The sequence below is a fragment of the Aplidium turbinatum genome, chromosome 8 (genome assembly GCF_918807975.1).
Source record: "Aplidium turbinatum chromosome 8, kaAplTurb1.1, whole genome shotgun sequence".
In the NCBI taxonomy this organism is placed as follows: Eukaryota; Metazoa; Chordata; class Ascidiacea; order Aplousobranchia; family Polyclinidae; genus Aplidium; species Aplidium turbinatum.
The window spans coordinates 13,273,047-13,341,735 of NC_137479.1; the positions used below are offsets into that span (position 1 = coordinate 13,273,047).

At 37.9% G+C, this 68,689-nt stretch overlaps 2 protein-coding genes across 3 annotated transcripts; both read right to left on the bottom strand.

The window, feature by feature from the left end:
* Nucleotides 1-4,954: 4,954 nt before the first annotated feature.
* LOC145775261 (nonsense-mediated mRNA decay factor SMG5-like) lies at nucleotides 4,955-27,537 on the bottom strand. The gene is made up of 30 exons (XM_082586517.1): nucleotides 27,432-27,537; nucleotides 26,510-26,549; nucleotides 26,277-26,427; nucleotides 25,938-26,030; nucleotides 25,378-25,507; nucleotides 24,966-25,193; nucleotides 24,052-24,127; nucleotides 23,710-23,875; nucleotides 23,112-23,240; nucleotides 22,237-22,328; nucleotides 21,727-21,813; nucleotides 21,290-21,350; nucleotides 20,956-21,097; nucleotides 20,095-20,200; nucleotides 19,917-19,964; nucleotides 19,664-19,810; nucleotides 18,591-18,850; nucleotides 18,284-18,428; nucleotides 18,061-18,165; nucleotides 17,638-17,835; nucleotides 16,805-16,918; nucleotides 16,437-16,496; nucleotides 16,089-16,243; nucleotides 15,359-15,514; nucleotides 9,600-9,822; nucleotides 9,413-9,503; nucleotides 7,980-8,066; nucleotides 7,673-7,758; nucleotides 6,942-7,030; nucleotides 4,955-6,502 (listed from the first exon to the last, which is right to left on the bottom strand). The coding sequence occupies exons 3-30, from the start codon at nucleotides 26,357-26,359 to the stop codon at nucleotides 6,452-6,454; spliced, it is 3,408 nt and encodes a 1,135-aa protein (XP_082442643.1). The 5' UTR covers nucleotides 26,360-26,427; nucleotides 26,510-26,549; nucleotides 27,432-27,537; the 3' UTR covers nucleotides 4,955-6,451.
* Nucleotides 27,538-37,004, bottom strand: LOC145775262 (carbohydrate sulfotransferase 14-like). 2 transcript variants are annotated; one of them, XM_082586519.1, is made up of 5 exons: nucleotides 36,778-37,004; nucleotides 32,504-32,665; nucleotides 31,226-31,507; nucleotides 30,414-30,593; nucleotides 27,538-29,967 (listed from the first exon to the last, which is right to left on the bottom strand). In XM_082586519.1, the coding sequence occupies exons 1-5, from the start codon at nucleotides 36,997-36,999 to the stop codon at nucleotides 29,734-29,736; spliced, it is 1,080 nt and encodes a 359-aa protein (XP_082442645.1). In that variant the 5' UTR covers nucleotides 37,000-37,004; the 3' UTR covers nucleotides 27,538-29,733. The 2 variants fall into 2 exon arrangements, with proteins under 2 accessions (XP_082442645.1, XP_082442644.1); XM_082586518.1 differs by having other exon boundaries at nucleotides 36,769-37,004.
* Nucleotides 37,005-68,689: the final 31,685 nt, after the last annotated feature.

The window sequence follows — 68,689 nt, forward strand, 5'->3', positions numbered from 1 at the left end:
TGGCTCGTCATAAGGGACTGCGGGACTGCAGCCCCCCCCCCAACATTTTTGTGCATATGTGAATTGTATTACATATAGATAGTTTTGCCATGTTTTTTTAATTTATTTCGCCTGAAGAATTAAAAAAACTCTTAATATTAATTTTTTTTTGTAATAAAAAAAAAAATTGTGTTACAAAAATTAATTGGCAACTCTGGGTCTGCAAATTCTGCAGGTCCGGTGTTGTTTGTTCTTTTTTTTATGACGTAGGTTTTTCAGAAAAAAGTTTTCTAGCGTCACTGAACAAGCGCTGTAGGGACTGCAAATAGAACAGACCCTGGTCAGGGATTCCAACTTTGGTTCTCGTAAATCTTTAGGGTAAGCGTGTGAAAGCTATCGGTGATTAGGTGAAGGGATCGTAGGTTACTTTACTTGATCTGTGTTTTGAGAAGTCACTGAGACAAACTAGTTTTGATGTGAAGTAAAGCCAATTACTGTAAGTATTGGTGCTCTTTTACAATTCGTCCTTTTGGGATGATGACGTCATGGAACGTCACACAGGTTGGAATGGACTATTATAAAGGAGGAAGTACGGGGTGGAAATGCACTGAAAAACACCTAAAGGAAATTGTCTCCCATTTATTCATTTGTTGTTCAATTTCAACAAATTTGCTATCGTTGGAAAGCACAAGCATAGATCTAACCAACTAAGTTAATACCAAGTCCCAAAATAGTACTAGCGCTATCCGGTGACCACCTAAACTTGACCAAATTCAAGCCATTATCAAAAGTTTACTTTAAATGATAAAAGCATTAAACAACAGCCAATTAAAAGAACATGTTACTGTGTTACTAACCCTAACTCAGTGCATTTATAACTCAGTCCGGTACAGGTTTAAAATTATTTATATTAGGTTAGCCTACTGGTTGATGCAGCCCCCCCATGTTTTGAGACTACGAGCCGCCACTGATCTTGAGGGTGCAAACAAAAATTTCCCAAATTTTGTCTTTGTAAATATGCATTTAAAAACAAAACAATTTACCAAATAACTGGACATTTTTTCCCAAATTCGGTACCTTTTTTAGCCGGGATATGACATCCCTCCTACATCTCCAAATCCTACGGCAATGCTAGAAGGCCTTCCAGATTGCCGCAGCCCGCAGTGATTATTGTGGGCCTTCCAAAAAACAGACACTTTGACATAATAATAGGCTACATCAAACTATGAAATCTTTTTCTGACTATTTAATAGATGTCACTCTATTTATCCAAAGGAAATAGGAGAAACCGAGGAAGTAGACCTTGTCGTTTAGCCTACTGTAATCCCAATAAGCCAAAAAATGCTTGACCAGCTCTTACACTACACTGGAAGTTATGATTGCGAGTCACAAACAATGACAAAGCAATTTAGTCTGAAGCTAATTTCATTCACAAATAGCCTACCTAAAAAACCTAGTTGGTTTTTAGACCAATGCAACGTATTTTATACATGGAAATTCAGTAGCGTAGCCAGGAATTTTAAAAGGGGGGGGGGGGTTATGACAACCCAGCAGCGGGGGGTCTGGGGGGCTCCCCCAGAAAATTTTGAAAAATTACTTTGAATTTGGTGCATTCTGAGAGCATTTTCAACAAAAATGTGGGTATAAATATTTCTGTAAAATGGTGCTGTCCGGTGGCATACCAAAAGGATAAGATCATGTTTTCTTCGGCATTTTTCGGAAATAAAGCTAAGTCTCTATGTTTTCTTGTTGCTAATTCCTCGCTGAGATGTTTGAATGTTTGGTATTGGCAAAACTCGCTCTTTTAATGCAGGTTTGTAGCCTATAAAGTTAGGCAATTTTTTTTAGACTGAAAGCATTATTCTCAATATCGTGACGTCACACGCGTGCCAAAGGGGGGGTTGTAACCCCCACCCCCCCCCCTCCCTTGGCTACGCCACTGCATGGAATACTGTGTCAAATTTCTTTTTTTTATTAATTTAAAAACAAACCCACACGTTGCATGCCGATAGGCTACAACGTGAAGTTCTTGACTTGCAAGATAATTCCTAATCAAAAATTCTTACGGAGCATCACATTTTATAAAAAGTTGAAGCAACATCGAATGTAGGCTACTAGGCATGCCATAATAGCCTACACGTTGTATTTTTTCAAATCTTATCCTGTAGGCCTATAGAGTTGGCATGGGCTCCGTTAGAGGGGACCGCGGGGGTGATTAGCCCCCCACCAATTGGAGTGGGGGGTAACTAATGCAAAATTACCCCCCCAACCAGGCCCGGATTTAGGGGGGGGCAGAGGGGGCAGGTGCCCCGGGCCCCCCGACTTTTGAAGGGCCCCCTACGTGGAAAAAATGTGATTTTGTGTTATTTTTTCTTCCTTTCAGCCTTAGAAGTTTCTTTAAAATGGTGTGCAGTGCTGGATTGATGCTACTGTAGACGCAGAGGTGGTTTTTCGCGCCGTAGGCTTGAAAAAATTTTTTGCAGGGGGCCCCCCGATCTAAAAGTGCCCCGGGCCCCCCATCAGCTAAATCCGGCCCTGCCCCCAACTAATGTAGAGATAAAAATTTAATTTTTATATTTTTTCTACTTTTATGTTTTATTTTCATTTTTTTATTTTGTTTTACAACTTTTTAGTTGTTTGCTTGGATACTCCGACTCGCAAGACAACGCAAATATGCAATAGAGACCTGCATAATGCCATGCGAATTGTTCAGGAGCTGAGTAGTTTACAAAATCAGTCTGGCAAGTTCAAAATCGCCCTGCAGGCGGAATCCCACCATGGCTTGCACACTTTGTGCCAAACAAGATGGCTGACACGTGTACCAGCCATTTCTTCAGTGTTGTCAAACTACGAAGCCTTGCTAAACACACTTCAAAATTTCAACAATGCGAAATCATTAGGCCTTTATTCCCAATTATTGCAAGGCAACACATACTTTGCATTGCAGTTTTGCCAAGTTTTATTCAAACCACTTGAAAAGATAACTGGCCAGTTGCAGATCAAGTCTTATAGGCTACCATCAGCGACATGATGGAGTTGGTTGAAAACTCAAAAGTTAATTACCAGAGTCTTAGAAATGAAGAACAATTTATGCAGTTATACAAGGAATTTCAGCAGCAAGTAGATAGCTTAGGCATAGCTAAAGTCCAAATTTCAAGAAAGCGCTGTGAGCAAAGTGCTTCCCATGATCTCGCTTCTCATTACAGAAGGCAGTTCTATGCACCTATTGACAGCATAGTGCAAGGCCTCACCCACCGCTTCAATGGACAAGAAATTAAAACTCACTAAATGCTTGAAGTTTTAGTATGTGACACAGTCAACGACAGTGCTGTTACAGCGTTGGAACTATATGGCTTCAACGTGAAAATTTTGAGCCAAGATTTAAGACACTTCCATCAGAAATTTGGGCCGATCAAGTATGTGTGCGATGTTCGAAACAAGTTAATAGGACTAAGGCCTATTATTGTCAAAGAGTTTTATGCCAGTGTGGAAAACTTGTAAAATTGCTATTGGTCAATGGCCCTTCTTCTGCAGAAGCTGAAAGGTCGTTTAGCTCGCTACGCCTAAAAAAAAATGGCTCCGAAGCACAAAGATTTAAAGTCTTTGGCGACTTCTGACTGTTCTGCTTAGAATAAAAGCAGAGTGCACACAGTGTTTTGTTTGAGTTGAGGTGTTCGTTTATAATGTTATTTCTTTGTAGTTTTTGGCACAAGGTATTACCTGGGTGTTATGGCATTTTTTGTTTAGTGTTATTTCTTATACGCGCAGATGGTAGGCCTTCCTGTAGTAGCCTATCGATCAAGATGTCTCCTTATTTTCAGTTCGTGTAAAAGTTCATGCATTTTAGCTTCTTTTTTTTTTCTGAGGTGAATGTAGGCCTAACCCTAGATGCTGAAACGTTTCATTTCACTGTGGATGTTATGGCACAGGTGGTCGTGCTGTAACATCTTTGACCTTTACGCTTTTTAAATCTAACCTTTTAGCGTCTGAAGTGCAAAATTTGGAGGACTTGAGCCAAGGAAGAATACAGAGAGGGATTTTGCGTACGCCCCTCTTCCAGTCAAAATTATGTCAAAACCTCAAAAAAATGTGGCAAATGTTAAAAAGCTTTTGCTCGTGCTGAAAGGCAAAAATGTTGCGCCTTCAGCGCGAAACATGCAGCCTAAAGACGCTGTATAAGAAACTAAAGCTTTCAGTAATGCGAACGGGGTCTGGGAAGTGACCTTCCAGTATATGTAATGCGATAATCCAATAAGCCCCTGTCGATGTCAAAACATCGTTCCCGCCCCTGCTTAAATTTACCCCCCACTCTCAGGAAGTGTCCGGAGCCCCTGGAGTTGAGGTTGAAACACTTGGTAGCATCCTTACAGACTATGCACTATGTTCCAAAGGAGTCTTCTACAAGTCAGCAGTTGTGAACTGAGCTAGCAACATGTGGCTGAAGTTGGTAAACGATAAAACTGAACAAGCCGAAACTTGGAATGTTACAAGTCAGCAAAATGAGTTTGGCAAGCGACGACCAAAAGCAAGTCCGACGTAAATCTCATTTGCTGACCTGGCAGTAGCTGAAATGAACTTGCTGAGTTGTCTCATGCTCAGTCCGATGACCGTTCCAAAGTAATTTTACGCATCTTTTAAGTTTAAGTTGAACTTAAATTCAGCTTAACTATCGTTTATTATTCTATGTTGGTACAACCCATACACCAGACCACTTGAGAAAAAGGCCAATGTTCCCAATCGTAAGGCTGTGTTCTCAAATAGACGTCGAACGCAGATGCTTTAATCTGTGTGAAAAGTTATTTGTGTTGCATTTGAATGAAGCAATCCAGAGATCACCTTTCTGACTTGGCTCGAAGTAACAAAATGAACATAATTAAAGTAACTTGCGTTCCTCTGGTGACTATTTACTAGGTTACCTCCTGATGTTACCTCCATAATGAACATAAACTGTTCTTCAAAGCACTCGCTATTATGTTGAAAGGATTTGCTTATACAGTAATAGATGATACTTCATCGTCAAAATAACAGTATGAAAAGCCGAGACATCACGGTTCACTGCGCGATTTAAAAATTAACTAACAAAAAAACCGTTGAGTGGAAATGACCATGGAAAAGGAGGAATGTCGTAAATGTTCAATTGACTCCAATACGAGACCGCTAAATGCTGTGAAGAATTATACACGCCAATCCACAACAAAGCAAGGCTTGTAAATTCTCTCATTTGATGAAAGTGTCCGAAGGCCACCCGTCAGCTCGTGACCCTGTGGGAATAGCTTTTGGTCATTTATTCTTTCCGCTAAATGGATTCTGAAATTGTTCCATTAAATGCGCAAGCGAGGAAATCACGGAATGCCAAATCGTGAATCTGCGTCTTTTGCTTCTTCAGTGATTTATCTCACGAAAGGAGAAGCAATCTAAAGCATCTGGTTCCCAGACAACACAACCGCCATTTTTACATAGATTCAACGTTTGCAGACGTTATTTCAATGACATCAGGGATTTTGCTGTCTGGGTTTGGCTTTATTTAATCGCTGAACATAATAGGATTTAAATTCGCAAAGTAAGCTTACAACCTTCTTGCCTATTCTATTTAGTCTACATTTGCACAAAGACAAAATAGCTACACATGCGAATGGAAATAAACTGCCATGACTGAGTCATTACAAAATGTTCCTTGAAAAAGTCGAATTTGAATTAAAACAAGTTGCTGGATATGATTAACAAATATTGGGTGTAATCACACAGCGCCATTCCTCCAACAAGTTGTACGGTACAATGACTTGATCAGAACGTAAATGGCAGTTACAAATGACTGACGAGATCAAAATTTAACATACAGTACAGCTGGGGTCAATTGACTCCACGAATCTTTTCGTCGCATCCAAAATAGCTTGCCTTCATCTATCGTCGCCACACGTTAAAGCGAAGTTAAAAAATCAACTTTTGCTGCCGTTTAGTACAATTGTATTTAAAGCATTATTTACCGTTTGTTTATTTGTCATTTTCGACACGTGAGGTCAATCAAGACAAATCATCGTTGGTGGTTGACGTTCGCTGTGTACAAATTCAATAGGCATCGCCAGGAAGCAAATGACTAACGAAAAATAAAAATTGTCAATAAAAAAAGACATATCCCCAAAGTTGGTGGATAAAGAAAGGCTTAAAATCGTGAGGGACGTGATGGTTCCCAGACAGAAAATCAGTCATGTTTTACATTGATTCAACGCCTGCAGACGTTGAATCAATGTAAAAAACGACTGATTAGCTGTCTGGGTTGTTGAGTTTAAAATTATTTACAATTGTCCACGATCGATTTAAAATAGGGGATATGGTGCTAATCAACATAATTCAGTTGGTCATAAAACGCAACAAAATAGCGTCCGTTCAGGCAGAAGATACGCCTATCCTTTTATGATTGCGCCTCCTATTCTTTGTTTATTCCGAGTGTAATCATCGAGAAGATCCGCGGCTTTTAAGAGTTGCTTTGTGACCACGATTTGTTGAAGGAAACGACGCTTTGAGTCTGGAAATAAAAAATTCGTTTGATGCGAAACGCTGTTTCTGAATATCTACACATAGTATACAAGTTACTATCCAGCAACGTTAAAACGATTCAAAAATGACCTCTTTTTGCCGTCTGAGTATTTTCATCAACGAGTCAGCCCGCACACAGCCAATGCTTGTCCGAGAGGTCACTGTGTGACCATCATGTAATCTTTCTATTAAATTACCAACTCGCCCAACCGTGAACCAAAAGTTTATTGTCAGAGTTCGAAGAATATCACTCGATTTGTCTGCGTAGTAAACAGTCGGATAGGGCAGAGCAAACAACCGTGTACACAAAATATACGCTATCGAATCTAGCGACTTCTCTGCTGCTGTGCATATTGTGAACCGTAAGTAGGCTATAAACCGATGGAGCTGATCAAGTGAAAATTAATTAGCTAAGTTAATTGATCTACCTGAATTCCATACGACTTGGCAGTTGCTATAGCAATGGTGAGATGTTGGCTGGGTGTCATATTCTCATGTGTCAATATTGTGACCAACCCTGGATGTCCAAAGGTGAAAAGTTAGATGCAATCTAACAACCAAAACCAGTTCTTTTTACATTGATTCAACGTCAGCTGACGTTGAGTCAACGCAAAAAGAATAAATTTTGCAAGCTGGGATGGCACAGAGTGAAGTATGCAGAGAATGTTGGCGAACATCATTACAATGGAGGTTGTATGAAATTATTTGAAATTAAAACTGTCATTTCTGCACAAAACGGAATGAGCGAAGATTTATACGTTGTTAGTTCGTTGCTTTATATTAGAAGTCTCTAATTTGACATCAATTGCAATTTCGCAACATGGTAACTCAATAAGATTGCTTACGATCCCTCATGCAACAATGCATAGAAACATCATGGAATTAACAGGCTTCGCTGCTTCAATTAAATGTATTTGATCGGAAAAACTTCTAAAGCGGAAATTTGTGGAAACCATAAAAGCAGAACAATGAAAATTGACGCACAATTTTTAAACACTCAAAATAAAGAAGAAACATAAAATCGTAAGCACCGCCACTGTTGAACGCAAGAAACCATCTAATCTGAAAAATATGGTGTCATACGAAGTGCTATGGTGGAGCGAAGTAGTTGTCAGTGAATAAAACAATCCATCCTAGCTGCAAAGAAGTGGTCACCTACCGCTGTGATCTTTCACTCCGGTATTAGTTTTGTCAGCTTCTTGCTGCATTAGAAAACGACAGCATTCGATGTTGCGATAAAAGCGCCTGAAAGTTATATAGAAAGCAATTAAAAAGTCTCTTTTTCAATTCGTCAAATTTTGCAAAAAACAACAGATTGGTTTGACAAAGTTGAAAAGATCCTTATTCCAGTCAGTAAATTAGTCCTGTTTTTACACTGATTTGCATCTACAGACATTGAGTCAATGGTAAAGAGGACTAATTTGAAAGGACTGGTTTGTTTAATGGATAGTAGATATTCCACTCACCAGGCGTCCAAATCATGACGACGCAGCTTGGGCTTTTCCCCTTGCACACCTCGCACCAACTCCTCGTTCGATTGGGCGCGGATGAATCTGGAATGCATTTAAAAATTGCTCGAAGACATTTTTATTGCACAAAGTTACATTTCGCTGACGCTTTTATAATCTTATTGTTGCTGGATAAGCGATTAAGCGCATATCGACGTAAATGGGACTCGGTCACAAAATCATGTCAACTTCTTTAAAAATGGACGCTGATATTTTCTGGCACAAGTTTGAATAGATGTGAATATTAACTGTTCGGCTTGTACAACAATGTCAGAGTCCAAAACAAAGTTAATATTGCTCATAATGTTTCATGATCTGACTCAACAAGAAAGCTGATGCAAGGGTTGTTGCAGTTTGTCATGACAACCCGGCCAAGTTCCAAATTGATACATTCGTCTTAAGACAAGACCTGACTGGATTGTGATTAAAATCCTCAGACATCAGTACGAAAAGCTTGCTTTGGAACGCGACAAAAAGTGACATTACACCCCGAGAGAGAAAACGAATCATCTTGCACAGTTGCCAGCCAGCAATCAACAAGCTGCCATTCAGAACACGAACTGTCGAGCGTAGAGTGGACTGAGCGTTGTTCGTTCAATCTTGCCGAGTCATTTGAAATCACTTTGCTGACAAAGCTGCTGCTGCTGCATTCGTGCGCAGGAAGTTTGAGACACGCGGAAACTTACAAAATTCTAGACAATGGATGCATGCGAGGTGTCAATGCAAGATATTCTAGTATGCTGGCATCAAATCACTCATTTTTGTAATGATTAAACGTCTATACACGTATGTAAATGTAAGAGTCGACTAGTTTGCTGGCTGGATAGTGGAAGAAAGATGCACGGTCGCAATGTGAGCGAAAAAACTTCGAAGAATTTAACTCTGAAGATTAGGAGTGAATAGCTGTAGCCCGCCACGGTTGCAGTCAATGAAAAGAAAATGAACAGCATCCCAATCACAGTCGCGACGATCTCTACATTTCAGTAAAACAGTGACGCACTTAAACTTGAAATCGAAAACAGGTTTCATCATCATCAGAACGCATTGAATACAAAGTACCCGAACGTCACATTGCGCTGACACAGCTCGCGGAGATTAATTTTTCTCGGATAAGTCATGAGTGACTTTTGACAACGCAAAGCCGCCGCTGTGAAGGAGTTCTCATCGCGTTTAGACAGTGTATGACGTGGTAATTCTGTTTGCTTGACAGTGCGTGTTATGCAATTATCTGGCAAGCCATAAATCACATCTGAAAGGCAGTTACGGTGCAAGTAATAAACGAGCAATGGCGCGGTCTCACAACTGCCAGCGAACAGCGCAGATGATCAGATTATAGTCATTTGTACGTACACGCTAATTTCCATCGCCACATATGTCATTGACGTGCTGACCTGTTTGACTTTTTGAATTCGTTCTCCAAGTATCTAATGGCGTCTCGAGCTCCTTGCAAATCTTTCTTCAAGCTGTCGAGCCCGTCTATGACTGCAGAAAATAACAAGTTAGAGCAGCACGGATTTGAAAGGTCGCTTAATATAGCATGCTAACCGCACTTTATTGAACCGATGATTATGTAATTACCCGTTTTCGTGATGACCACAAAAAAGCGCTCACTGGCCACAAGGCGACGCACATGCGGCAGTTCATAGCAAAGAGCGTACGTGTCGGGCACTAGGTAAAGGCAGAGAGCACTATCACGTGACTTCGGAGTGCCCAATGACGACTCGAGCGCTTGCACCTCGTTTCTGAGGCGAGAGGCGGCCATGTCCTTCATCAACCGAGTCTTCCTCATCGCTTCGACGGCCTGCAGAGGAGGAAGTACCAGATAATTAGGAGATTTCAAGAGCGTTGTATTTTTGATCTTGGCTAACAAAAGCTGCTTTTTTCGTCCTTGTGTCAAAGTTGCGTAGCCATAATGGTACAAAACCTTGTAAACGTTGCAAAAACGAAAACCATCACTTTTATTCGATTCTTTTCAAATAAGACAAATCCAAAGCAATAAGCTTGACGCCAGATCAGGTGATGGTTTTACCACGCTGTGTTTTATTATTATCAACAAGTGCTGCTATATTTATCAACAACGAATCCAAACAAGTCGTTGTGATGAACATTTATTTATTTAAAATAAGTGAATTTCCTAGGTATTGATTGTTGACTTAAGCATATGATAACATCAACGTGAAAACAGCATTAAAAGACAGGCAAGGAAACGCTCTGAAAGCCATTTGATCCATAGATCGAATTGCAAACACTTGAACGAATTCGACTGCAGGGTCGAAGCAAAATTGGCAAGCAAAGTCCACTGATGTTGCCGTGAAGAGTAGAACAAAATCTACTCAAATGCTGAGCGGCTTTTCAAATCTGCGATGCTTTTGTTTTTCTAACAAGTAGTTCATTTGTTGTTCGATCATCTTCGTGTTTGTGAATACTTAGAATAAAGGTATTACACATGCCACTGAAATGCTTTCTCGCTCCCACAAGCTTCAATAAGCCCACAAAGCGAAGATGGCAAGGCTGTGGAAACCACCAGTATTGCCACCATGGTCGCGTGAAATTTTGAGGCAAATTAACCATACACGTTTATAATGTAAGCAATAACGGTCGAGTAATAGCTTAAATTTCAAGAATTAGTTTTAAGTGTAACTACAACGAGGGTTGAACCAATTGCATACTATCAGATTCAATTACATTACAACTATACCATCAAAATGTTCAATTACATTGTTTCGAAATATTCAAATTATAATTGTAATTACAATAACATTTTCAAATGCAATTAATAGCACACTACAATTTCAAAAATTAAATGTTTCAATACTTATGATCAAATTATTGTTTATCGATGATTTTTATACTTTGATTGTGTTAAGGAGACTGGAATTGGATTTGATAAAATTTCGATTGTGAAAATTGTCTGTTCCCAGTAAGTACCTTTTTGCAATATAAAACTTTTCACCTATTGAAAAAAAGATTTTCTGCTGGAGCTGATGTTGCAGTTATTCCAAAATGTAATTGTAACGCGGACCAAACTTTTTAAAACTACAATTAAAAATAAACAACAACAAAGTCTTAATTACAATTGTAATTGATCCAACACTGTCTACAACAAGTAACTACAAAAGTAAACTGAATTATATCCATGTAGCGATTTAATGAAGGGAACTTAATAAAAATGCAGAGTGAAAGAACATTGAGACACGTTCTTGGAAAGTTACATGGTTGGCATATCTGATCTATGCATTACGGTTAACATCACACAAGTCACTGTGTTTGTTGAAATAAACAAAGTGATAAATTAGCCAAATAATAAACGCAAACGTGTAAAGAAGCTGATTGGAAAACTACAATGATAAAGATCAAGCGCATCTTGGAAGACGTTTCCGAACTTGATGAGGAGAAAAGATGTAAGCGTTCCCAGTTAGTAAATCAGTCCTTTCTGTACATTGACTGATTTGCTGACAACAGGGTAAAACCAACAAAGATTAAACTGTTAAATTAACGTATAAGAACATAAAGTTAACAAAAAAAAAATCGCAAAAACTATTCCATTGTGAGCCAATAAACGGAAAATGACAGCACTGTGGAGCAGGTCCACGCTGATCACAATCTCTCTATTTACAGTGTGACAAAGTCTGACTGGAATGAAGCGGGTTATGTCATCAGACCATTGTTTGAATAAACAAAAACGAGGAATTTACTTCATTTGACGATACAGACTCGAATAAGCGTGACAGACTGAATAAATCATTTCACCTCCTTGCTATTCATACAGATTAAAAACACACGCACAAAGCTAAGTAGCAAGCTAACAGAACTTGGCACTTTGACGTCATTTTGATGAATGGTAACAAAAAAATAAAACTTTTGCTCAATGACCGAGCAGCTTCGGAAACCTGTGAAGGGACAACTAGAAATATAGTTTCCATTAAGATTTCAAGTTGCCACCACAAGTCGCTCATGAATAAACAGAGCACGTGATAAACGGATTAAAACATAATGGAAGGGCCAAGCTTGAAAACACCAAGTCCAACTTACGTAGAAAACTAACTGAGAACTGTCAACAATAATCGACCCCTCAACACATTGGTAAGAAAAAGCGTGTCTATGTCACCAAGCTATCTTTTTCGCTGCCGATATTTGTCATTGTGTTTACTAGTAACTTCATTTACCTCTGACATCACTGCCATATTCAAATTTATTACTTTTGTAAAAAAAATCTGTAACCTATCAAACAATACGTTTTTGCATGACGTTTTGGTAGAAACACACGGGAGCACCTAGCTGTTGTCAGGTTTAGAGATGTGGGTCATTTTTTTTCACCAACAACCTCTGTCTAAAATTTAAATGTTGGAACAAAATTTGTACTTTTGTGAGACATTTGTTTTGAAGTAATCAAGACATCGATAAGTTACCAAAATAAAACCTCGTCGCTAAAATCTTCTTTTAACTTCACCAATGATACAAAAGGATGCGTCGCGTAGTGTGATAAAATAATCAAAAAAGTATTAACTACCAAATTAAATTGGCAAATTCAATTTACTGTCAACGTTTTTTATCGATAAGTTAACCTAAACAAAATTACAATTGTAACTTACAATTAAACCTTGTAATTACAATTAAAGCAAAAAAAGATGTTGACTGTTATCATGGTCACCACCGGGACCGAACAGTCCTCATCAGTGGTAGCACTCGAAGTTGTGTGGTTCATTGGTACCTTTTGTTGAGCATGCGCCTTCTGACTTCCAGAACTTAGTCAAAACTGCAGCAAACTAATTAATAATAAATTATTCAGCAGCTTTGTTATGATTAATGAGAACAGTTGTTACTTGAAAAAATGTATAAAACGACTGAAAATAGCACAAAAAAAAAACGAATAAAAAAAACAATAAAAACGTAAAGAAACAACAATCTAAACAAAAACGTTTTTAACCATCCCTCGTCAGGTTTGTGGTTTTTAATAATTCATTCATTGCAGATATAGATAGACAGGATAACAAGCATATGCGTCTGCTCGCCATGCAGTCGTGTTGTATGTTTTAACCTTGTCAGGCGGTGCAAGTATCTTTTTTAAGTCTATTGATTGATATTATTATACATTTGCTCCCGATGCGGTTACGTGGACAAATAGAAGTGTTAAAGTGGCCTCTAAATGCAAATCTGATTACCAAACCTATAATTTCATGCAACGACAATGTTGAATAATGTCGATATTTGGTCTGTAAATCAAGTCAGAAGCAGCAATTCAAAAACGGACCAAAACCGCCCACGTCAGAGTAAAAATTTAACGTTTTCTTTTTCTGAGCAAGGAGTAAATATCAAGTGGCTAAAAACAGCAGCCAAATTCTCTTGTAAACACATTCTAATAGGAAGGCGACATATGAACGCGACGAAAAGTAAATATTTAGGGAACAATATCGAACACAATATAGACAGTCGTCCAGTGTTTGGCAACTCTTGTGGCTCCTTTGGACAACATCAACTTTTCACGATGTTTGCGTTGAAATGACGTCATTTTTTGAAGTTGATGCAATGTTTTTAAACGTTAAGAGTCGTCGATGTTTCAAGTAGGCACCAGTTAGTCCATTTCGCAGAGAGTGGACTTCTTATTAAATCAATTCTAAAAGCGAAATCCGGTTCCAGTGTGCGCTTTAATACGGCAGGTGGATTTATTCCTCATATTTACATTTCAACTTCAAACGGCTCAATCAGAAAGCCGATTCGGAAACGAGAAAGCAACAAAGAATGAAAACAAAGAGGATCTAACTAAAAGGCAATTTCTCATGCTTTGAGAAAGAGCTGATAAAAATCGGATGTCATTAATTCGTGGTTTCCTCTCTGAAAAAAGCTCTGTTTGTCTCTGAAAAAGCTGGGTACCGTCCATGCTGGAGGTTGGAATTCTTTTTTGGACTCTTGTTGTGACAGGATTAGTTTCGAAACTGATCCACACAACGAAACTAACTAAGATTAATTTTTAGTATCTACCTACTTCACTAACGCTTTACAATAAAACAAATGCTGAAGACAACAGTACAAGAATAATAGGCACACATGGAAAACGATCTTGCAGGCTGGTATGTGACAAATATTTAATGTTAAAAATACGCTAATGGAAAGGTTCTCAATCTTAAATATTTCAAAAAAATATATATCGATGATATACTTTCAATAAAATGCGTATCTTAGCATTCCACTATCACTGCATTTCAAAAGTGAACTGAAGCAAAAGCAGGTCCGGTGTGTACTTTACAGTGAGGACAAACAGAAAAAAAAATTACGTTCTTGTACACCTCAACAGTCAACACGGCAGTGGGACCATACAGTACAGCATTTAGGTACGCCTGGTGACGTGACAGATATCAGGTTGATGAGGAATAATCTCAGCTTTGCGGCGACTTGAGCTCAACGGTTTAGTATAAAAGTTATCCACCGGGGTTGAGAGTGAATGAAATTCCTGATTCACGCCAGGAAAGATGAAGCAATCGCGTGAATACAAAATCACCGGATTCCGTTTTTCCGTGCAAACAGCTTAGTCGTCGTTATATTTCGAAACAATCATTCCACCATGTGTCACGTTTTAATATTAATGCGCACTCAGCAATGCGCGGCGAGGTGTTTATCCTTCAATACTGGTTACACGGCCATTCCTTGCCACCGAGTTACAACATAGCTAATCAAATGAGAAAGAGAAGTCCTCTGTATATCAGCCTATGCTAAGTCAATATCCAGTAACAAAATACAAGTCAATATTGGAAGAGCGGACGGGTTGTGGCATTGCTAACAGGCTGTGTTTGCCACGGGTGGTACCCGTTTTCAATGGGTCAATATTTGCTGAACGAGAACCAGAAGAATGTCTAAAATTAGCAGAAATAATTAGATGTCAGAACAAATAGGTCTATGAGGTATATGGGGGTGGGTCTCAAAGCCTTGCACAACACACCAGGTGAAGCTGATCCACAAGCGTTTAGGTGAACTTAACTAAAAACGCACGAATTTGACGTTAATCATTAATTGGCGAGATTCAGACCAAAACAAACGTAACTCGGTCAAGAACATTAGCAACTCTGTTTGTCCAAGCTATATCCACACAATGAAAATGTTGCTTCTCGTAAACTCCCTGATCGAATGAATTAACCTTGGCTGGAACACAAGAGAAAGGGGTCTTACTTGCCCACTCAAACAAAGGTACAAGACAAAAATAGTACAAACTTTTTTTTTCTTCTTTTTTTTACTAACTGCTGAAAAACGCTTATTTCTTCACTTTCTTAAACATATTATCAAATTAATCAAACGACATTGAATGTTTTCAGGCTCGATAATAATCAAAGCTGTACAACACCAACCTCTAGCTCCATCTGGGGGTCAACAACTTCTTCTTCGGGCCCAGTGAACCGTTCGTTTCCGATCACGCCATCGCAAGGTATGACGTCAATTTCCACTCCTTCAATAGCGGATAAGGAACGACACAGATGACGGAGACGACAGATGCGGATCACGCACTGCGAGAAGGCAATACACGCATCAGTAAACCAACACAATGTATATGCCAATAATACTTCAAAGACTTGTTTGCATTTAACAAATAATTCATCAGTTGATAATGGCTGGAAAGAACAGCAGCGGAAGGCAGTTGTTGCGTCAGTGTGGCACCAGAATGTGACCACATGGGATGGACCTGTCCCACAGGTAGCGTAGAAATTGGGCCGGTCCGGTTGGCGAAACGCATTGGCTCGCTGTGCCAGTACGACCACAATCTTGCGTTGACAGGAAGATAGAATACTTCCTCGTGGCCAAGTTGGTTTCGCCTCGAGTTTTGTTGAGCAAATGGAAGCATCGTTATGAACTCTAGATGGCGAAGAACATCATGTTGTCAGTATGGCGCTAAAGAGTTCAGAGGTCAAAGCAAATCGCCAACACCAAACACAATAAACTTCCGATATAATATTGTACGTTTGGAAGTCTAAACACGCAAATACTTATTGCAGTAATGGTCAGTGTTGTGCTGTTAGCGAGGTGCAACGCTGTCTTTCTACCACCGATGAGTTTGTATCAGAATATCAGTTCCTTTCCCACCTGATGTAAGTCGCTCAGTTCCACATAGGGTTGTGACAAGTCCAGGCTAGTTTTAACAGCGCTGTCTTTGACGGCTTTCATCAAGTGCACGGTGTGGTCTTCGGGAAGGGCAGTCGTTGCATGCCACTGCGGGGGCTTCTTGGCTTCGCTCTCCTCTGAAACAGAAACCGCTGATGAAAACTAACTACTGCAATTGCATGTGATGTCACTGATACGTCATGTTGAAAAGTCACGATTCCCTAGGCTGAAGTGGCCAAGTACTGTTAGAAAGTAGAATACGTTGATCACTGAATTGAAGACCAGAAAGGTCGAGAACAACAACGGCATGCAATGCTGCACAACACACACCTGTGGTTTTCCTTTTTTCAATTTTTATCTTTTTCTCTTTTGACGCGGCTTCCTTTCCAGCTATAAAACAAACGAATGGTAAAAGATACAAAATTGAACATTAGTCTTTGGATAAAGAAAGCCTCTCCTGAAGCTTTTTCTTTACTAGTAAGAAGCAGTTTTGTGTAGCTGCACGATTGAAAGGTCTCAGGCATAAACGAAGCAGGCCAGGATAATAAGATTGACAGCATGAATTTCTCACCTGTAGGTGAAGTGTTGTCACTTGTAAATAATTTATTTTGAAAAGCTTCACCAAAAATATCGCGAGGAAGCGGCAATTGACATTAAACAAAAGATTTCAATTAAAAGGTACAAAAAAAATCAACTACCTTCTTCTTTCGTTCTCTCCTCTGCTTTCGTCTTTCTTTCGGATTCACTCTTCTCAAGAGCCCTGATCACTCTATTGACTTGATCAGAGCAGGCGCGGTCGTTTCTTATTTCATCTGTGATCAAAACATTAAGTCAATAAATTGATACAGTGTTTCAATCGTTTAATCTCAGCTTGGAAAAGTTAGCGTTTTTACATCGTTCCAACGTCAAACGACATGAAACGATTTAGAAATGTTAGATGATTCAACAAAAACTGAGTCTAGCCACCAATCTCTCCGACTAACGACACCGATCCAATGCTTGCGCAAGCAGAATGTTGTTGATGATGACATCGCGATTTTCTCAGAAATCAAGATTCTTTCCAGAAAAAACACGAAGGTGAACATTGCTGAACAAGTACTCGATAAATACGTTCTATTGCATTAACAAAACGTAGCACAAAAAGCAGCTTTACACCGTGTGTGCAGTGAAGAGCAGAAAGTATTTTGCTCAGAATCATGCTCAAAAAATTTAAACAGTCGGGTGTTTGGTCCAACCTTATAGCCTTGTGCGGGACTGTGGAGGGAAGAATTTTTTGCGGTCTGAAGTTTTTTTTAATAGCTAAATTGTAATTATTGGGTGTCGGGTGGACTCCACAGTCATACTTCAAAACAATGCAACAATTGAAACTTCAGTTGAAGTGATTTGCGTGTAGTAAGTTTAAAAAAATGAAAATCTGGCAAAGTTAGAATCATGTAAAAAGAGAAGTCGGAGTGAGAACGAAAATCACTCGTTTTTTGCACTACAAGACTTTTTAGACCGGAGATGATCTGCTATTGAGATCTATTCTAACCTCGCTTTAGCATCCCTCTTTCAGTGGGAAGGAGGTTAAGAAGGCAAACCAATCTGCTCCACAACGCGCGGGAGTTCTTTGCACAGGCTGCCGCCACGCGCTCGTTTGTAGCCAGCCAATCAGAAAGCAGTTTCACTGCAGCCATCACGTGATGATGACGAGTCAGAGAGAGTACATTGTTGTAAACCTCGTTTTCTTCTGAAAATAATAAAACAAATGACAACAGTTTTACTGTTTTGTTGTTACGTATTAACGTACTTTTCACATAAACACAAAGTTTCAAATCCTTAGCACAAGTTGCTGTAAACATCCCAGACTGGTATTTTGAATACGAAAACATAACGGATAAAGAATTTCAATGAACAATGCAAGGTTCTCGTCATTGAAACAAAGTGGAAAACGAAACAAAATCGAATTCATTACTTTTCAGTATCTCAGTTTCAGTTAGCTCTTTGCCAGCAGTGACACCATTTTCCACCGCATCGTCGCATTTTACAACTTCAGGTTCATCTTTGCTGTCAGATAAATCTAAAAATTTGAAAATGGTGTGCATTACTTGTCTTATGGTATACAAAAATAATAATAACGTTTTGTGTATAAAAACAACTGCTCCAAGCCACGCAGACCGAGTCACTGCTAGTCGCACCTGAGCCTTGCTTTGTCGATTCGAGATCTGTCTTCACGGAGACAGAACCTTCATCCTTTGGAGCAACTTTCTCCATCTTAGTGCCTTGCTTCGGTGAGAGGTTTTGAAGAAACGAAGGTGCGAGGGTGATCTTGCGACGAGTCGGCTGGAGACGGAGAAAATTGTAAAACAAAAACTTCACAAAAATGAACGGTCACGACTGAAACAAGTTTTCACATGATAGCCTGTCGGAAGATGTCGCTGAACAATTGAAGTAGGGCTTCGACACGTTGTTACAAACGATAATATTATATCAATGAAAATGGACCTGAAACATTTTATTGGACAGATCTTGGAGGCTGGCAACTGCGAGGCTGGAGGATGAGGGTTCAATCACAGGGGAGTTGTGGCCATCTTTCTGCTGAAAGGAGGACTTTTTGGAGGGAAAGAAATCGTTTTCATTGGTCTCTGCTTCATTTTCCTGAGAGGATATTTCCTCTTGACTCAATCGAGTCTCAGATCCGCTGGAATCACTCAACGTTCCGGACTCGTCTTCAGAGTCACTCTCAGACAAGTCCGAATCTGATGCTGAGGAAATGAAAAAGATCAAATTAAGAAGATGGGAAGACACTACACTTTGTGTAAAAAGCAACACCAACCATTCAAGTAGTTTCATTTTCAAGCCGCTTCCATACCACTTTCTTAGAAGTGTAATGTTAAAGAGGTAATAACGGTGAAAGTGAGATTCTCCAGTTGAGACACCGAGTGATGATAACGTCTCACAGTTAAAGCTTTCACCTTACAGAGCTGCTTGAAGACCTTGATTAGTTACTTTGCAGCCCCCTTGCTGAGAAGGTGTTATTAGTGCGTCTCAATTTATACTAAGTTAATCATTATTAATTGCAGATATATTTTATTTCCGTTTAATAGAATGTGCTTACTTGTGGCAAAGAAATTAAATTTACTATCACTAATAGATGCTGGAAGAGTTCCGTCTGGGACCAATAGAGATCACGCAGCTGTGTATTGACAAGATACTTAATGAAATCTTTGGCAAACTGGCTTCCCTACTTTCTTGACTACTTAATTTAAATCTATAACACCAAGCAAAAGTTCACACACAACAATAACCAGCAGTGTGCCTTCATGTTAGCTTCAAAAAACTGGTGGTACAAATTACATCAAATATAGTTGCTATTCACTAAAAACCTCTACAGCCTGTTTCACCCTAAAACGGAAATCATCAGAAGGTCCTCAAGACTCCTCCACAAATTATATGATTTCCACACGCTTTAAAAAAAATGTTAAGTTAGCAGCAAAAATAAATTTCAGCACAATCTCTACCTTTAAGCTGATATTTAAAAAACGCATGAGATTTTTCGAACCGAGAACATCTCTAACCTGCATCGCCGCCTCCCATAAAATCTTCCTCTCCCTCACTGAGATCACTTTCATTAGGTCCTCCTCTGCGACGTCTCCTCAAGTGAGGTCGACCTTTTTTGGACTTGGAGGAAGATTTCTTCTCATTGAAGTCATTTGCGTTGTCACCTAATAAGAAATAAAACATTTAGTGAAAATAAATCTTTTGATACGAAGGTAAATTGATCCATAAATGCTCATCCAACACAAACTTTTCCTGCTCTTGGCCACATACCATCCGCTTTGGAAGACTCTTCCTCAATTGCATCCGCTTTTTCATCATCTAAATATATTGTTTTTGTATTAATTTTCTGCTCTTAAATTTATGAATTCACCACCACTGCTGTAGCAAAAAACAAATGTTTTACACTGCACGACTACAATAGATAAATCACCATAGACAAGTTTGTTACCTTTTGATGGCTGCTCAGACAGCTTATCTATCAAATAACCGAGAAGATGAGAGAAAAATGCGAGAGTGAAAGCTATGGCGGCTGAAGAACGATTGGAACGGCAGCTCTGCAGATTCAATCAATTTCACTGGTGAGATTAAGAGTTGAAATACAAGTAGATGGCAACGAGTAGGCTGAGTTCCAAGAGAAACAGAGGTAGCTAAAAGTCTGTCCCTTAGTTATAAGAAACGTGGTAAAAATTTTAACTTTGCACTACCTTTTACTAACACTTGACAGTTAAAGATACAACAACCAATTGCGCCATAGTGTGTTATTTTAGGTATCACGACAATTCAAAGCAGACAATTCAAAGCCGACAATTCAAAGACGATGCTTCAACGACGAAATTTTAAGGCAGGGATCTCTGAAGAAAAAAATCTCTGTTCTTCAGAGATCCCTGGGTTAAGGTTAGGGTAAGTGTTAGGTTTATTGTCTTTATCGTAAATAAATTTTCGGCTTTGAATTGACCGCTTGGAATTGACCGCTTTGAATTATCGGCTTTGAATTGACACATAACCGTTATTTTAATATTTTTATTCATAACACCACAGACGGCTCAACTAGTACCTAAAGTTTAGTCGACAAATCTTACTAAAACATCCCAGACTATTGGTTGCAGTTACTAAGCCAAACTGCACTCAATCTGAAAGCGAGATAAAAATTTCCATTTCTAAATCAAACATTTTGCTGAATCACAATAACAGCAAGGGATCATCACACGCATGCAACGCTACTGCATGTTGCTATAACGTATGCAGAAACAAAACAACTGCATTACCAGGGAAGCACTGAGAAGAGATGGACGGTGTCCGTCCTACCTACTTGAAGATCATGAACGTTGACAAGGCACATGACGCATATTTTAAAGACGACATCGCCGTTCAGCTTGTGCTGGTTGTGATGGCGAGGGAGCCTCGAAGATGGGCTCTTGTCTTGAGACCCAGAGCTGGAGCGTGGACCTGATCTGTAACCGACGTTAAATTGCAGTACTTTCGTGAAAAACATTCGAAACTTAATTACGAAAGTCGATGGAATATGTTTGTTCACGCAAGGCGGTGAACTGGACTCAACAATCAATATTACAACGACGTTAAATATGTTTATATTGTTTAAACTATTGGAACTATTTTCCCAGTTTACAGCAATTTGAACCTACCTTTTCGAATCCGCTTTGTGCTTACTGGTCACAAAATTTTCAGATTTTACAGATGACATATCTGAAACAGTAAACACAATCGTGTTTTTTTAACAGTTCCCACGTACAATCAAACTTTCGGATCCGGTTTGCAATCATCCAGCATTCAACGTCTTTAGATGTCCAAACGATGAAAAATGACATTTGCTGCTTGGATATGTCGCTAGCAATTTATTGGAAAGTGGAATGTTGGTGTAAAACAAACAAACAACAAAAATGAAATAATTTGACAGTATCACACAAATTACAGGACTGAAAAGCATGCCGGAATTATTAGTAAAACCGAAACACGGAACAAAATGGAAGGAGTTCATAAGGAAGGTCACGGATTATCAACCAAAATCGATCTGTTGAAGAAGAATTTTGCGAGCAACAAAACTGAAAAAATCAAGAGTTACCTTCCATGGCGAGTAGGTCACCAACATACTCAGTGTTCATATGGTTAAGGCACACGTGGAGGGCGTCGATCAGTCTTTTGCATAGACCTGAATGGAACGAAAGTTTGGGATTGCTCAATAAACCTTTCTCAGACAACGAAAGTGGCCACTTTTACATGTTTCCCATGCCATCAGACGTTGGAAAGAGTAAAAAGGGCAACGTTTGGTGGATGGATGAGCAGTTCCTGCGGTTTACAAAATCTCACACAGAGGATCTATTCATTAGAAGGGTTGTGTGGCACAGGCAGCGATAACACATGTGTGAGTGAAACTAACATTAAGTAAAGCAAAGAACTTTTAAAGTTATCTGTGATACCGAAACTAGTGTTAAATTATTTTATTGGATGATGAATACCATCAGAAACCGTCGAAAACCATTCGTAACATATGTACTGTAATTACACGAAAAAACAAATTGTAGTCAGCAAACATTTACAAGAAATCATTATACTAGTCAGTAGTCATACGCACCTGTAGTTTCCACATCTGTGGCGTAAGTTTTTGGACGCAAGAGATCGCACAAATAAAGAAATGACACAATGAAAATGCGAGTATGCTCTTTTCTGCAATGCAAATATCGAAGACAGTAAGTTTTATCTCATAGAAGCAGATCCTAATTACGCAGTTGGTGAAGTTGTTTTTATTGCGTTGCGGCAACAGGTAATCCAAGCTGCGACATACACCTATCAAGTTAAAACAAAACGCAAATCAAAAGTAACAAAAGAACGTTAAGGCAATCTGAACGTTTGCTTTCTCTTCAACGAGTGAGAACCGCCCAGTGCAAATTAAACCTGCGAAATGCTATTTGTATTGCGAATATTGTAAACCGTGGTTAGCCATGGGTTAGCAAACCATCAATATTGTAAACCAAGGGTAAACAAATGAGGACGCGGCAAGACAAATACCAAAGCCGCATTGTGTTCGACTTCGATGAAACGTTGCTGCTGCCATACGTTTGCTGAACATCGACGGACAAGTTCGCATGCTTGAGTTTGGTACTAACATTGTTAAGGATGGACAACAGCGAGAGAAACAAACACATGATACCAGTGAGCACACAAACGCTGTCACTGATTCGACCTGACAAACCGAAAGTTGAAGCTCATTGCATCGCTTTATAACCGTGATAAACCAGCAAACCAAAGTTCTCGTTTTACAAGGGGTCTGGAGACATTGAAACGATGCAAAAAAAAGAAAGTTTCGCGAGCACAGTGACGCATGTGGAACAATGCTGGAAAGTGTTTTTACATTTGTTCAACATGCAACGTTAAACGTTGTTTCGATGTTCTAATCTTGCAATGAAACGTAAGAGTTGTAAATGATGGATTTGCTGTTTGTATACATACTTGTACACATCGGCGGTGATAACTCCATCCAGAGCTTCGGTAGGAAGCTGGTAGAATAACTTTTTGTTCCGGTCGAAAAGATTTTGAAGATTTCCTTCCGCCCCTTCGTAGCTCAGCTCAGCGTGCAAACTGTAGTGGAGATAATTTCGGTCAAAGCAATTTTTTTCAAAATCTTTGCACTACTAAAGGGTTTGTTTCTCTTTTGCAGAGTGGATTAGAGTTTGTGATGCGCGCTTCAGTTTCAACACTATGCAGGGATATATTTGGGTTGCATATGAAATTCAAACAGCACCTAGGCGAGCGCTTGCAACAGTAGCAATCGCTCACCACACCAGAGATTATTTCCAAATGCACATCACCCTGCGTTGTCGATAGAACAATAGCAGTAAGAAGCTGTTTCTGTAACCTGGACCGCACCAAAGCCGTGGTTGCTTTTTATGAAACCACGGGATTAAAGTAAGCGTTATATTAGCAATCCAGCATACCAACAAGGTTCAAATGACTGCAAGTAAACAAGTAATTTCCTGCGGCAAAAAGCCAAACCACAGCCAGAGTGAATGTACAGACTAGTATAAAAAGAAAAGATAAAGATACCCACCATCGGCAGTAGTGGTAGGCAGCAGTGAGCCCCCACCAGTAATGATGACCAGCTATGGTTGCGAGTTGGTTGTGTGGCATACCAGCACCTGGTCTGGCCAGCAGCGCCAACTGGTAATAGCGACTCGGCCTTGAACGGGATGCTCCGAATTCGATCTGGTACCGACCTATAGGAGAGAAATTAAAATCGTGTTTTGAAGGAACTTGTTATAAAATTTAAACGTCTTATAGCCAGTGTTGTTTCATTATCTCTATATGAATTGCCAATGAATCACAACTAAGCTTTTGTGATTACTTTTGAAAATTATCATAAATTCAAAGTTTTATTCCCACAAAAGCTTACTCAAATCTCCAAGACAAACGAGTATCTTGTAGCTTCTGTTCCTAACCCACTCCTCTAGCTCTTTTTCTTCATTCTCCTGCGGGGTGAAAATCACGTGCGTAAACAAAGTATGCGAGAAATTTTACGCAGAAGTAAAGTTGTCATTGCGTTTATGTACAATCACAAAAAAGCTTGTTTTCGATTGGTAAAGAAATACAATAATAGATCATTCAAAGGTGAAATGTCACAGAATAAGGCCCAGCGCAGATAAATAAAAGTTAATCGCTTTAAGCCTTTAAGCTGCAACACTTTAGCTTTCCTTGTTGACCACCAGGTCAGAAGCGCCATTACAATTCGTCAAAGAATTCGACTAAAATCCAGCTAGCAAAGTGGTCCTTTTTAGATTAATTCAACATCTAAGGACGTTGTGGAAAGTCTAATTGATGATTTGCTGGCCCAGAGCCATCCAACAACTCTTGTAATTTAAATTGAAAAAAAGGCAATAAGGTCTGCGAGATGACAACGAATAGCCCTTATCAGCAAAATCAGGGTGAAATTGATATGAAAAAATAAAAATCCCTGAAGTTGACACTGAACAAAATTGAACGAGATTCACACCATGGACATTGGACAGCTTTCTGACAGCCCAAAATCCTTCAAGCAGTATTTCAAGAAACTTTGTCCACAACCAACCAGCCAGCAAAAGTTGTTGATTTTTTACATAGTTTCAATATGTTTTTACACAGCGATAGGGAGCAAGTAATCCATCTAGAGTTAGCAGATGAGCAGTAAATTCACACGGTGTGTTGTGAATAAAAATTAGCGATGAAGAGCAAGTAAAGAGAAAGGCAAAGCAAGCAGCTGAGTCATTTCAACTCAACCATTCACAACAACAGCTACGTATGTGTAAGGTCAAAACAGGGCGATCAAGTTACCTGCATGCTTTCTGTTAAAAGAAAGCTCTGACGATCACTCAGAAGTCTTGAACTGCGACCCAATGGACGAGAAGCAAGAGGAAAGTCGATTTCGATCAAACCATTCTTCGCTTTGGATTGCACCCGCAAGAGAAGATAATGATAGAAGCCGATTGCGGAGTAAAGAAACTGCTTGTAATGTGGCTCGAGATGGCGTTGTTGCAAAGCACCAGGGGCATTCGACTGAAACTGCGATCAAAAGCATCGAAAATTGTACAACAAAGCACGTCATATGTATGACGTATGTACCATAAAAGAAAAAAACAAACCGAAAATCGAAAAAAGACTTTCTCTAAATCATTAAAATGACGTTATCCCAAGTTCATTGAGTTGAATCATAAATGTGTTTCGTGGACAGAATTTCGTTTCTTACCTTTCTACCCGACTTCACGGCTTGTACAACATCGTAATAAACTTTCTTCCATAAAAGCTCTTCAGCTTTTCGGCAGTACTCGCTGGGATGGGCGAACATAAGCTTTTCGCAAGCTTCCCGGAGTTTATGCCTAAAACGAAAAATCGAGGGAAATCTTGAAGTTGGTCAAATTTTAAGTCAACCGAATGTTGCTTGGTGAACCAATCGGATACACGACTTTATGCCGCAGTCCGAATGACGCGATCCCTGGCCATTTCCGCTTAATTTCAGTACAAAATAACCGGATCTCGCGTCATTTGGGCCTTGCGTCCTAGGGATCGCGTCATTAAATCGTGTACCGGAACCAATCTTCTCTTATCCTAGATTGAGCCCAATAGAAACGAGTAGTTGCCCAGCCAGCAAAATCTGTCTGATTAGCATTGATTTAACGTCTGCAAAAATGTTAGATATTACTAGCTGGGTACGCTAAGGATATTGGCCACAAAAATGAAACGTCAACGATGTTACATAATAATGTAAACCACAAGTAAAAATGATACTAATATAGCCTATCACTTTACCTCAGCTTAACTTGTTCAGCTTGAAATAGACTGATCAAATTCCTTCGGTGTTGTCGACCCATGTCAAGCTTATGGACACAATCTCCAACCCCCCTAAAAATGCATCAGGGCAGTAGTAGCCTACTATGTTTAACATGTAGAGTACACCAGTCACCAGGTATAACTTTGCTTGAGTTGTGATGGGTCTACTAATCTACTTGTAGCAACACAGCTCCAGCTTCGCAAAGCATTAAACCATAGTGATTTCATTTTCATGCAAGACTTCATATTTCGATTTTAGAGAAACAGTTGAAAAGTTTATACAAAAAAGATGAAAAGTTTATACAAAAAAATAATTACCGGAAAAGGCGTTTGGCAGAAATACTCTTGACTTCAGGCGAAACAGTTTGTTTTGCCGAGTAATCGTTGCTTGGTCTCGGCATGGTTGTGTTGATGGGTACCGATCAATTTGTATCTAACGCTTCATCGTAAAGATCAATTCGTTTATCAGCTGCAAAGAAAACAATGTCAATTCAACGTAAAAGTCTCGTGTTAAATTGAAATCAATTGCAGAATGGCCACAGAAACCTTACCTAAATATCTCCTTGTCTATCACAGAAATATGTTCAATACCTAAAACATAAGAAATTAATGGTATTATGTTTGTTGCAGTAACATGAACTACACCACTGATTCCCAACCTTAGGAAAAGTTTACTGTAATTACATTTCAGGCGCGAGGGCTACCGAAATTCATGCAGCATTCATGAGTAACTAAGCAAAAATGATATTCAGTAGAGCTCTAAAAAGTTGAAGGGAGCACAGCCTTGAAAATGCTTTGTAAATTGGTCCGTAACTGCAAAAAGTTGGAAACCACTGTCTTACACGGAGATGACTGCCATTTTGTTTTATCCATCAGTGCTTCTTGACCTACTGATGAAGTGAGACACCAAATAAATGAGTAAAATAGCCGTAGATGTTGCTGACAAGCACATCCCTGTCATCCCGTATTCATCTAGCAAGCCGTAGGGTATTCTTGAAAGATATGATTGAGACGTGGTGAGATGGATCAGGCTCCTATCCCAGATAGCAAAATTAGCCATTCCTTACATTTATTCAACGTGCATGTAAAAAGAACGGATTTTGCAAGCTCGGTTGCTAGCTGCATGCCAAACGTGCAAGAATTGCAATTGAGTAGTTGAGGTCAAGCATGGGGTCTCAGTGACTCACGAAAATAAACTAATGGTCATTACGCTGCCAAAGCAACCGGCACATGGCAGCATTTGTTCGTTTGCCTACTCAACCAATTAACTGAAAAGCACTGACCAATATAAACGTGTTACTGTTAAATCCAATAGTTTTAAGTATTGGAATGAATTTAGCAAACAATACACAAAGCTCAGTGTTTTGGTATCTTGACAAAAGTAGAGATCACATTTCCTGGTTGTATTTGAGCATCCAATATTGCAACACTGCTTAGTGGTATAAAAACCTTAGAATTATGTAAATAGCTCACCTCCAAATCCAAGTTGAAGAAAACAGTTCATCACATTATTTTTTTACAATCTTATTGGAATGATTAAAAGTAACACCAACACACTTATTCACTAAGTATTTCCAACCTTAGACAAGAAAACAAATATGCAAATGAGGCAAAATTGTAAAATACTGCACGTCCATCAAAGGTTGCACATTGCAAGAAACAACTGAAGATGCAATACAAATATGGCATAAATCTGCTTCCTTAAAGACACATATGATAACAAATTGTTCTCGTAAAGTGTAAGGTGCCCAGCACCGTAACGCACATGGCTTGTCATCGACTCTGAAAAAATTGGATACGTAAACGAACACAATTGGTTGTTTGTTTAAAGGTTGGGAACAAAAAACGAAATTTTGATCTACCGAAAGCAGGTTATGCAGGGCCGTAAAATGAGAGAGATTTTGGCGTGTAAGAAGTCGGATATGTTTGGTTGGTATCTCTAGGATTAGATACTACAACGCGCATAACACTCATAGTATTACATGACACTGATAATATTATTAAGATAATATTAAAGATTTATTTGAGCGACCTGTTAGAAAACTAGACACCGGCACTAAACTGGCAACGTAGGTTAAACTGGCAAAATATACAAAATGTTGATGGAAAGGGATGCTTCTAAAGTGTAAAAGGTAAAACATGTCGTGCGTATCAAAAAACGACAATAAGAGAATACAGAGTAGCCTACTTGAATTTGCAGCCAAATCAAGAGTTCTAGCAAGGCACACTATATCAAAACGAAGTTATTACAGTAGTACACTTGGAAAGGATCATGCCCAATTAGATGAACAATTGATGTAAAGCGAAACGAACGCTAACAGCAAAAGTTGCTCTGTATCGCAAAACAAGATCATTAAGAAAAATAAAGCAATGCGAAAAGATTCACAGAATCTACAAATAAAGAAATAGTTAACAAAAATTAAAACAAGTATATATGTCATTTATTATGATTTCACGTCAGAAGTCGCAAGCGTCCAATTCAGACGTAGACATTTTAAAACACTTGTACGACTGAGACATAATTTTACAGTAAAAAAAAGTTGAAATTGCTAAAATTTGATACGATTATTGATTTTAAATTAAATTTCAATGAACCCATTGCGACCGTCGAAACACGTGAACAATCTTTAATATGCAGGTTTATGCATTGAAGACCCAACAGAAGTACAGCTTTCAATCATTCCTGATTAAAGCAGAAAGGTTAAGAATTTTCTTCCATTGCTGATTTGACAAGCAGCAGCTCATATTGAGAAACATGTTTTCTCAACAAGACTATGTAGAAAAGACTAATTTTGCTGGAATGAAAAAGACATTAGGCCTAATCAAAACAGTGTTTTACTTTTTCTATAAAAATCTGTTTAAGTTTCAAGGTAACTTAGTTTGCAAAAAATACTACGTCTGCGGTACAGCTTGTCGTAAAAATAAACGAAATAAACTTTCCACGTTACATTTGTTGTTCTTATTTTATATTAGGAAAATTTGCGTTGGCGAAAAGTATTTGAAAAGGTCTCAACTCGTGATTGACTAACATTCTAGATCATGATTGTTTTAGACAAAAAGTCTTCGGAACACAAAAATCCAGCAAGCCAAAGCTGCATTCATTTTTAAAGCATTTCAAGGTCGCCATACGTAGGCAACTTCAACTGGATGGTGATACAACGCCATAAGTTTGTTTTTGGACAGACTTTGCAATTTAGAAATACAAGTTTGTGTTTAAAAATCCATTGAAGTGGGTAAGTATGACCACTGCCATAGCCAAATAAGTATAATGTGGTGTGAGTGCTTGTCTGCAGAGAAAATGTTTTTTTGTATGTGACCGACGACCGTGGTTGCATGGGGCAATAAAAAAAGTATATCAAGATTTCTCACATCTCGTTTGTGCAAATGTAGTGTTCACTATGAGTGAAAGTTTTGATGCATGCATGTCATGGGATATATGTATTGTTGAGGTATAGTTCGAAAAACTTCTTCAAAAACTAACCACAAAAAACGAAAAACGGCGTGGTATCGTAAAATCAATGTATAAAATTTTGATACAACACTCCGACACATTTTGATAACGGGGAAACAGCACATTTGAAACGATGTGATACACATCAGACGCTTTCAATAATGTAAAAATTATTATTAAAATTAAGAAACCTAAAGAAATTGCATATGTACTGTATAGGTAATTAGGTATCGTATATTTCATTTGTTGATTAACAAATCTCGAACAGGCAAACAAAAATTTCGCAATGCATCCTTGCAATTAAACAATGTGAACCGTAACAAGTTACAAAAAGTGGAAGCTTTGATTCTGAAACTTTGAGTTCATTTCAGCAAAAAAAGGTTTGGGAAATGAAAACAACTGATAGTCTAATGAATACTTGTTCACAAAATCGTCCAGCAAGCCAGGGGGAACAAGAGAATAATAATAATTTAAGAATATATTGGAAGTTGGTTTGTACCACGCCTGACGCACTGGAAAATGAACATCTTCTGGAGCTTTTATAGTGCGAAGAACAACCTAAACAAATAAATATAATACAAAATTGCAACAAAACAAGCAATTCAATAACATGATACGCTTTTCTGTTCTAAAATAAGCTTAATCAACCATGGCTTAATTATGGCAAAATAATTCAGTTGATGATCTGCATTTATTCCGAGGTTTTGTCAATCAGACACTACTGACTTATTCAGGGGGCTAGGTCAGGTAATGACTAACTGTCTAGCATAAAAAAAAACTAAGAACCACGTCGCTATAAAACAACTATATAAACATATTTTATGCAACATGAAATTCAATTTGGAAACAAAATTATCGCGTAAAGAAATCGCAAATGAAATCACAAACACAAACTTAGCGTGTTGTTTCCCATCAGGTAAATCGATTCTTTTTCTACATTGAATGAGCATGAGTGATCGTAAAAAAGCATTGATTTGCAGGCCGGGTTACAAAAAGCACGATACCTCTGAATCTTCAGCGATGTTGTCATAGATCCCGATGAAGTCATATTGAATTGCGCATGGTTGACACAAAGTAGTTAACGGCATGTAGTGCTCATTCATGTCCTCAGACTTGACACCGGTGGCAATGTAGCGCAGAAAATCAACAAATGCCACATCATCGCCAGGAACCTTTCCTTCATACTGCCAAAAAAGAAACAACATGAATTAAAAGCGTCCCAACTAATTTGGACGTGTTGCAGATTTCAACATTCAACAACAAAATACAACAAATTTAACAACAAAATACAACAAATTTAACAACAAAATCAAAGGTTTGCTAATATGTGATAATAAGACAATTATTTATTTTGTTTCATCCATCGCTGATCACATTTGGCCTGTTAGTGATCTTTGATCATTGAATAAGTCCACACCGCCGACGTACACAAGGAGTAATTCGAAAAATACAAGTTGCAGCTAGATCTGGTCTTTAAAACACAAAATGAAACTGCAGGCGGATACCAGGCTCCAAACATTATCACTCTGCAGTCAATTTTATAGGAAGTTATAAAATTTTGATTACTTGGGATTAATTTCTGATACTCCAGAGTAGACCTCCACTGAACTGAGTCTACTAAACCTATGTCACAGCATTTGGCGGCTATAATACTTGAACCTTCATGCACATATACAGTAGAAAAAAGAATGAAGCATAAATATACTACAAAATAATAAAAAATATTTTTCTCTTATGAATGATGTAAGTTGTCAATCTTCACACATCGAGATCATGCTAGTGACAAACAAATTCAAGGAAATAATGGGGAAATTACTTTGGGTGCATCTTTGTGATACATGGACATGATTTTGTTGCCGTATATGCGATAAAATGACTCGATTTCGTTGAATTTATTTCTGTAAACTGAAAGTGCTCGTTCGGCTGGATTACGAACGAACATAAATTTGTAATATGTTTTTAGTTTCATGGCAATTTCTTTATCACTGTAATCTGACAAATACGTGAAGCCATGCTGATGATCAAAGTCAATCATGTCCTTGTCATGAAGATTTCCATATAACTTTTTAACCACCTTTTTCCAGTTGGAGCAGGCAACCTGAGAAAAAAGAAGCCAATTCAGGATTGATTCAAAATTTTCAAATATTAATCAGTACCATCTGAGTGTAACTACCTCTGTTATGACCGGAATGGCCCGATTCGGTGAGTCCGATTCGGTGAGTTCCCTATTCGGTGAGAGCCCTATTTGGTAATTTTTTTTTAATTATTGGGTACCGTAGCCTAATTATCATTGCCGTTATAGGGATAGGGTTTGGGGGTTAAGGGTTTGGGGGTAAGGGTTTGGGGGTTAAGGGTTTGGGGTTAAGGGGTTAAGGGTTGGGGGTTAAGGGTTTGGGGGTTAAGGGTTTGGGGGTTAAGGGGTTAAGGGTTTGGGGGTTAAGGGTTTGGGGGTTAAGGGTTTGGGGGTTAAGGGTTTGGGGTAAGGGTTTGGGGGTTAAGGGTTGGGGGTTAAGGGTTTGGGGGTTAAGGGTTTGGGAGTTAAGGGTTTGGGGGTTAAGGGGTAAGGGTTTGGGGGTTAAGGGTTTGGGGTTAAGGGTTGGGGGTTAAGGGTTACGGGTTAGGATCTTATTTCAACGTTTAGCGACGTTAAAACGATGTAAAAGCGGCAATGATAATTAGGCTACGGTACCCAATAATTTTCAAAAAAAAATTCAAAAAAATCACCGAATAGGGCTCTCACCGAATCAGACTCACCGAATAGTAGCAGACCCGTTATGACAACAGCGGCTGCATACACAATTACACATTCAAAGCTAAGATGAAACTGTTTGTGGCAAACTTTGATGTTTCCTCTAACAGTGACTTCTGACTTGCATGACTCCAGTCATGTCCATATCTCCAATATTTCAGTCATGCATGATATATTACATAAATATTAAGTCTTCTATGATAGACACTAGTAAGCATATGTCCATAATTATTACAAAGAATTTTTTTTGAAGTTGTAAAGGTACAGAAAGAATGAAAATATTGTGAATTCTACACTTGCAGAAGATTGAAAACATGAAAAATGCAAATGCACTAAGCTTCTTACCTTAGGCGTATAACAGTATATAAATTTATACTGGTCATTTACGATTAAATGACTCAACAAAATACGCTTTAACTTTTTGGTGAGATGCAGCAATGAAGATGGCAAGTTGGGGTTTGCTTTGCATGTCTGCTTCACACTGTGCTTTGCTTCTTGATGTGTCAACTGCATAAATGTACACGTTTATTTCAACTAAATCTCTGGATTGAGATTACACATTTGGCAAAGGCTATAGTTACTACACATGGTAACCAAAGCCTCTTAGGTTATAGTTCCCTCACATCTCGAGCATGACGACCATGCGTTCACGCATATATTCTTGTCCATGCACTATGAACACACAAGCTTGGCACAAAAAAAAAAAAAAAAGTAAGCCGAAAGCCAGTGACAAACAGCTACTGCCACAGCGAACTGCAGTATTACTTAGGCTAAAACGTTTGTTCGTATCTACACTTGTGAAATAAAAGTGATGTGATCGTGCTGTTAACAGCGAAACTCAATCTATTAAATAACATGCTGTATTGTGGTGAAATTGTATATAATATACATCTTCATCACAATTTTTCATACCATACCATAACAAAACTAGCATAAAATAAATTCAAATTACAGTTAAGCTACAATGCGACGTGTTGGTGCAATAGGATACTGTGCACTGGAAATCAGGGTTGTAGTGGCCTGGGTAGTCATTAGGGTACCCGAATGAGTTAGGTTTTTTATAAAAAATCCTAGTTTTATTTACAGAATGTAACCAGATTTACAAAATTAGTGTTACCAAATGAGGAATCGTGCTCCAATTTGAGAAAACTTAAAAGTTGTTCAAAGACCTTTTTCTCAAAAGTTTTATTTTTAACAACTACTCAAATAAATGCCGTAGGCTACTGCAAAGTTTCGGAATGGCCCGTTTCGGTGAGTCCAATTCGGTGAGTCCGATCTCTTAACGGGAGATTTTTTCAATTTTTTTTTAAAATTATCGGGTATCGTAGCCTAATTATCATTGCCGTTTTAGGGTTAGGGGTTTGGGGTTAGAGGTTAGGAACTCACCGAATTGGACTCACCGAATAGTAGCAGACCCGCAAAGTTTGAGTGTTCACCGGGATTGTTGTCTTTTCTAGCATTTGTTTTGCTGCAACTATTGCTAGAAAAGAAAAAAGCATCGAATTCTTGTTACATTTAGCAGGCTTAACAACCAGCAACTCACTGCTTAGGAGCATGATTTTTCACATGAAGGCATTTTGCCAATATAGTAGTCAACTTATTCTTAAAACAATATAATTCCTCAAACTTTTTTGCTCGGATATTTTTACGTAATAAAACCTATTTTTGTCTATAAAATCATGTTTTTTTTTACTAAAAAACCCATTTTTGCCCATAAAATATATAGATAAATTAAAAAATATTAAAAAATTTTGGAATCAATCTTTGATATTCATGAAGCTCTTAACAGATTAAGTAGCCTGCCCTAGTGCCTCACACACTTTGAACTGGGTGATATTTAGGGGTGTTCAATTTCGATTTTCAATTCGATTCGATTTCGATTAAGGTGATATTCGAAATTCGTTTTTCGTATCGGACATATTCGAAATTATAGCCGCCCTTTCGGCTGAACGCGGTTGAAAGTAACGCGAGTGGCGCGAAATCTGTCTTGTCGCATTTTGCAAGCGAAAAAAGACTTCAACGATTGCGCATCGTCGATCACGTGACTATCACACGCTCTCGCTGGTCCAACGGCCAGTCCTGCACCAGGGATGCCAGGTTGGCATTTTTCATGCCAAATTTCACAAATTTCTCTCAAGAATGAAGATAGCTAGGTTGTGCAATAGCAGAAAGTGTAGGCTGAGCTTTGTCGCAGTTTTATCCATTTTTTACCGAATCCATAGGCGCCTAAGTCGTGGGTCAGGGTCGTAGCCAGACCGCAGAGCAAGGGGGGGCAACTTTTTTTAGAGGGGGCAGAAAAAATTTAAATGGGCAAAATCATTATAATTGTAGCTGTTGCCCGAGAATGTTGAGATTTTGCCAAGGGGGGGGAGGCGAATTTTTTTTCAGGGGGGGCAGAAAAAATTTAAATGGGCAAAATCATTATAATTGTAGCTGTTGCCCGAGAATGTTGAGATTTTGCCAAGGGGGGGAGGCGAATTTTTTTTAGGGGGGCGAGGCCCCCCTGTCCCCCGGTTGGCTACGAGCCTGCGCATATTTCTGTGTGGGCGCAACTTTTTATGCTGCATTGATACATAAAACAATAGATGAACTAGCAATCGGCAGCAGGAAAACACTTTTTGAATGCAAACCGCAACAGCTTCGCAATAAATAATCACTAGAACGAGTTGCGATGCTACAATCCCACACCAGACAACAAAATCTGTCATTTTTACATTAATTTAATGTCTGCAGACGTTGAATCAATGTAAAAATGACTGATTTTGCTTCCTGGGACATAGCAAAAATTTACCATTTTGTGTCGATTTAATGTCATCAGATGTTGAATGCACCCGAAAACAACATAATTTGCTACGTAGACGGAGCGTGCGTTTAGCTTTATGCGCTTGCAAACATACTCGATGTCGCTTTCGAGTCGAAACCTCTGCAGTGAAATGTCGCGGCAGTGAATCGCTCGCTGTGAAAATGAACTTGAAGTGTTTGGGATCCCAGCGACCTCGGCTCCAGCGGAGCGATCGTTTTCAAAAGCTGGCCTGACCGTCACGAAGCTGAGATCCCGGCTGACGGGTGACCATGTCGATCAGCTTGATCAGCAGAGTCATGTCGATAACACCAACATGGGCCTGGTGGAGCTGTAAACGTTATTTTGTGTTATTTTTTCGCAAATTTTTATGGCCTTTTTTCGCGTTTTCTATCGAATTTTCATGTCGTTTCTTTCAATAAAATGACATTTTGCAGTTTGGTGAATAGTTGTGATATTCGAAATCGAAATTCGGAAATCGAAAATAAATTGAATTTCGAATATTCAAATAATTGAAATTGAACACCCCTAGTGATATTAGAAGTTTGACATCAAAGAAAAGTTTGCTTGCATGATCTCCGGCCAAAAAAAGCAATTCAAATGTTTAATAAAAGTGTGGTTGTGATTAACCTTCAGCCCAAACCTTGGATAGCCATTTTGATTGGGTCTGCTACTATTCGGTGAGTCCGATTCGGTTAGTTGCAAACCTCTAACCCTAACCCCAAACCCCTAACCCTACAACGGCAATGATAATTAGGCTACGGTACCCGATAATTAAAAAAAAAAATTAAAAAAATCCCCCGTTAAGGGATCGGGCTCACCGAATCGGACTCACCGAAACGGGCCATTCCGATTTTGATTAGCATAGTTGCATTTTCATAGAAGATAATCTAGCTGCTTAAATAAGGCAATTAAAGCCTACAAAATAAATAAAAACACTACGGCGACTCCACTTGCATATTGCAAATCCTGTATTTAAATAAAGGAATTCTTTGAAAATATGATAAAAAATAAAAAAAAACTTTCCTAAGTTTCATTTTGTTAGAACATCTAAATGATTTTTTTAGGAGATGACTACATCTACAGCCGCTCTATGCTCTGTTTTTAATCTTTACGCACTTTTACTGCACGTGCTCACCTTACTGTGCTTGCCTGAAACCATAGTTAAACTGTCATGTCACACACGCAGCAGTGAAGATTGGTGCAGCAGTTTGATTGATAGTCTAGTCAAAGGCTCAAAACAGGAGCACTAGGTTAATAGTTTCTTTATAGGCTAGTGAAGTTAGAGTTTTTTGATTGGTTGTGTGATCTTCATTATTCATCCTAAAGAAAGATTTCTGAGGTAGTTTGACAATTTAGTGGAGGCAGATGTTATTTTTGTTTGATTGCATAATTTTGCTCAGCAAAATGTGTTATTTATCAAAAAAAGAATGTGATAACATAAAGAACAATTGAAGATGTGAGCTGAACTGTGTCAAACAGCAGCAAAATAAAACTTCACATATATGCAGACTCTAATAACTAACCAAGCAAACAAAAAAAATGAATAATTCTAAGACTATCAAACTCTCTGGTAGACATAGCCTCAGAGACTGTGTCTACCATAAATGGTGACTTTACTTATTGAATAAACATTTGCACTTAAAAAACTTCATTAATGCAACATCCCATCAACTATTTTTCTAAAAATATTCATTACACATTCAATTCAAAAAGAATAAACTGAGTAGTGAGTAGTCTACTGGTTATTGGTTACTTTTATTTTCAGGGTAAGCAAAGCCAGCATAATTCAATAAAATACTCCATTTACATATCTCACATGCTCTTGGACAGGTTTCTTGTCATGTCTATCTTGTTGTATATTGTTCAATGCAAACAAGTTCAAATCTATTTCTTCAGTGAAAGCTGGGATAGATTTTTCTTTATTAACTTGAGAATTCCTCTCAAGTTTGCAACACCAAAAATTGATTCGAGTAAAAAGGAAAATTATTGGCATAAAAAAGAACAAAAATACTGCAATTACTTTTTGGTTTCGTCGCATCACTTATATACAAGTCTAAGCCTGGTATAACACAGATAAAATATTGGAGATTAAAATTTAAGATAATTTCATGCAATGTTAAATGTGTTGAGTGTAAAGTTTTATTAGCCTGTCTTGGCCTAGTTAAAGTTTATTAAACATTTTAGTTATGCTCAGGATGGGCTGATTGGGTATATCTCTGCTTCTTGATCAAGGATGCAACCTATTTCGTCCCCTGAACAATTCATACCCTGATTTCGTCCCTGAAATCGGGGTACAAAGTGTTCTGGGGACGAAATAGGTTGAATCCTTGGCTTAAACATTTCTAACCCTGACGTCATTGCATAGCATGAATGATTGTTGCGAGAATATTATTTCCAGCGCATTCTAACACGCATCTAGAAAATATTAATACTGTGTCCCTTAGCTTCCATTTAAGCAGAAAAGCTTTGGATTGTTATGTTTCATATTTTAAGTTTTTATGTATTTCAACGATTGATGACATTGAATTAGCGTAACAAAGGTGAATTCTTCGATAAGAATGGATGGGAGTACCTACTTCTACACCAATCAGCGCAATTCAGTTCAAGTCTTACATCACAACGACTGGCTTTGATATCCGAGTAATATTGATAGTTAAAGGCAAGGTTGGTTACAAAATTAGATTAGGAGTACCAGTAGGCTAAGTTTTGGTATTGCAGTAAAAGGCCTAGGGAACCTGAACTTGCAGCAATTGATTCGGGTAGATGCAGTATCGTGCTTTAAAACGATAGTAAAATTGTGAAAATCCGATCAGAAATGAGAAAACTGCAGCACATTTGGTGGAGGCACTATGGAAGTTTTAAAAATCTATATACATTCCGCTTCATCACTTATTCTGCAGTTTTTCACCCATTTCCTTCTTCCCAAAAGTACTTGCTCCTTTTTGTGTGACGTCACATCGTCTGATGACGTCAATGACCAAGGCGCCGATTCAGTACTAGTAGGAGAACTGAAAATTCTATGAGTGAGATTGAGGACAATGAACCTACTTGCTCTTCAAAAAATCCTACTGCAATATTTGACTCTTCAAGCGCAGGTCGTTGATTTGATGAAAGCCTTCAAGAGTGACTTGCAATAAAATTTTGAAAAGTCTTCTAAACCGCAGATATATATAGTTCAAGCTGAAGTAATTAAGCATGACGATTGATGTTAAAACTGATGTGTCCGCCATGAGACTTAATTTGTCCGCCGAGATAGCTGCTAAGACCGAACAGTTGAACACGTTTGTCCGCTGTGGATGCAACCTAATTCGTACCCTCATTTTGTATCATGAAAAAAATTAAAAAAAGCCAAAATAGCACACGGATCGGAGTTTCCGCTTAACCATAACATTAAAAATTTTGCGGAAACTCTGATTAGCGACTTCGGCTTTGTTGCGATCAGCAACTTTGTGCTATTTTTCTCTCAATCTTTTCAGGGTACAAATTAGGTTGCACTCGTCCGCTGTCAACATCAAATTTTGACCTATTTCGTCCCCTGAAAAGATCGAGAGAAATTTTGAAATGTTTGCAGCAACTCCGATTAGCGACTTCAGGCCTTAAAACTCGTGTTTTTTTCCGGCAGCCATCGTGGCCTACCGAGAGCTCCTTCTCGGCGGCCATATCTGCGTGCTTGGAGGCCAAAATACAAAATAACGATAACACTAGTAAATAGAATTAAACTTGCAACAATGCTAAAATGATCACTTAGCGTTGTTGAAGTCTGGGCGACGTCCTGCAATAGAATCGTTGTACCACGCAATAACTGCTTTGTCGGGATTGTAATCCAGTATTGCGGGACCATTTAACGACACTAAATTGTTTCAACAGTTCGCTGCTCAGTAAATTGTTTCTCAACTCTGAAGACACGTGTTTTTCCCTAGGATCGGATGTCAACTAACCTACCCAGACAACAAAATCCGTCATTTTTACATTGATTCTACGTTTGCAGTTGTTTAATCAGGGTAAAAATGACGAATTTTGTTGTCTGGGTAGTTCTCCTTTTTAACAACTAAATAGCCAATGTCCAACAACATTGAATCGACATAAAAACGACAATATTGCCACCAATGTAAATTAGCACAGTTTCGGATTAACAATTTGTTAAAATAAACGTCGGGAATTACAAACAAGACTTATAGCTGGTGATGGAAGCTGGATATTTTCCATACAATAGCAAATGTGTCCACACAATACAACAGTGGTGATTATCGCTGACCTAATTCTGCGTGGGTGCAAGCTATGGCTAATTCGTACCATGAACAATTTGTACCGTCAGTTCGTACCTTGAAAAGATCGAGAGAAAAAATTAAAAAAAGCCGAAGTCGCTGATTGCAGTTTCGGCAAACATTTTAAAAAGGTTAGGGTATCGGAGTATCGGTATCCGTAAACAAACAAACTGAAAAGATTGAGAGAAAAAAATAGAACATCGCTGATCGCAGTTTTCGTTTTTCCACAGTTTCCGTAAACATTTTTAAATTTTCGGTAATGATCTTAAGAGTTTGCCGAAGTCACTGATCGCAGTTTCCGCAAACATTTTAAAAGGGTTAGGGTTGATCGGAGTTTCGGCAAAACATTTTAAAAGGGATAGGGTTAGAGTGTTTCCGCAAACAAACAAACTGAAAAGATTGAGAGAAAAAATAGAATAAAGCCGAAGTCGCTGATCGCAGTTTCCGCTTTTCCGCAGTTTTCGCAAACATTTTTTAATTTCCGGTACAGTAATGATTCCAAGAATTTGCCGAAGTCGCTGATTGCAGTTTCCGCAAAACATTTTAAAAGGGTTGGGGTTAATCGGAGTTTCCACAAACATTTTAAAAGGGTTAGGTTTGATCGGATTTTCCGCAAACATTTAAAAAATTTCTGGTAATGATCCTGAGAGTCTTTGTTTGTTTGCGGAAAATTTCAAAATGTTTGCGGAAACTGCGATTAGCAACTTCGGCTTTTTTTAATTTTTTCTCTTGATCTTTTCAAGGTACGTACAACTACAAACTGACGGTACGAATTATTCATGGTACGAATTAGGTTGCATCCATTCTGCGTCACTGTTGATACTACCGTAGATATTTTCGACAGTTAATCCACGATCATTCTATTGCGAAATTAAATAAGGCAGTGGCTATTTGACCGGCGCCGGTCTTTGAATCTGAAACACTATTTGACCGGTCATGACGTCACTATGCAACCACTTTTTTTCTTTTTCTCTTTCAAAGCAAAAGACGAGAAGCGCGTATATAAGTTCTAAATCCAACCATTTCAATCAACTCGTTACGTGGCGCGTGTGGTGCGTAGCCGCTTCCTATTCTAGAGGGGCTGAGTTCGATACTTCTCGGAAGCACTCCTTTTTTTTTATTTATTTTTTTTTTTAACAAACTTTTGACCCGAAGTGCATTTTTGGGCCGTCTTTAAATGTAGCAAACCTAGCAAACCTCGCAAACCTAGCAAACGTAGCAAACCTCGCAAACGTCGCAAACCTAGCAAACGTAGCAAACCTCGCAAACCACAAGGTTGCCAGATGGTATTTTTTATTGTATTCTTTTAAATTTCTTGGCTTTTTATTTATCGGGTGCATGTTTTTTAAAACCCTTTTGAACAAGTTACTTGTTTAGTGTTGATGTCGCAGAAGTTCTATTCTCATCTATAAAAAGATATCAAAATCTCTGCTTTGTTGGGTATGGTTAGTTTTGATATAAATACATTTAAAGCAATGCCTTTGCGATCAACATTTGTGAGATAGCCTATTGCAAGTTAATATTAACGCAATATTTAGTAGTCAGACATTCGGGAATCAGTACTCCATCCCTTAGTTAGACCATGGTTGGGTGAGTTCACTAATTACTGGTTTTCTAAAAACCGGGCTGCAGACGAAAAATAAAACTTAACTTTTGCAGACGACCGTACGTCCAGCCCTGGGCTACGCAGTGTGATACAAAACGAATAAGTGCCTAATGACAAGTTTTTGTGTGTGTTTAGAAAGTAAAGGATATTTTGTGAACGAAACCGGTTTTTCCAAGGTTTGGTCATTTGAAGTGTGTTTAAAATACCTATATGCTTTTGCTCTTTTTTGGGCTACTTGCAAAAAAATGGTTTGTTTTTGGGATTGGTTTGAAACGTGTTTTGGTTGGGTAATTTTGTGGAATCTGGCAACTCTGCAAGGTTTGCTTCTTTAAATGTAGCAAACCTAGCAAACCTCGCAAACCTCACAAGGTTTGAACATTTGTACAATTACGGGAAAACATTTTTTGTTTTATGAGGTTTTCTCAGCGGGCGTCTTTAAATGTCGCGAACTCCGAATTCCTCGCAAAGCTTGAGAAGGTTTCTTCGTTTGAAAGCCTACCGCAATAGGTTTTCATAGTCTCCCTAAAGATGATAGATTTAGACTAGCAGCAAGTAATGATAAGGTTGTCTGTAGTCTAGGCCTATCTATTTGGTGCAAACTATGAACAGTTGAAAACCTCATCGGCCATCAATTTATTGTAGAAACCTTTCTCAAGATTTGCGAGGTTTGCTAGGTTTGCTATATTTAAAGAAGCAAACTTTGTAAAGTTGCCAGATTCCACAAAATTACCCAGCTAAAAACACGTTTCAAACCAATTTTTTTGCAAGTACCGTAGCCCAAAAAGGAGCCAAAGCATATAGGCATTTTAAACACACTTCAAATGACCAAAACTTTTGGAAAAACCGGTTTCGTTTACAAAATATGCCTTACATTCTAAACACACACAAAAACTTGTCATTAGGAACTTCTTCCTTTTGTGTCACACGGCGTAGCCCAGGAACTACGGTCACCTGCAAAAGTTAAGTTTTATTTATCGTCTGCAGCACGGTTTTTAGAGAACCACTGATTAGTGAACTCACCCAACCATGGTCTAAGGGATTAAGTACTGATTCTCGAATGTCTGACTACCAAATATAAATTGCGTTAATATTACCTTTCAAGTTTCAACATCTTACAAATGCTGATCGCAAAGGCATTGCTTTAAACGTATTTATATCAAAACTAACCATAACCAACAAAGCAGAGATTTTGATATCTTTTTACTGATAAAAATAAGACATCAACACTAAACAAATAACATAATCAAAAGGGCTTTTAAAAAAATGCACTCGATAAATAAAACGCCAAGAAAAAAAAAAAAATACAATTAAAAAAAATACCATCTGGCAACTTTGTGATTTGCGAGGTTTGCTAGGTTTGCGAGGTTTGCTACGTTTGCTAGGTTTGCGAGGTTTGCTAGGTTTGCTACATTTAAAGACAGCCCATTTTTGTAGTCAATTTTTAATTTGAGTTGTCTACAGCTCATTTTTATAGGTCTTTTCAAATGTGAGTAATAAAGTTAGAGTTTTTTTTAATTTGCTGGAATTTGAGAATTTCTCTGGGTAATTTTCCGTTTGTGGCCGTGCTAACTATAGCCTACTACATAATTTTTCATTCAGGCACGTTTTAAACCTTTCAAGGTTTTGCCACCTTTTCCCGTTCATTAACGTGCTGGTAGGTTTATATCGATTTTTGTAGTTAGTATCTTTTTCGTCCCGGACGCGTTAATGACGAAAAATAAAATGATTGATTGATTGATGTGACCGTGTTTGCCGAACGAAGCAATACATTTTTGCTCTCAACAAGTTAGTTATATACAAATTAAATAATTGGCTAGAAGAAACCAGCGGCCAAATTGGCCGACTGAGGAGGTAGCACTGGCGGTCATTCAAGCACTATTTAGCGGCCATGGCCGCCGGCTGCTTTAAGGCTTGGAGTTCGGCTCTGTTGTATTTTTTTCCCAATCTTTTCAGGGTACGAAGTGTTCAGGGGACGAAATAGGTTGCACCCCTTGATCAACTGGCAGCTTAAAGCACTAGGCTACCGCAATAAAATATAGTTAGCTTGACCTACAATACAACCAGAAGATTGTGTACAAAAATGTTGACATTATGATGAGCTTCTCTGTTCTATTCTGATACCTTAGTTCACATCTTCATCAAGAGAGCAGTTGACTACTGTAAAGTTTATCTAAGTATAGTAATATTGCCAGAGGTGGGCAAAAAGTAGCGCTTCTCCCGCTACCGCTACTTTGGAAAAAAAGTAGCGCCGCTACTGCAGACATTATTCCAACTAAAAAGTAGCGCCGCTACCGCTACTTTTACCAAAAAAGTAGCGGTAGCGGGAGAGGCGCTACTTTTTGCCCACCTCTGAATATTGCTTTGCAATAATTGCTGATTCGATACTTCTGGCCAGTAGTCGTAGCAACCTAGATACAGGCCTTTCCTGAGTGCGAACCTAAAAAATTGGGTGCTGGTTTAGGATCGGCCGCCTTGGTTAGTGACGTCACAAAAATCTGTGACGTCATGCAAAAAAACGCAACTACTTTTAGGAAGGGTGCAAAAACGCGGAATAGAAGTAAAAGCGGAATGCCTATTGATTTTTAAATATTTGCAGGCATTATTATTGATCTAGCGCTAACTTAAACTGTTACTATTTTGTACCAATTCTCAGCAATTCATTTTTACAATAAAAATACTTGCTTTATTAACGTAACAACTTTCACGTTTATATGTTATCTACAAAACGAGCAATCGTGGTTCAGTATAAGCCGCCCACAGTTTGCTGTGAACTGTGATCGATGAATACTGCCTCCACCAAATATGCTGTAGCTTTCTCATTTCTGCTCGGATTCTAACAATTTTACTATCGTTGGATGGCATTATGCTTCATCTACTCGAATGGATTAATTGCCAATCTAAAGTAGGCATTACATTTATGTAGCGCTAACTTAAACTTTACTATTTTGTACCAATTCTCAGCAATTCAATTTTTATAATAAAAATACCAAACCAACACAAATTAAAAGAGTATGTCTTGCTTTAGTCAAATGTTAACTTTCACATTTATATCTAATCCACAAAACGAGCAATCGTTGTTCAAACGTAACCGCTCGACGAAGCTTTTTACCAAAACAATGCAAACACAAAGCGATCAGTTTCCAGTGTTCATTACAAGCCGCCCACAGTTTGCTGTGATCGATGAATACTGCCTCCACCAAATGTGCTGTAGCTTTCTCATTTCTGCTCGGATTTGAGAAATTTTACCATCGTTGGAAAGCACGATACTGCATCTATCCGAATTCATTAGTTGCAAGTTTAAAGTAGGCATTATATTGATCTAGCGCTAACTTAAACTTTACTATTTTGTACCAATTCTCAGCAATTCATTTTTTACAATAAAAATACCAAACCAACACAAATTAAATGAGTATGTTTTGGTTTATTCATATGTTAACTTTCACATTTATATCTAATCCACAAAACGAGCAATCGTTGTTCAAACGTAACCGCTCGACGAAGCTTTTTTCCAATGCATTTTTCAAGGCAATTCGATCGTGGTCCAGCATAAGCACTAAGCAGCCCACAGTTTGATGTGATCGGTGAATAGTGCCTCCACCAAATATGCTGTAGCTTTCTCATTTCTGCTCGGATTCTAACAATTTTACTATCGTTGGATGGCATTATGCTTCATCTATACGAATCAGTTAATCCTAATTCACAAATAAACACTGGAGCTATTAACTGATGGTTTAAACTTTACTATTTTGTACCAATTCTCAGCAATTCATTTTTTACAATAAAAATACCAAACCAACACAAATTAAAAGAGTATGTCTTGGTTTATTCATATGTTAACTTTCACATTTATATCTAATCCACAAAACGAGCAATCGTTGTTCAAACGTAACCGCTCGACGAAGCTTTTTACCAAAACAATGCAAACACAAAGCGATCAGTTTCGAGTGTTCATTACAAGCCGCCCACAGTTTGATGCGATCGGTGAATAGTGCCTCCACCAAATATGCTGTAGCTTTCTTATTTCTGCTCGGATTTTAACAATTTTACTATCGTTGGATGGCATTATGCTTCATCTACCCGAATGGATTAATTGCCAATCTAAAGTAGGCACTATATTTATGTAGCGCTAACTTAAACTTTACTATTTTGTAACAATTCTCAGCAATTCAATTTTTACAATAAAAATACCAAACCAACACAAATTAAAAGAGTATGTCTTGTTTTATTAACCCAACAACTTTCACGTTTATATGTTATCTACAAAACGAGAAATCGTTGTTCAAACGTAACCGCTCGACGAAGCTTTTTTCCAATGCATTTTTCAAGGCAATTCGATCGTGGTCCAGCATAAGCAGCCCACAGTTTGATGTGATCGGTGAATACTGCCTCCACCAAATATGCTGTAGCTTTCTCATTTCTGCTCGGATTCTAACAATTTTACTATTGTTGGATGGCATTATGCTTCATCTATAGTTAATTGGCAGTTAATTGGTTTAAATTTATTCTACTTGGGTTGAAATTAGACTTGTTTGAGCCTTTAAATAGGGGTGAGGTATATCAAAATGTCATATGATGCGTCAGAACGGGGGGAGGGGGTTAGCTGAAACTGTCAGATAAGGGGAGAGAGGGTCCAAAATCAAGAGCGAATCCGCAGAAGTAAGTTACTCTTCCGATCAATGAACCAACAAAAGATATGAAACACTTCAGAACATAAACAATAAGTTAGTCCTCCCGACCTCGAATACCTTTTGAACATTCTCTGCGATTCGCAATGACAATTTACAGTTTAATGCGATGGCTGTGCTTGGCAAATATATCAATGACTGCATCATGCTCGAGTACAATATCCTTATTTAAATACATCTGAGCTAGACCATCCAAACGTGGCTCGGTCATGGTCGTGCGGTAATAATTTTTCAGGTACTTTAGTGAACTGAAACATCGCTCATTGGAGGCAGTTGTAACTGGAAGCGCAGCAAAGATTCGAAGTAATAATTTATAGATAATCGGATAAGTGCCGAGTTGTTCAGCCGCTTGATACGCATCCACAAGAGTCGCAGGTCGTTTATCCACAGAAACTGCAAGCCAATTCGCTCTCCATCTTCGCAATTCAATAGTAGCTGCAAAGCAATTGCTTGGTTCAACATCCAGCATTCCATGGTAGAAGTCGAAAATCTCGTCGATCGTGCAGTCCTCATCTTCATGAATCAATGAAGGAAGAAATGTGCTGACTTTAAAAGCTGAGCAGTGCTCATTGAATCTATCGTGAATTTGTGCCATGCAATTGTCAAGAAAAGGAAGAAAAACTGTTGATATATTACATTGCAAAAAGTATACCCCGCTCCCCGCGCTAGGATGAATCATCCAAGCAATTATTGCGCTACAACCTTTTTTTTTGCAAAATTTGTATTTTATTTTTTTACCTGATCATTAGGGGGAGGCCATCGCCCTTTATCCTCCCCCCTAAATACGCTACTGCCTTGGACAATGGACATGCAACCAATTGATTCGTGTAGATGCAGTATCGTGCTTTCCAACGTCAGTAAAATTGTCAAAAAAGCTTCATCGAGCGGCTACGTTTGAACAACGATTTCTCGTTTTGTGGATTAGATATAAATGTGAAAGTTAACATTTGAATAAAGCAAGACATACTCTTTTAATTTGTGTTGGTTTGGTATTTTTATTGTAAAAAATGAATTGCTGAGAATTGGTACAAAATAGTAAAGTTTAAGTTAGCGCTACATAAATATAGTGCCTACTTTAGATTGGCAATTAATCCATTCGAGTAGATGAAGCATAATGCCATCCAACGATAGTAAAATTGTTAGAATCCGAGCAGAAATGAGAAAGCTACAGCATATTTGGTGGAGGCAGTATTCATCGATCACAGCAAACTGTGGGCGGCTTATACTGAACCACGATCGAATTGCCTTGAAAAATGCATTGGAAAAAAGCTTCGTCGAGCGGTTACGTTTGAACAACGATTTCTCGTTTTGTAGATAACATATAAACGTGAAAGTTGTTAGGTTAATAAAACAAGACATACTCTTTTAATTTGTGTTGGTTTGGTATTTTTATTGTAAAAATTGAATTGCTGAGAACTGGTACAAAATAGTAAAGCTTAAGTTACCCGCTACATAAATATTATGCCTACTTTAGATTGGCAATTAATCCATTCGGGTAGATGAAGCATAATGCCATCCAACGATAGTAACATTGTTAAAATCCGAGCAGAAATGAGAAAGCTACAGCATATTTGGTGGAGGCACTATTCACCGATCGCATCAAACTGTGGGCGGCTTGTATTGAACACTCGAAACTGATCGCTTTGTGTTTGCATTGTTTTGGTAAAAAGCTTCGTCGAGCGGCTACGTTTGAACAACGATTTCTCGTTTTTTAGATAACATATAAACGTGAAAGTTGTTAGGTGAATAAACCAAGACATACTCTTTTAATTTGTGTTGATTTGGTATTTTTATTGTAAAAAATGAATTGCTGAGAATTGGTACAAAATAGTAAAGTTTAAGTTAGCGCTACATAAATGTAATGCCTATTTTAGATTGGCAATTAATCCATTCGAGTAGATGTAGCATAATGCCATCCAACGATAGTAAAATTGTTAGAATCCGAGCAGAAATAAGAAAGCTACAGCATATTTGGTGGAGGCAGTATTCATCGATCACAGCAAACTGTGGGCGGCTTATACTGAACCACGATCGAATCGCCTTGAAAAATGCATTGGAAAAAAGCTTCGTCGAGCGGTTACGTTTGAACAACGATTTCTCGTTTTGTAGATAACATATAAACGTGAAAGTTGTTAGGGTAATAAAGCAAGACATACTCTTTTAATTTGTGTTGATTTGGTATTTTTATTGTAAAAATTGAATTGCTAAGAATTGGTACAAAATAGTAAAGTTTAAGTTAGCGCTACATAAATGTAATGCCTACTTTAGACTGGCAATTAATGCACTCGGGTAGATGAAGCATAATGCCATCCAACGATAGTAAAATTGTTAGAATCCGAGCAGAAATGAGAAAGCTACAGCATATTTGGTGGAGGCAGTATTCATCGATCACAGCAAACTGTGGGCGGCTTATACTGAACCACGATCGAATTGCTTTGAAAAATGCATTGGAAAAAAGCTTCGTCGAGCGGTTACGTTTGAACAACGATTTCTCGTTTTGTAGATAACATATAAACGTGAAAGTTGTTAGGTTAATAAAACAAGACATACTCTTTTAATTTGTGTTGGTTTGGTATTTTTATTGTAAAAATTGAATTGCTGAGAACTGGTACAAAATAGTAAAGCTTAAGTTACCCGCTACATAAATATTATGCCTACTTTAGATTGGCAATTAATCCATTCGGGTAGATGAAGCATAATGCCATCCAACGATAGTAACATTTTTAAATCCGAGCAGAAATGAGAAAGCTACAGCATATTTGGTGGAGGCACTATTCACCGATCGCATCAAACTGTGGGCGGCTTGTATTGAACACTCGAAACTGATCGCTTTGTGTTTGCATTGTTTTGGTAAAAAGCTTCGTCGAGCGGTTACGTTTGAACAACGATTTCTCGTTTTGTGGATTAGATATAAATGTGAAAGTTAACATATGAATAAATCAAGACATACTCTTTTAATTTGTGTTGGTTTGGTATTTTTATTGTAAAAATTGAATTGCTAAGAATTGGTACAAAATAGTAAAGTTTAAGTTAGCGCTACATAAATATAATGCATACTTTAGACTGGCAATTAATCCATTCGGGTAGATGAAACATAATGCCATCCAACGATAGGAAAATTGTTAAAATCCGAGCAGAAATGAGAAAGCTACAGCATATTTGGTGGAGGCAGTATTCACCGATCGCATCAAACTGTGGGCGGCTTGTATTGAACACTCGAAACTGATCGCTTTGTGTTTGCATTGTTTTGGTAAAAAGCTTCGTCGAGCGGTTACGTTTGAACAACGATTGCTCGTTTTGTAGATAACATATAAACGTGAAAGTTGTTAGGTTAATAAAGCAAACATACTCTTTTAATTTGTGTTGATTTGGTATTTTTATTGTAAAAAATGAATTGCTGAGAATTGGTACAAAATTGTAAAGTTTAAGTTAGCGCTACATAAATGTAATGCCTACTTTAGACTAACAATTAATCTATTCGGGTAGGTGAGGCATCATGCTTTCCAACGATAGGAATATTGTCAAAATCCGAGCAGAAATGAGAAAGCTACAGCATATTTGGTGGAGGCAGTATTGATCGATCACATGAAACTGTGGGCGGCTTATACTGAACCACGATCGAATCGCCTTGAAAAAAGCATTGGAAAAAAGCTTCGTCGAGCGGTTACGTTTGAACAACGATTTCTCGTTTTGTGGATTAGATATAAATGTGAAAGTTAACATATGAATAAATCAAGACATACTCTTTTAATTTGTGTTGGTTTGGTATTTTTATTGTAAAAATTGAATTGCTAAGAATTGGTACAAAATAGTAAAGTTTAAGTTAGCGCTACATAAATATAATGCCTACTTTAGACTGGCAATTAATCCATTCGGGTAGATGAAACATAATGCCATCCAACGATAGGAAAATTGTTAAAATCCGAGCAGAAATGAGAAAGCTACAGCATATTTGGTGGAGGCAGTATTCACCGATCGCATCAAACTGTGGGCGGCTTGTATTGAACACTCGAAACTGATCGCTTTGTGTTTGCATTGTTTTGGTAAAAAGCTTCGTCGAGCGGTTACGTTTGAACAACGATTTCTCGTTTTGTAGATAACATATAAACGTGAAAGTTGTTAGGTTAATAAAGCAAACATACTCTTTTAATTTGTGTTGGCTTGGTATTTTTATTGTAAAAATTGAATTGCTGAGAATTGTTACAAAATAGTAAAGTTTAAGTTAGCGCTACATAAATATGGTGCCTACTTTAGATTGGCAATTAATCCATTCGTGTAGATGAAGCATAATGCCATCCAACGATAGAAAAATTGTTAAAATCCGAGCAGAAATGAGAAAGCTACAGCATATTTGGTGGAGGCACTATTCACCGATCACGTCAAACTGTGGGCGGCTTGTAATGAACACTCGAAACTGATGGCTTTGTGTTTGCATTGTTTTGGTAAAAAGCTTCGTCGAGCGGTTACGTTTGAACAACGATTTCTCGTTTTTTAGATAACATATAAACGTGAAAGTTGTTAGGTGAATAAACCAAGACATACTCTTTTAATTTGTGTTGATTTGGTATTTTTATTGTAAAAAATGAATTGCTGAGAATTGGTACAAAATAGTAAAGTTTAAGTTAGCGCTACATTAATGTAATGCCTACTTTAGACTGGCAATTAATCCATTCGGGTAGGTGAGGCATCATGCTTTCCAACGATAGGAATATTGTTAAAATCCGAGCAGAAATGAGAAAGCTACAGCATATTGGTGGAGGCAGTATTCATCGATCACATGAAACTGTGGGCGGCTTATACTGAACCACGATCGAATCGCCTTGAAAAATGCATTGGAAAAAAGCTTCGTCGAGCGGTTACGTTTGAACAACGATTGCTCGTTTTGTAGATAACATATAAACGTGAAAGTTGTTAGGTTAATAAAGCAAAACATACTCTTTTAATTTGTGTTGGCTTGGTATTTTTATTGTAAAAATTGAATTGCTGAGAATTGTTACAAAATAGTAAAGTTTAAGTTAGCGCTACATAAATATTATGCCTACTTTAGATTGGCAATTAATCCATTCGGGTAGATGAAGCATAATGCCATCCAACGATAGTAAAATTGTTAAAATCCGAGCAGAAATGAGAAAGCTACAGCATATTTGGTGGAGGCACTATTCACCGATCGCATCAAACTGTGGGCGACTTGTAATGAACACTCGAAACTGATCGCTTTGTGTTTGCATTGTTTTGGTAAAAAGCTTCGTCGAGCGGTTACGTTTGAACAACGATTGCTCGTTTTGTGGATTAGATATAAATGTGAAAGTTAACATATGAATAAATCAAGACATACTCTTTTAATTTGTGTTAGTTTGGTATTTTTATTGTAATAAATGAATTGCTGAGAATTGGTACAAAATAGTAAAGTTTAAGTTAGCGCTACATAAATGTAATGCCTACTTTAGATTGGCAATTAATCCATTCGAGTAGATGAAGCATAATGCCATCCAACGATAGTAAAATTGTTAAAATCCGAGCAGAAATAAGAAAGCTACAGCATATTTGGTGGAGGCAGTATTGATCGATCGCATGAAACTGTGGGCGGCTTATACTGAACCACGATTGCTCGTTTTGTAGATAACATATAAACGTGAAAGTTGTTACGTTAATAAAGCAAGTATTTTTATTGTAAAAATTCAAATTGGTACAAAATAGTAACAGTTTAAGTTAGCGCTAGATCAATAATAATGCCTACAAATATTTAAAACTCAATAGGCTTTCCGCTTTTACTTCTATTCCGCGTTTTTGCACCCTTCCTACAAGTAGTTGCGTTTTTTTGCATGACGTCACAGATTTTTGTGACGTCACTAACCAAGGCGGCCGATCCTAAACCAGCACCAAAAATTGATAGGTGGCTAATGTTATTTGTTTTAATGTGCTCTAGATTAAATGTGCTCTATATCTCTTTAAAATGATAGTTTTGTAGCGGCACAATTTTGAAAATCTGAATTGCCAAAAGCTGATCACATTGCAAAAATCACAATTTTTTATTTGTGGAACCAGTGTTCAGAGTTGCCAGAACCTTGAAAATTTTCAGCTGCCAAATATTTTGAAAGGAGACACAGCATAAAGGTATTTTACCTACATTTAAAATGACCAGAACATAAAATGACCAATGATAATCTCAAAATCACCAGACACTTCAGTACTCCAAATTATAATTGACAATGAAATTATACAAAAAAGTAAAATCTTTTTCATATCTTGGTCATTTAATAACTGAAGAAGGGAGGTGTGACCATGAAATTCTTAGACGGATAGAAATTGCAAGAACTACATTTGGAAAAATGGAAAATATTTTAACCAATCAACGTTTAAATTTATCAGTTCGTCTCAGGATCTTAAAATGCTATATCTGGTCGACCCTATTATACAATTCTGAAACTTGGACAATGTCACAAAAAATGGAGAAACGGATCGATGCCTTCGAGCTCTGGACACACAGGCAAATGTTAAAAATTTCATGGAAACAAAAGATCACTAACGATGAAGTACTCTCCAAATTCAATTCAAGCAAAATGCTCTTACAAACAGTCAAAAGAAGAAAATTGAAGTATTTTGGACACACAATAAGGCAAAATTCATTACAAAGATCATTAATAGAAGGGAAGATAAACGGTAAAAGAAGTAAAGGCAGACCAAGAATGATTTGGACAACAAACATCACAAAATGGACAAAATTAACTTATGAATGTGCAGTACGCACAGCTCATGGTCGAGAACAATGGTGCATTGTATCCAACCCTCCATACGAGGAAGGAACAAAATGATGATGATGATGTTATCTAGTCTTGATGGCTGCCATGTCATCTGATTGTTTTTATCGCTCTGAATACTTTCAATTCTTCTAACTTGTAACACTACCGTACCATTGTCTGTAAACTTGTAACAGTAGATAGCCTATTTAGTGAGAGTTTAATCTGACGACATCCAAAGTGGCTCTCTGTGACCTTTGTGCATTTGCAGTTTGTGTATTATTTCGTTGTTTTGTTTTGGATATGGACAGCTTTGTCTGATGCAAATAAATATTATTATATTATTATTTGTTATTAATTCAAAATTATAAACTCATATTCGGGAAATTGAGAAATAGCCTAATTATCTTGGCTAACTCTAACCAATTTAGTTTATCCACCGGTGTCAGAAAAGCGACATTCTCCACTGCAGGGATGGAGGAACCACGTGGGCATCGTGGGCCTGGGCCCACCTACTTTATTTTCTGGGTGGGCCTGGCCCACCCAGTTTTAAAAGCCAAATTTCTTTGAAAAGGTAGCGAAAACGGCAAATTAGAGAAAAAGTTCCCAAAAAAAGCTCTTCACTTGTTTAATACACCTTAGTTTGATTAGCCTACACAGGCCAACAAAAAATTTTGGGACAAAAGGTGAGAGTCATTTTAGAGTATTTCAGGGCCCCTGATTCCAAAAATGCACTTAGTTTTTTTTGAATTTTCGAAACTACCAGGAATTGAATTTGGAACCAAGATTACGTTCTTCCGTAACAAGGATAAAATTTCAAGCAGCTATACTTTACTGAAGAACATAACTTTGTATTCTGTAATTACATAAATGGCCTTCGTACCTTGATGGGTGTTGCTCAGTATAGTAAGCCTACCATAATAAAGAATTGCGTTTGTTTATCGATGGCTTTGTTTTGCTTATTCGTCTAGTTTGTTAAGCAAAACAATGTATGTATTTTGTTTGTACGGTACTTAGTAGCTTAGTTAGTAAGTCTGATATTGTTGAAGTCAACAAATATACTGTATTAAGGCAAAGCACAAGTTGTTTATTCTACATCTTGTATCCTAAGGCTTGCTTCACGTCGTATTTTGATTGTTAGGCCTACTAGGCCAGTAAACGTTAAATAGCCGTTCGTTTGGGTTGTAATCAACGTGATTGGTTTCAAATAGCGTTTATACAACTCAGAAATGTGCTTGGGATTACTTTCAGTTTTGTCTATGTAATAAACCACACGACGTTAAATCTATAGGGGCTCAAATTGCAAAAAAAATGTTTTTGCGGTAGGCTAGGCTATCTCAAAAACTAGAGCCAATTCGAAAAAACAAGTGCATTTTCGGAATCAGGGGCCTCGAAATACCCTAAAATGACTCTCATATGCCGTGCCTTTTTAACAAAAATTTTTTTTTGGTTACCTGTGTTATCTTTGATAGCTCAATGATGAAATCTAATCTTCAAACTTTTCTGTTGAGCCCACTATTGATGGGCAGCACGTGTGGGCGTGGTTGCGTGTGATTGGTGGAGTAATCTATAAATCAATCTAATTACTCTCTAATGTTAAAACAATGATATCATTACATATTATGCAGATTGCAGTGCATGCACGATTGCATGTAGGCCTGCTGTATAATGCTGCAGATTATTTCTCCCAGGTTGGTATTTTAACTGTGTGTGTATTTTTGCCTTTGTATTTGTGTGTAAATTGCCATATTTTGTACAGCGCTATAGAGCAATTTAACGATTTTGTAATTTGTTTGGCCAAATCGGGCCCAAAAACGGAAATTTTATCCTGGTTGGCACAAAAGGCAATCATGAAAACACATTGTATAAACGATTGGAAGTATTAGGTATGCAGCAATGTTATGGGGGGTCTGGGGGGCTTCGCCCCTCAGAAGTTTGATTAACTTTGACTGCCACGCTTTTGGGCCCACCTACTTTTAAAATGGTTCCTCCATCCCTGTTCTCCAGTCGTAAATTTAACTTCTCGTTGTAGATTCGTTCAGTCTGTTCTCTTTGAAAGTCTATCTCTGAGTGTTTTATTTTCCAATTCCCGCTTATTTCATAATATAGGCCAGTGCCTTTTTATCATATGGTGGGAGTTATGAAAGCGAAACGGTTACACAGTTATGTCGCTTTAGAAATACGGATGTGGTGAGCTAAATTCCGTGAGAGTGGCATTTGTTAACAAGAAGCGTGATCTAAATTCCGTGAGAGCAGAATTTTGATTTTGAATTTGCAGAGTTGAAGTGCATCTGCAAGTTACAATTCTGATAAGTTTCGCCTAAATGTTCTCTTGCTTTAATTTTTTTAGTTAAAAACATGGTAACTTACTGTACATGTTACACGCTTAGAAAAACAGATTTCGTTCATAAAAGGTCACTTAGCCTACTTTCCAAAAACATTTGTAAATCTTTCATTGAGAAATATAGTAGGCTAACCTGCAAACGTTGTGTAGCCTAGGCCTATTACTTGTCAGCTGCAGCTCGGTTTTATAGAACCAGTGAACTAACCAACTCTTGTCTAAGAGATTGATTACTGATGCCTGATAGTTTGATTAAATTGATTAAATCTTTATCCCAGAGATGGGAAAGCTTCTTTGAGAGGTTAATCCTGGTAGGAGAAGGTGGGGTTAGTTGAGTCAGTGGGTTAGTTGAGTCACCTTTGTTTTCTGACTAACCAAGCATGACTTCGTGAAGATTAATTGCTTGAAATAATAAGCATTATGAGTAACTGCGTCCATCTTGTTTTAGCAGCTGTGTAAGTTATACAGGTTATACAGTCAGCAAAATGCCATTTTTTGGACTAAAAAGTAAATATTTTTTGCTCAAAGTTGATTGGGATGCTGAAGCTATGATAGGCGTAGGCCTAAGCGAAGATAGCGTTAAAGTTTCGTATAGTTTATAGCTATCTTACACGCAGTGCATTTGTGTAAGACTGATAAAGCTTTACGTATAGATAATACGTTCAATAATTGTCACGAGGAAGGATTGGGGTTGGTTGAGTCAATAGCTGCGGGGCTAGTTGAGGCAGTGACTCAACTAACCCTACCTCAAGTTGCAGGCTGCTGAAATATTACTTAGCCTAACTGCATTTGAATTGCTAAACGCGCATCATTAAATCAGTTACTTGGACAAAATGAGCTATTATTTGATTAATTAATTATGTATTACTTTTCTGTTTAGTTTTAAAATGTTTTCAAATTAAGTCTTGAAAATCCCGAAAAAAAAACTTAGAAAAACTGGTCGTGGACGATGGACTATGGATACTTTTGAAGCTGGTTTGAAGTTAGTGGAAGATGGATCGTCGTTAAGATTATAAGAAAGGCAGCAGGATGAGTTAGTGTGGACAAAAGAAACGTTTCGTAGATATATGAAGAAGGTAAATGAAACTGGAGCTGATGCTAAGTCTATCAAGTTGAGTCTATTGTTTCTAGGAATAGAGGAGATTTGGTCACTATGATCGGCACCATCAACGTTCTGGGAACTGCTCGATTCGTTGTTTCTGCACTGGATGCAACTCGTGCTGTCCCAGTGGAAGTAGTAGTCCTACATGTTTCCAATGCAATAGTTGGGCACATTTGGCGTGCACCGAAAACAGTGCAGTTTTTATATGTCCCACTCGTGATTAATTCAGAGGTGGAGAACCTGCGGCCCCGCGGGTAAAATTTGGTTCGCGAAGCAATATAATGTGGCCAGTGGGAGCATAAAAAGTATTAGGCTAGATTTCACTTCACTTTTGATAAAACGTATGAAATTTGGGTCTGGGCGGTATGAAGACATTTTTTTCAGAGAAATGGCATGAAGTTGGGCAAAATCGAGGGAAATTTGAGCCTGGTAGGGGTGAAGACCTTTTCCTTTTTAATTTTTTTAGAGAAACGACATGAAGTCGGGCAAAATCGAGGAAAATTTGGGTCTGGTGGCAGTGAAGCTCTTTTTTTAGGAAAAGACTGTAGAAACGGGCGAATTTGGAGCCGTGTGGCCCGCCTGGTATTTTTAATATTTCCTGTGGCCCACAGTACAAACTAGGTTATTTCCCATTCCTGGATACAATAAACGTTCATTGATGGTATAAATCAAAGGTGCCAGATGGGGGCGGTGCCCAATAGCCCCCAAAAATGATGCATCTCATGAATTCTATTGCGTCTCAACTAACCCCACTCACTGACTCAACTAACCCTGCCTGCGGGGTTGGTTGAGTCAAACGGTGCTCTGTGTTCGAAGTAATAAAAATGGCAATTAAACGTGAGATAGCTTTTTGATAAATGGGTAGTAGCAAGCATACTTCTTTACCTTTGTTTCACTTTGAGTTTCATAGGTGTAGGCTATCTACAATAAGTAAAAAAATATAAGGAAAAATCTGAAACATGACTCAACTAACCCCACCTTCCCCTACTTTTGCATACTTGTGGAAGCTTTGAGAGGATAAAAAATTTTATTTCGTCTGTTGTGAGAATAGTAGCCTACGGTACAATTGTAGGCTACACAATATGAATAAAATAGCACCATAGCGATCTAGATACCACAACAAACAGGAAGCAACGAAAGACTATATCAGTCATCGAGTCAGCTGCTTCCCTGTTCCTAATGTGACAAATGTCAAGCATCGGAAAATTAGGCTACGGTACGTTGAAACAAGTTAGCCTGATTTTTAGTAAAAATTAAAAAAAAGTCATGTGCTGCTGCGATCCAGTGAAGTCCTGTGACTTTATTCAAATAGAAACTTTATTTCGGGTGTTTAAAAATAATACCGTCAGCCAGGGCTACTTTGAACGGTAGTCTAACTTTGAACACTAATTTAAAAATCCGTTTACCCATTGTATTAAGGCCTGTAAAAGGCACACTTTTAATTGGATTTCGCGGAAAACTTCATCATTGTCCTTTCCGAAAATGGCAAAATAATTGTATTGTTGACAATAAAAACTGCTTTGAGAGTATTTTCTGAAAATTTAAATTTTTTGCCACCAACCAGATAACAGTTTTAAGTAGGCTGGAAACTTTTATGCAGATCTTGGAAAGTAAAAGAGCTTTTGACCCAGTTTTTTTAGAAAAAGATTTCAATTTCATTAGCATGTCGAGGATAATTGAAAACTGGATTTAAGTTGAGGATATCGCTCATAGCCTAATTACGAAAGTTTTAGATAGCATCACCTTTTTAGTTTAGGTTTCACAGTGTTCAAAGTAGCCCGCACATTTTCTTTAGGCTACACCACTGTGATTTAGTGATGTTCAAAGTAGCCCTAATATCAGTGACGATCGGTGAAGAAAAGCAAGGAAAGCAGTGCTTACCTGAGCGAAAACTATGCAAAATATAATGACTGAATTCTAGGTTTAACTTCTTATTATTTTTATCACGTCCATTTTAACTTGAAAATTAGCCCCAGATTCAAAAATGTCAAAAAACGTCTTCGTTTTATCCAATCCTCAGTCGTTTTGCAAAACGTCACCAGCTGCTTAGCCAATCAGATGTGTTATGGTGAAACTTGCTTTCCCAGTGACGTCAATGCGAACATTCGCTAGAGCGGCTAGACTAACTCGTCAGAATGGTCTCTCGTTACGGTACACAGCACAGCATCATAATGCCGAAAAGATTGTTGCTGTTTTTTGATGTCTCCTCGCCATGTACTTTAGCCTACTAGCTTTCATAGTCATGCCTTTGCCCTTTTTACTGCGTTGATATAACGTTACTTCGCCAATGAACGTTCAGGTGCGGATGCAATATTTAGTTCGTTAAGCTTCTATACGCAGGAGGCAAACTTATCCAGCTTTTTGTACAAATTGCTTGCGGTTGTAATTTTTAGGCTTAAGTGTTAGTTTTTGTAGTGTAGGCCTAACTGAATATCTGAGAATGAACATTCATGACGAATTAAATATTTAGACAACTATTATTCCATGTCTAACACTGGATTTTGGTCATGCAACGTTAAAATTAAGATTGTTCATGACTTCTAAACATTAAATGGATGTATGATCACGACATAGGCGAAGCACAATTTGACAGATTTTGATTTTTGATTTGTTTTGGAAATGCTCTCAGAGCGCACCAAATTGGAAGTGTTTTTCAAAAATTTCTGGGGGAGGCCCCCCAGACCCCCGCTGGAAGTGTTGCCTTCGGCAACACACCTTCGGGCTTTGCCCGACGGTTACGCCCTTCGTGCCTACTACCTTGCTGCAGCATATTTCCAAGTTGCTTTCCAAACGGTTTAAGCCACCGAACGTCACTGCCTAATATGTTGCTGTATTGAGGTTATTCGTTTGCGCCATGTTTCCCATGCACATGGCATGAACTGTTGTGTTTGTTGTCATTTCAGTTCACCCTTTTTACATTTTGTACAATACCATTGAGTGGGCTGGTGTTTAGATCGCTGTAGCCTATACAACTGCTTTTTCCACGTGATTAAATTTAATACCACTTGCCCCGTGATTTATTAAACCTTGCTAGAAAAGTAGTAATTATTGCTTCATAGGTAGTAATTATGTAGCGATCCATTATTTCGTCATATAAGTTTTCTTTTCTTATACTAAAGTGAACTACTTTAACCTAAATTTATTTCCTAATGTTTCTGTAATTTTCCATGCACTCTGCTCCCGAAGTAAATAAGAAAAAGGGAACTGACAATAAAATGATTTGTTCGCATTTGGCGAGAGCACAGTCAGACCAGTTCAGCTCCGTTTAGAAAACATCAAATGTTAAAATATATTAATTCGTGGTAATAATGTTCTGCAGTTTCACTATTCTGTAATGTTTAAATTCAATTTGTGTTATAGACCTACAATATTATGAACACCTTCTGATAACTTAAAATTATAATTCGAGTACCGGTAATAATTGTGTGAAAATAGTTAATGGAGTCAGATAGCTAAATTAGATAAGTTAGATAGAATATTTATCAGGTTGTCAGACAGCCTTAATATTAAAATTCAAATATAAACAAACCATGAAACTTTTTTAAATAGCAAAACTTGTTCAAAATAATGCTACGTGACATATAAGATTGAACAAATGCTCAATTAGGGCCTAAAATATGCACAATAAGTGAGTGTTCAAAGTTAGAATACCCCAACCCTAACTTGGAACACCCACAAATTTGGCGGGAAAAGCCCCAAAATTTTACTTGTTTAAAAATTGCTTACACCTCCTTGAGCATCTACACAGTACACACAGCCTCAATTTTGGCTAAATCTGAGCTTTCTAATTTAAAAACGAGTGAAAATACAAGCAAATAAGTGCAAAAAGTGTTCAAAGTAGGCTAGCCCTGGTTGACGGTAGTGAAAAAGAAAATTTTAGAAATCAATAAACTCTTACAGCAAGGGCGTTTAAACTTTATAGTGCAACCAATAAGAGTTCACGCCAATAAATAGTACAAGCAAAAGCATTTTTAGTAGGCTACACTAGGCTATAACAAAAATAATCACAATTTAAAAAAAGGTGCAATAGGCCAGTGCCGGTCTTAGGGTATTTCGAGCCCTGTGCGGAATATGTTTTGCGGACCCCAATGACAATGATCCAATTGAGTAGCGTAGCTAGGTATTTTGAAAGGGGAGGGGCAGTGATGGGCATTATCGGCGATAATTTATCGGCGATAATTTATCGGCGATAATTTATCGGCGATAATTATCGGCGATGAATTTTTATCGTTTATCGTTATCGCTTAATTATTTTTTCAGTTATCGTTTATCGTTATCGCCAAAGGCAATATTTGATTATCGCCGATAATTAATCGCCGATAAATTTTAAGTGGAAAAGTAGAAAGACCATGAAAAGTAATATTTTTACTAGCCACCTAGTTCATGAAATTAAAATTAAAACCAGTTCTTCTTCAGTGCCTGAAGTGTGTGTGCACAGGTCGTTGTCATGGGAGGGGAACGCCCCCTGCAGCGACGGCCCTGACCAGGGGCGTTGACAGGGGGGTCTAGGTGGTACTTTTGGACCCGGGCCCGGAATATTTAGGGGGCCCGGATTTAAAAGATTCCCCGCGACTTCAAACATTATCAAGATCTTAATATAATCAGATCTAAAGGAATTGCCATCAGAGGTTAAAACAGCCACTTCAGCCGTCAGATGGTAAAGTACCGGGCCCCCTTCCGGGTATAGTGATTTCCCTAACCACAATTTTTTTTTCAAAAACACAAAATATTTTTCTTCACCTACTCTTTAATTCTGAATATATATATTTTTTGGTGGTAATCACTTCTAGCTACTTGCAAATCATAGCCATAGGAGGTGGGCGGGCAGGGGGGCGGTTGCTCCCCCGCTGAAAAAAAATGTCGCAAATTTGGGCAAAAATGTCAAGTTATTTGAGCAAATCAATCTTATCACAATGTTTCGATGCCTCACCAGTTAAAAAACTTTACATAATTGTTGAAATTTAAGAGATACATTAATATTATCCAATGAATGTAAATGTATTATCACTGACTTTGAAAACTGTTGCATGTGGTATTGCAATCTGGGCAGAATAAGTTTAGATTCGACAACTGCAAAATAGAACACTCTGTAAAAATACAGTTGGGAAACAGAAGTAAGCTTATTACTGATATTCACTAACATGTAGGGCTGTAGGCTGCATTTCTTCATGGATAAGATTTAAAAGCGTAGGCTACTGTGTACTGGTAACTTTACGAGGTTTTTTGTTTTTTCTCAATATCCTACTAATGTAGTTGATTATAAAAATCATTTGGGAAAAAATGTCTAGTTATTTGGACAAATCAATTTTTACCATAAGTTTTCAACATTCTACCAGTTTAGTAACTTTATAGTGTTGCATTTAGTATAAAAAACATTTTGCTTTGAATGTAAAACAGAGTATCGACAATTTGAAAACTTTTATATTTGGTATTAAAATTTGGACAGAATAAGTTTCGATTCAGTATTTGCCGAAAAAAATGCAAAATAATGTTTCGACAAGCTGAGATAAGCTTATTACAGATATTCATTAGAATATCACACTAGCCTACTTTCCTTCATTGGTAGAATTTTGAAACCTTGCTGGGTTCTGGTGAGCATATGAAGTTTTTGTTTTTTCTCTATATCCCACTAATGTAGTTGTTTGTAAAAATATTTGGGCAAAAATATCCACTTATTGGATAAGTCAATTTTACCATGAGTTATGCTATGCTCGCAAAACTTGACTTAAATACTACAAAGATAGCTTATCATTTTTAGATATGGTCAAACAAAATAAGCATTTGTTATAAACTTTAATAAACAACAGTTGTGAGGCCACATACTGTACCGGTATACACCACTTTTGTGAGCATTGATCCCGGCCACTAACTGTAGTTATGTACAAAGTGAAAAAGTATATTAAATGAAAACAACTTGTGAATTTTCCTGGATTTAATTTCATGTTTTTGTAAGCTATATTTTAACTGTTTTCTGTATTGAACTTTTTTGTATGAACTGCTGTTTGTCTTTGCCAGTCCCAGGGTTGATATGCTCAGCTATTTACTATCTATGACACAGTATTAGAGCAACAACGATCAAATATAAAGACACATGTTTTGTTGTTTTGTCATCCAATTCATGACGTTAATATATCAGGCAATGTAAACAGTGCTATTTTTGTGTCATGTTTTGGTAATGTGGTCTGTATTTTGTGGCAACGATTGAGTTGGAAGCTATTATATGGGAGTCATTTTTCTTCAGTGCTTGTGATTTGAGTGGGCCTAGCAGCTTCATTGTGAAGTAAGATTATCTTTGTAATGATCTTCTGAAAAAACATTGACTATGATTATATTGTAATATAATTTCAGTATTTTTGGTATCAAAACTAGTTTTGTTCAAAGGTGGAAGTTTGATGCACATAGCATGGTAAACTGTCCAATTCTTTTCAGGCTGTAGGATTTGAAGCAGCATGGATTAAGTAATGTTACTGGTTTGATAAGTAGGCCTAAGCGGATTGTCATTTTAGTATTTTTCAATGCAAATTTACAAATATTGAGTCTTTGGACTATCTTTGAATTGAAAAGATTGAGCTACTTTTGGTCAGGCCTTTTATTGAAGTTGGGCTGGAGATTTTCATACAATCTGGTGACATAAACATTCAGCAATTATTGTTATCCAGTTATTGGTGAAGTCTCAGTTCAAATTTTTTTGAATCCAGTTAGGCTTAATATACTGTATATATATTTTTTGTGATACATAAAAATGTTTTAATTTGATGGTTCATTTAATTGGGACACAGACAGGTCTATGAACGTAGATTAAAGTAAGTTCAGCCTTGTTTTGCTGTTGTACGTGTTTTTTTTGCTTGTATTTCGTACACGGCCAAGTTGATGACTCTCAGAGGTTGTGAATAATTTTGTATTTTTGAAAATATATATGCAAAGACAAAATTTGGGAAAATTATTTTTGCCCCCCAAAAATGTTTTACTCTCCTACGACTACTCTACTTTACAAAGAATTAATTTCAGTCGAAAACTCCAACAATTTTAAACATATCGACAAAGATCGTGATTGAGAGCAAGGATTTTGCGGTTTATGGAGAAATCCCTAATGCGTAATTGCACAGTTGGGGAAATTCGTGGATACAACAAATGTTTGAGAATATATAAATGATATTCCTCTTAATTTTCTACATTGAACGGCATGTGTCATCCTCATTTTAACAGCACATCAATAAAATTTTGTACACAACCTTTATATTCATAACATTGTCGATGAAGGGGGCCCGAAAATAAATGGGTACCGGGCCCGAGAAATCTTGTCAACGGCCCTGGCCCTGACAACACAATAATTTTTGGAGTTGCAAATTGCAATGCAATGAAATGCATGCAACAAGTCTCTTGTTGTTTTGCTGCAATCGGCAATCGCGAGTGAATTTAACAATTAAAATGTAAGCGCACAGGCGGTACAGATTCCTTTGAAGCGAAGCGAAAGAATTTGGCAAGTGGTTTATGAAACTGTCGCAATACGAGGCCGCTTTTACATCGGAAACATGGTCTTTCGCGCCACCATCACTGAAACAAGTCATTGCAGAATATGATATTGCTTGAAGCATTTGACATGCTGACCGACATCACACTTTTTGCATCTTGTAGTTTTTGCATGACAATAGGCGCATCGAGTTGCGTGGTAAAATTATGCTAAATACAGTATAACCTTTCTCATTTACCTATGCTGCATAGCCGAGTGGTGAGAGCGCTGGAACGGCAATCGAAAGGGCAGGACACTGTCTTTCGCGGGACACTTAAAGGCATGCCTGAAAGTGGACATGAAGATTGGCTTCCTTGCCTTCCCGTCCACTTAATCTAAATCTTCAACCACCGGGCGTAAGCCTGGATACGACGACGATTTACCTATGCGACATAGCCAACGCTCAATCAAATATTTTTATTCCCACTAATAATACAGTGCCTATATTTTAATTCTTATCTGAACAACTCAGCGTTCTGCCATTGCTTTAATGATGGTGTTCACAAAGAAAACAGAAAAATTTATCTGAAATTATCAGTAAATTACGATAATTATGTTATTGTTCTTGAACAAACACCACTAATTTGACAAGCTTGATGGATTTCACAGTATGCACATTTTTACTACCAATAACGCTTAAGATTAGTGATAAATTTTCCAGCATTTTGCGTTTTTTGGAATTTTTTCAATTATTGCTGACTTTGCTGTAAACAGCCCGTAGAAAGCAAAATACAAAGTTTGGAATTTTTTATGGTATTTTCATTTGATTTAATTATTTTGCCTACTGCACGTAAGCGGCAGTGTAACTCAATTGATAAAAGCATCCAACTGGTATCTGAAGGTATAATTATAAGCACGGCGGTTACCTCAGTGGTTTGATTCTAAATCAAGAGGTTGAAGATTCGATACCTACTGCCGCTGTTGCAATTCTAGTCATGCATACCTTACAAAAAGTTTTGTCCCTTTACAGTATATTATGTTCGACTTTTCGTCATGTTGATGAAAACAGTTCGTGCTGCATGGGATGGGGCAGCGCTAATCAAGAAAAAAAAAATTATCGTTATCGGACATTATCGGCAATAATTTATCGTTTATCGTTATCGCTTAACTTTTTCTTGATTTATCGTTTATCGTTATCGCTTTAGGCATTTTTCGTTTATCGATTATCGTTATCGCTTAACTGAAAAATGAGTTATCGCGCCCAACACTGGGGAGGGGGGTGGTTTGACGGTCGGTGGGTGAAGCCTGACGACGTGATCACTGAAGGCGACAACCAGCGGCGGGGGGTCTGGGGAGCCTCCCCGAGAAAATTTTGAAAAATTACTTTGAATTTGGGGCATTCTGAGAGCATGTTCAACGAAAATTTGGGTATGATATGAATAGTACTGTAAAATGGTGCTGTCCGGTGGCATAGCAAAAAGATAAGATCATTATTGGCATTTTTTGGAAATAAAGCTATGTCTCTATGTTGAGTATGGATGCAACCTATTTCGTCCCCTGAAAAACTCGTACCCTGAAATCGGAGTAACAAAATCAAATTTCGACCTATTTCGTCTCCTGAAAAGATCGAGAGAAATTTTGAAATGTTAGCGGCAATTCCGATCAGCTACTTCGGCTCTTGTTTTTTCTCTATCTTTTCAAGGTACGAAATGTTCAGGAGACGAAATAGGTTGCACCCGTTGAGTCTCCATGTTTTCTTGTTGCCAATTCCTTTGTTGAATTCGCTTGTTGAATTTTTCCATTAGAAATGACAAAATTACTGCATTTTCTGAGTAAATTGCGGGCCCCCTAATTTGCGGGCCCTGTGCGATCGCACGGTTTGCACACCCCAAAGACCGGCACTGAATAGGCCTACTGTTCTGGTAGGCACTCGTACCACACTGTCCGAATTCATAACACAATCATGCGTAACGTATATGAAATCACTGGTGTTTTAGTCACAACTTTACTTATAAACTCCATTGAAGGCATAAGATTCTTCTTGCACTCAGTTCAGTTGCAAAAGAAAAAGTAGTAAGTTAGCAGAGCAGTGGTTCTTAACCTTTACTAACCTGCCGAACCCTTATGCTAATCTGCAAGCTTTCGTTGAACCCCAAATTTTCGCCTAATCACAAAAACAAGAATCTAGTAGTAGCCTAATACATTACTGTATTAATAAGACTTTTGTTGTTGTTTTTCTGAGACCAATAGTGAGATTCGAGGCTTTGTCTCGGAAACAGCAATTCTCATGTCACTTTCGAATGCAAGCCGGTTTGGTTTTTCTGTTTTAACATCCACACGAATAGAAAACGCATGCTCGCATAAATAAATAAATGGTTACGAATGGCAAAAGAACTTCAAGGGCAACTTTTGTAATAAGAGGATAACTTTCAATTTGTTGGCACCTGTCTTCGTGCTTACTTTCATCATTCTTTGTTATTAAATATGTTACATTAAAAAAAGGTTACATTTAAAAAGGTGTGGCAATTATGAGCCTTTCTTTTTTCTAGCGTAAGTATCTGTGTCTTAATACAGTGAAGAAAAAAATGTAGTCCTACCGGTCCGATACTGACTGACTACTGTAAAGTAAAGTAAGCGTAGGCTAAAAAGTTTTCTTCGATTTCCTTACAAAAAAGAATTTCCTGAGAAATTGAAAATAGAACTAACATGCAAAAAGCAAACGTGAGGAAATTCATGTTTTGAGAAAATCAAGTTTTTCTTACCGATCGTTTTTACAATGTTACGTAATAACACTGTATATATTTTTGCATTCTGTGTTACATGCAGATGGCACCATTACATCACGCGTCTAACCACAGATGTTTATTAACCATCACGTAAGCCGCAATTAAGTTTCAGCTGGACAATATTTTCCAAAATATTCGCTGATATACCATTCAGTAGGCCGTGTGTTAATGTTTCAGACGACGTTCGCGCCGAACCCCTGAAACAGCTTCGTCGAACCCTAGGGGTTCGATCGAACCCTGGTTAAGAACCACTGTAGCAGAGGGTGGGAATCGAACCTATACGCAATCGAAATTACTACTCCTTTGCCCTAACCCATTAGGCCACGCTATTTGTGGCGATGCATTCAGTTAAATTTCTTTGTATCAAAATCTTTCGATAAAGACGATCAGAATATCACGTGTTGAGTCGCATGACCACGGGCTCTATCTTCTTTTAGAATTCGGGGGGGGGGAGGTGATTTTTGGACACTGGGCTAAAATCGTCATAGTCATTTCAACAAAAACTTTCAGTTCGTCTTAGTCATTCCAACCACTCCAATGAGTGGGAGGTGACCACCTCCTCACCCCTCCTTAAATAGAGCCCATGCGCATGACTGAAATCAGCTGATTCGTGTAGCCTACAGCCTACAGGTATAGTTTTTTTCGAAGAGTGTGTTGCGTTAAAGTGCCTACCTGCTGTTCTGTCACAAAAGAAATGGCTATGTGACTCTCAGTGTGACATGTTAGGTTGCACTAAACTAGCTCAATGTGACCGTGTAAATTGAAAAAGAAATTAAATAGAATGTAAATGAGAAATAACTGAATGCGGGGGAGGGTGACTAGTCCTCACACTCGTTGGTCGACGTTGCCTTACATGCGAGAGTGGGAGCTCCAGCTGTCGGGATTGCTCAGCGAAGGCAAGTCGACCCTTGTGTTCTACCAGAAACAACTTAGGTTTGTGGTATCGAAATAAAGCAAAATTCCAAAAGCGGATTAAGCTATTTTGTGCCACATGATTTAAGTTTAAGCGAATAACACAATAACTTGAATCAATAATGTCTTTTTTTTCAATGAAAGTTAACAAATCAAATCCAGGTAACGTTTCATTACAAAGTTTGAGCCAAAAATAACAATTTAAATGGACCTTTCACTCTTCCAGTTACATAAAGCAACAAAATTTAACTTGAAAGCATCAAACACTTTCATTAAAATAAAAGCAAGAAAAGAAAAGCAGTTTTATCGTTTGATCCAAGTGCGATTGATCCAAACTTGTCTGGCAGCGCTGCTTAAAAAGCTAACTATGTAGGCTCGACTGCTGGCCACCGTTCGATTTTCTTGTCAAAAACTAAGTAATTTGTCATTGAAAACTCTTGAGCTGGTTTAATTAGATTGATTTATACCGAGACAATACACACTAATCCAGAAAATTATAAAGAACAAATAATGTTAGGACAAACTTTGAACCGATTTGTAAATGAGCAGCAAACAATGAAACAAGATGTTAATTAAGCAATAAATACAACATTCAATCGATCAATCTTTTTATTTTTCGTCATTAACGCGTCCGGGACGAAAAAGATATTACTAACTACAAAAGTCGATTTAGAGTTAGACCTCCCAGCACGGGAAAAGGTGGCAAAACCTTGAAAGGTTTAAAACGTGCTTGAAAAGAAAATCATGCCTAGTAGGCTATATGTCTGTAGTTAGCACGGCTACAAACCTAAAAATAAACAACAAAAAATAAAACAAAAAACAAAGAGAAGCACACGTGTAGTAATGAATGACAGCCTAATGAAAAGTGTTGTGGATTGAGTTTTCCAGTTCCAATATTGATGTAGATGAGCAGCCATCATAACAATAATAGGATGGAGAAAAAAACCGGATATAGGCTAAAAGAAACCCAACCTCAGGCAAAAGCTCGTTTCGATGTGGCCCAGTAGAGCAGGTGTTGAGCTCTTTCTATGGTCAGACTGCACATCACACAGTAGCCTACGACGATTGAGGTTTGAGATCCAGTTTAAGTTATTGTTTCTTGTCCTGGTGTAACATGTAAAACAATTAAGCTTCACGGCTTACTAATCGTTGTTTCATAAACTTTGTATTGTATAGCCTACTTCAATTGCTTCACTGATAAATAATTTTAGTTTCCTCATCCCGATTCTTGCAAAGCTGATCGAGGCTGGCGAGCCAATTGCTTGTTTACGACATGCGGCTACCGCAGACTTGGATTCTTGATATTATAATTTCTCTTCAAGTTCTTGACCAAATTCAGAAATCTTGCTATTAAAATGTTCACAATGAAATTATCTTCTTCATTTTACCAATTTTTCTAATTTTCCTTTATTTCCAAGTTTCAGTTTATCATGAATCCAAGTTTTAGATTTGGACCTGGAGAGCGAAAACTTTGCTGCTTAACTTTGAAAAACGCGGAAAAAATTAAGGTGTTAATGCGACCGCTGCATGCCACATTTTAAATTTGAACTGATTGTCCTGCTTTAGTATCATGCAAGTTATAAAGTCTGCGTTTTGTCGCTTCTACCTTTTTTAGACCTCTGCTATGTTTGGCACATATTGTTTTTCCATTGTGATGGTCAAAAATAAAATCAGGCTAAAATTGAAACATTTGAACCACTGACCCACGGCCAGTCACCGAGATTAAGGAGTAGGCTAATGTTTTCATGGTTGAGTTGGTTGTCTGGCATTATTCTACTGGGTGTCGCTGAATGAAAAGGAACTCCTGAAGTGCGTTGCTTAAGCGCACACCCTGAGAGCCGAGC

Coding starts and splice junctions, on each gene's coding strand:
- LOC145775261 (XM_082586517.1), bottom strand. CDS start 26,359: ATGCCGAGACCAAGCAACGATTACTCGGCAAAACAAACTGTTTCGCCT. Junction 25,194..25,377: donor CCGTGAAGTCGGGTAGAAAG/GTAAGAAACGAA, acceptor TTTTGATCGCAG/TTTCAGTCGAATGCCCCTGG. Junction 15,515..16,088: donor AACTGAGCGACTTACATCAG/GTGGGAAAGGAA, acceptor GCCTTCTCGCAG/TGCGTGATCCGCATCTGTCG.
- LOC145775262 (XM_082586518.1), bottom strand. CDS start 36,999: ATGCGACGAAACCAAAAAGTAATTGCAGTATTTTTGTTCTTTTTTATG. Junction 32,666..36,768: donor TCCAAGAGCATGTGAGATAT/GTAAATGGAGTA, acceptor ACATTTATGCAG/TTGACACATCAAGAAGCAAA. Junction 30,594..31,225: donor ATCACAAAGATGCACCCAAA/GTAATTTCCCCA, acceptor CTTTTTTGGCAG/TATGAAGGAAAGGTTCCTGG.